Source organism: Cajanus cajan, chromosome 11 (genome assembly GCF_000230855.2).
Source record: "Cajanus cajan strain Asha chromosome 11, NIPB_CcT2T_4, whole genome shotgun sequence".
NCBI classification, from domain to species: domain Eukaryota; kingdom Viridiplantae; phylum Streptophyta; class Magnoliopsida; order Fabales; family Fabaceae; genus Cajanus; species Cajanus cajan.
The window spans coordinates 40745011-40796182 of NC_138527.1; the positions used below are offsets into that span (position 1 = coordinate 40745011).

Genomic DNA, 51172 nt, shown 5'->3' on the forward strand with positions numbered 1-51172 from the left:
TTTGTAATTTGTGTATTTAATTTGATATAATATTAAATTATTATTTAATGCCATAATTATATGTATTAAGTCTTAAATTCTACTAGTTAAAATTTTTTATTTTATAATTGTTATAATTAAAGAGATTGTGAAAAAGTTATAAATAAATTAAAATTCGTTGATATATGAAATAATAATCCGGATAACTTTGCGAATATAAAAAAAATGTCATATTTCATTAAATATAAATAAATTTTAGTTCTAAGGATTAAATTACAAAATATAAAATAAAAATAAAAAAATAAATGATTTGATTAAAAATTTTTTTTAATTTTTTTTAAAGACTTAATTAAATTTTATAAAAAATTCATAAATCAAATAATACATTAAACTTTTAATTGAAAATAACATGTATGGTTACTAAACAAATAATAATATTAACAACTTTAAGATATATATTTTATTTTTTATTCAATTGCTATCCCTTATTGTAAAATATTATATAATAACTCTAAGGATTAAAAGTAAAGTATCTTCAAATTAAAAAGATAAAAATGAGATAAAAAATAAATTGAGAAACTATAATTAAATCTAAAATTTTTAGAGAAATAAAAATAATACTTTATCTTTTTATAAATGTAATATATAAAAATAATTAATAATAAAGATAATAAGATATTCAATCGTATTATTTTATATGTAAATATAAAAATATATGTAAGTAATAGTTTTAATTTATTTTTAAAAATAATATAAAAATTATAGGGAATTATATAATTTTAGAAAAATAGCCCTCTTAATCACGAGTGGTGGACGATTACCCCTTAAACAAGGCGTAGAGCCGGAGGTCTATATATGTGCACTTTCACTTTTATTTGGTCGTTTCTTTTTGTATGAAAATAGTAATTTCTTGACTATTGTCCATTCCTTCTATGGCATGCATCGTCCACATATATGAATTGATTGCCCTTCACATTAGTTTTCCTGACTGCTTTATTACTTTTTGCACCTTTTTGGGCACTAGTTCCATCCTTTTTATATAAAAATCATTATTGTCTTGTTAAAGTTAAGTCTTAGAAGAAATTCCGGAGGAATCTAATTATGAATGCAATCACAGAAGGATGAGAGATTTGGAAATTTTATAATGACAAATTATATTTATGTAATATTTGTTTTTAAAAATTACATTACAAAAGGAAATATCAGATAGAATCAAAATAATAATAAAATAATTTATGTAATTAAAAAAAATAGAAAATTTTTTTTTACAGAAATTATTGTAATAGCAAATGTTACTACAACCATCAAGACATAGACGACTCATATTTTTTTTAACCACGAACGTTAACTCGAAATGGCTTTAACAAAATATTGTGTAACTAGATTAGTTTTCCTTTCATCAAAGTATAATAGTGGCGAAACAGGCTAGCTAGTTCGTGGGATCAACTATGAAAAGGTAGGATATATATATATATGTTCCGGCCAAAGGGTGGACTAGGGTTTTTTCCTATATCGTGCCTTAGAGCCAGAGCATTCAAAAGTGTAATCTGCATGCCTAAACTTAGGGTTTTAGGTTTTATACTTCGTCGCCTATGGGCCTCATGGGCCCCGAGGACGTAGGGATTTCTTCAACCGTTGTTGCCAAGTGTCCGCGCAATGCGTGAGGATTAATCTAGTCGGTCTTTAACCGACTAGGCCTGAGCCTTGAGCCCACTCGGGTAAAAGTCGAGTTCCTCCTTATAAGCGAGTGGATCCGAGTTAGGGCCGAGTCGGCTGGTACACCAAGGATCTAGTCGAGTACGCGCCGAGTTACCCTCTCATAAGCGAGTGGAGTCGATGTAGGAGTAAATCGGCTCGCATAGAGATGCTAACTCGGTTTTAGGCCGAGTGGTTCTCAGCCAAGACGAGGATCAAGTCGGATTCTAACCGGGACAGTACACTAGCCTTCCAGTCCTGAGCCGATAAGACGAGAGGACTTGTAGCCTGATAACTTAATCGGATGTTAACCGAGTAGAGGTCAATCGTGTTTTAACCTGGACGGTACAATATATAATCTCACAAGTTTTGTTTGAGAATTGATAAATTTAAGGGTAGGGATATAGTGGGACAGTGAAAGTTAAAAATGGCGTTGAAGGGTTTGGCGTGGCCAACTGTGGTCACATTCCACGTGTCTATAATAGCATGAAAGCCACGTGAATTGCTACATTAAAGAAAGTAAACGTACGTACCTACCTTGTTACTAATTCCCTTTTAATGGAAATATGGAATTAATATCAACTGCGGACGTACTTACGGTTAGCCACTTATTTATTAAGACAAATTACTCTATCTACTTACGCTAAAAAGACCAACAACATACATTACTCTATCAAGTATCAATACATAAATTAATTCATAATATATTATTTTAACTTAATCGGTGATTTCAAATTTATATCATGACTCTATAATCAGTGGGATATATATCTTTGAATAAAATGAGCAAGCATATATTAATAACAATTTTGTTTATATTAAAATTACTGTTGGTGCTGCTGCTATAATGTAAATGAGTTAGTGTTTAGTTAATTGAATTTTGGGATTTTACATGAGTCGGTGGCACTGTCAGGTCTCCTTTGAAGTCAAGTCAGCAGCTTCAATCACGACATAAATGGATAAAGTGAGGCAAATTGGTAGCTTAGTAGTCCATCATTTCAAACTTTCCCATCCCATGCACATCTTTTCTTCTTCATCCACCAATCTCCATGCTTCCATCAAACACTAGTAATTACAAACCCAATTTTCTGATTCTTTTTATTGAAAAGACAGAATAACAAAATGAATGCTCAACTCAACATTAAATAAAAATAATAAAAACATTCTGGGAATTAACGATTAAACAATTAATAAAATGTTTTTTTTAATTAAACCCCGTTACGTATTATAAAAACCCCACCCAACCGAAGCCCCCAAATAAAGAGTTTCCATGTCGTAGATGGCGCGCACACTCTTTTCATATAAACGACAATGCGTATCAGCGTTTCCAATGTCAGAATCTAGGGCATTTTAGATGCATACAAGTTAGCGCATGACTCTTCCCTTTTCTGCGTTTAAGGGGCGAAAATAGTGCAGAATCGGACGACAACCGACACGAGAAAATAAAGGCTCCACCGTTTAAAATGGTATCATCTGAACTCTCTAATCTCACCCACAACAACTCTCCCATGGCGAATTCGAAGCACAGAAACAAAAGCTCCTCCCTTTTCCTCTCCGACGGTTTCCTCTTCCTCGCAGGAGCATTCTCCGCTCTCATCCTCGTGTGGGGCCTCTCCTCCTTCACCACCCCCATCGCCAACGACCCCCCCAATTTCCAAACCCTAAACGACGCCGTTTCAACCCAATTCGACCCTCCCGACCCTACCTTCTACGACGACCCCAAAGTGGGTTACACCATGGACAACAAAGTCCGCAACTGGGACGAGAAGCGCCAGGACTGGTTAAAGCTTCACCCCTCGTTGGCCGCCGGAGCGCCGGAGAGGATTGTGATGGTGACAGGGTCTCAGCCGGCGCCGTGCCGGAACCCTATCGGCGACCACCTTCTCTTAAGATTCTTCAAGAACAAGGTGGACTACTGCAGACTCCACGGGTACGATATTTTCTACAACAACGCACTCCTGCAGCCCAAGATGTTGGCGTATTGGGCCAAGTACCCCGTGGTGCGGGCCGCCATGATGGCCCACCCCGAGGCCGAGTGGATCTGGTGGGTGGACTCCGACGCCTTGTTCACCGACATGGACTTCAAGCTCCCTCTTAGCCGTTACAAGCAACACAACCTGGTGGTTCACGGGTGGGCCCACCTCATACACGACAAGAGAAGCTGGACGGGCCTCAACGCCGGCGTCTTTTTAATTAGAAACTGCCAGTGGTCGTTGGACTTCATGGACTCCTGGGCCAGCATGGGCCCACAGACTCCCAACTACGACAAGTGGGGCGAGACGCTGCGGTCGACTTTCAAAGACAAGTTCTTCCCGGAGTCAGACGATCAGACGGGCCTGGCGTATCTGATCGCCATCGAGAAGGAGAAATGGGCGGACAGGATTTATCTGGAGAGCGAGTACTATTTCGAGGGGTACTGGGAGGAGATTCTGGGAACGTTCCCTAACATAAGCGCCAAGTACGAGGAAATCGAAAAGGGTGTGCGCAGGTTAAGGAGGCGTCACGCGGAGAAGGTGAGCGAAGGGTATGCTGAGATGCGGGAGGAGTATTTGAAGGACGCTGGGTTCGGCAAAGGGAGTTGGAGGAGGCCCTTCATCACGCACTTCACTGGCTGCCAACCCTGTAGCGGCAAATACAATGCCATGTATTCCGCTCAGGATTGCTGGAACGGAATGCAAAAGGCTTTCAATTTCGCTGATAATCAAGTCATGCGCAAATATGGTTACGTGCACCCGGATCTACTCGATCACGCCGTTTCACCTCTTCCTTTTCATTATCCCCCTCCTTAGTTCAGGTAAACTTGTTGATGTTGACCAATCTCCACATATGCTGTAACTCTCAACTCAACCACTTGTTTGTTTATAATATTATATTTTATTTCAGTTTAAGGTTTCTCTTTTTCTGGCACCTTCCTCTCTCTTTGCTCAAGGGTTTTGTCGTTAATGAGATTTTTTTAGTTAATGGAAGGCATAATTTCATTCTTCCCGAATCCCCAAAAGCATTATCTTGATGGGTGCTTTGTCTCCCATTCTTCGCTAAATCTGTCCACCTCACTGCTTTTTTTTTTAATCTTGCTGCATGCCTTGGAAAACTACAACATGCTTTGCGTAATTCCGGACTTCCAGCTTCAAAATGAATCCATCATTATTCCTATACCGCAAGATATATAGAAGATTTGAGTAGTATGTATAAGATATTCGGTTTAAACCCTATTATCACATCATTCTAATTTTGACTGATAATGTAATATACTTTATATTAAAATCATTAAATTTGAAAGATAAAATATTTAAACAATTATATTCTAATGTATTCAAATTATTTATTTTTATTTAGTAATTTTTGGTAACTATTGAAACAAACATTAAAATAATATTTTTGGAAGCATGAAGATATGTATAATTATTGTTAGTATTATTTTCTAATAAAAGTTGTTATTTCATCTCAACAATAAAAATGTTAGTACATTCTGTAATTGAAATTAACATTTCTCGGAAAGATACTAGTCTTTGCTATCATTATTTAGCCAGCTGACTTTTCCATTATTATCATAAACAGGATTGAGTTGAATTAATTGTATTTTGAAATAAAGTAATCTTGGCGCTAATTGGAATCCCTGAACCAAAGCTTTGCCTTAAAAAGTGTACAAAAGTTTTGGATAAGTTGTGCCCTAAGGAGGTCTCGCTATGATGTAAACGTTCACCTTTACAATGTTAGCTAAAGAGGGGTGAAAATGTCAAAAAAACCAACAGCAACCGCTGAACAGATGAAGGAAGTGTGGTTTGTGCACACTGACAAGATTTCGGCATTACATGCTTCGGGGCAATCGGATGAAAGGATACCTTATATTATAACAATATACGGGTAGGGTGCACAGTTACGTTGTCGATTGTCGCTCAACCACCATGAATCCATGATCTTTAAATTATATGAATCTACGAAAGTCAATCTACCCAAGCTTGTTTATTATTATTTCCTGTAATATTGGTTCTGACAAAACATGGCACTGGCTAAAAGAGCACTTTCCATATGGCAGGCTAACTTGTTACAAATAATTTGCATATCTCAGCGCGTGCAATTATATTTTTTATCAGCTGATTTTGAATAACCCTTCATTTTTATTTTAAAGTGTGCAAGAAAATTGCAAAAAATAAAATATTAACATTACATGCTGCCAAGATTCTAACCATTCCTTATATGTTGTTTGTTGCGGAAACATTTTCTCGTGGATCTAATAAATGCATTATTTTGGAGCTGCAGTGTTTGGACCCACTGAGCTTGGATAGATTTTACCGCGGCCCATTAATTAAGATGGATAGATGAAGCATGTGCATGCGTCCAGAACTTTCATCGACCTGTATTATCATCGTGATTGTGGGGTCACGCTCCCAATCCCATAGTAGCGTACTATACCATGTGAATACTTATTTACTACAATAACAGTATAAAAGATACCACCAGTGAGGCTTACCTCACGCAGTTGGGCCACTCCAGTTACATCTACCCTTTGTTTTTGGTTTTTTCTCCCCTTTCATCTCCTGCTATATATATAGAAGTAATAGTGGCATAGCAGTGTAAAGTGTAAACCTTTATGAGGTTGCTATGACAAATGTTTGTGTACCCAAGATCCAGATATAATGGCCGAATAAATTTTGTGGACACGTGACGTGCATCCCACATTTCCTTTATGAGCATTACTTGGTCCCAGTCAGTTTTTTTTCATTCATGTTGAAGGGTATTACTACTAGCTCCCCAAATTTACAACAGGTAGAATATACATAACGGCAATAATTAATTTGCGGCGTGAGGTGGTTCTATACTAATTGTTGCAGCAGATACAGATGGTGACATGGGTTGAATCGTTTAACCCATTAAACTTAATGGGTAAGGTTAAAATTTTCAACTAAATTTTTGCTATGGATTGAAACCTAATTAGATTTATTTTTTGACCCCCTAGAAGCAAGTGGTGAAAAACACAGCCAAGTGCAAACCCATCAAATGCGTATAGTACTTTTTCTTTTCCATATTCCACTCGTCATTGAGGGAAAAATAAATGAAATAAGCAGAAACCGACAATTACATGCATAAGATTAATGATAGTCTCAATTTCAACTTGCAGCCAGAGCCAAAATTAAGCAAAAAAATTCTAGAGCTGCTAACAAAAGAATTGTTTTAATCAGTGGATTACATTTACGAGCTTAACTGAACACTGAACAGTAGTACTCTAATAAATAGTGTACGGGTAGGGGCGTTCAGCCACCCTCTTATCGGCCGCCGAATGGCCGAACCAGGTGGCCGATTGCCAATCGGTCACCTAGATCGGCTTATCTTTATTAATTATCTTTAATAAAGGATTAAGGGTTAATTAGCTGATTAAGAAGTATTATCTAATACGGTAAGTATGTTACAGGGCCCATAAGGTCCAGGGCCCACGATTGTCAGTATAAATAGCTCAGGTCAAAAGGTAACGTCATTGTTCATTAATTACTCTAGATTTCCGTGCTTGTGCTGACTTGAGCATCGGAGTGCCTTTTGCAGGTACAAACCCGTCTACTCACGTTGGATCGGAATACTCGTTCAGAACACTCGTTCGGCCTTCAGAATACAAGAAGATAATTGGTGTATCCTTATACATGTACAAATAGCATACTATATTTTATTATTGTTGTCAGCAACCCAAACGCATACTTAATTATAAAGGGGCGGAACTTTGATTGGTGTTCTCCGAAGTAGAGTCACTTGGCTTTTCTTTGGCGAGCCTTTTTGCCATTCTCCGGTTCTTCACTTTCACTGATTTAGCACCTAAACCAAGTTGTGTTGAATAAACGTCAGAGACAACATAACGTGTCTATATACTAGTTTTAGATAAATAACAACAACACATTCATAAAGGGTAAGTCAAAGTGTTGTTTAGTATGAGAACCTTCCTCAGAGGCATTTGATCGAACAGGTGGAGCGTCCTGTCCAGCTTGGGTGGGCCTGAGAGGCAACAGCGGCCCAATAAGTTTTCCGCGATGAGTGGTTTCCTCCTTGAGCTTCTTCTTGCGAATTTTCTTTCGTTGAGCCCTGGTGAGCTTCTCCGTCTCGGAATCACCGCTCGTGGAGGCATCGTCGTAGCCATCCAAAGTGCCTACATTTTCAAAATGGCAATAAAAGAAATGTTTGAACATGTGTGATTGTTAAAGTATATGGTGCTTGCAGACCAAAATGGTACCCGAAATAACGTCAGAACGAGAGTCGTCAGTGAAAGGTTCCTGAGGTTGGAATTGATCTTGTTGGTGCTAGAGGATAAAAAGAATAACCTAAGCATGGAATTGAAGAAAAAATATGAAGTAAGAAGAGATATATATACATACTGGTAGTGGTGGAGGAGAGGGATAGAGCATATTAACGATGCCTTCATTGAATCTGCGTTTTCTGTCATCCGTGTTCATGAAACCAAACCGATACGTCGATTAGAGAACCAAACGAGAATGGATGCATCCACGTTAGTTCAAATATTTGTTTCCTGGGAAGGGGTGCCTAAAAAAGGTTTCGGAGTTGTTGGGAATTGGGATCACACTTTATTTTGTCACTGGATTCAAAATTTTAGGGTGTGTTTGCTTTAGAAAACATTTTCTATTTTCTATTTTTTATTTTAATTTTCAAAAAATACTTTTTATTTTAAAATTTAAAAAATATGTTTGATTTGACTATTTTTAATAATAAAAAAATTAGATATTTTTTTTATAAAATTTATTATCAAAATTACTTTTCATATCTCAATAAGAATAATATTTTATTTTGTAAATATTCACTTTTTCCATCCTATATTATATTTAATATTATTTGAATAATTTCCTCTTATAATAAATGAAATAAAAAATGTGTAAATATATAACTTAAAATATAGCAACCAAAACTTAATCATACTAAACATTCATCTTATTTAATAGATATTTTTCAATTAAAATTATTAAATAATATGAACAACATATATAATTAAAATTTTATAGAATAATTATATCTAATAAATATTATAATATTAATATTAATATATAATACATATGAAAATATAAACAAAACTTATTTTTACAAATATAAAAATATAAGATAAATTGATTGAATGACATGTATAAAGAAATTTTAGTGGTGAAATATTTTCTTCAAGTGGTGCCAGTTCAACGAAAAAGATAAATTATTTCAAATTTCTTCACACTTTTAGGAGGAAAATAAGTGAATTATAAGTAAATTAAATAGAGATTTAAACTTTTGAAAGAGAGAATTCTTAAAAAGAATTTTAACCAACTTAATGATTCAAACTTTTTTAGAAATTTTCTTTTCTATTAGAAACCTTGAAAAAGTTTGAGGAATGTCAAGAATAACTATGACAATTTAGCTCCTCCAAAGATTTTCATGTACATATGTATATCTATACTATTAATAAAAGGAATTGTCTCATTTCATATTTATATTTTTAGACAATTTTTCTCTTATAATTTTATTTTATAAATTTCAAAGTTTTTATTCGTATCTGTAAATTTCTTTCTATAATTACTTGTATTTTTAATAATCATTCATTTTTATATATTTTTTTATTTATTATTTATAAAAATAATTTACAGAAAGATTTAGTGTCTTTTGTATGTTAAATTCATTCATTTTTAAACAAATATAACATTTATTACTTTTGGGCCTTAGTTTTCTACTTTTCATCCTTTCTCTGGGCTCTCGTGGAATTTTGTTGTACCATGGGCCGAAAAAGACACAGCATATGTCTGCTTAGAAATTTTTGGACAAAAGAAGAGGCAAGCTCATTAGTCACCGTCGCATGGCTATATGAAAAACAACAATGGTTGGATAATATTTTTCATAAATAATCATAAGAGAATAAAATAAAAAAAAATAAACAAAATATCTTAAAGGTAAAACTAACTTATACATATAACGGTTCTACATTAGAGGGTTTGGAGGAATTTGCCCCCACAAGAATTTTTATTTTTCTTAATATAATATATATAAATTGTTCTATATAATGACGAATCTAAAAAATATGTTTAGTGGAGACAATAAATATATTTTATAATATTTATATAAAATAAAAACATAATAATTTTTGATAAAAAATATATTTTTTGATGAATTATTATTATTATTTTTTTATATAAACTACAATTGTCTTGTGAATAGAATAACAATTTTTCCTTTTTTTTTTCTGTTTATTTAGATTGTACGAAAGTGTGAATTTGTACTATTTATTTAATATTATAGAAAAAAATAGAAAAAGTTAAAAGAATACAAATAATTAGTAGTAGTTTGTTTTCTTTTTTATCTCTTCTAAAATTTTAAGTTCATTTTCTTAAAAAATATTTTATGGGGATATACGTTATTTTTGGAAGCAAACTTTTTCTTATTAAATATTTTTAAGTAAAAAAATTATAGATACAATTATACAAATTCTCTCAACGTGAATCCACCTTGTCAACACAGACGGACACACCATACCATTCAAGTTAAAAGGATTTAGAAATCAAAATCAAATTAAAAATAACATAATTTAATAAATTAAATTATGACATTTTCAATTAATGAGTATAAGAGACAGATTTTTTTGGTAGAAAATACTATACATATCATAATAATAAAAAAGTAAAAGTAATTTTGTCAGTGAGAACAATCATCACTACAATAAAATTTATTATTAACGATAATTATTTAATAGTAATAATTTAATTGTTGCCATATGTAAAAATATTAATGACTAATATATAATAACCACTAAAAATATATTTATATTACACTAAAGTTTACTATTAGTAACAATTATTTATTAGAAAAAACTTAAGTCCCACATCGATTAGAGATAAAATAATTAAATAGTATATAAGTAAGTAATAACTATCACCTTACACGTTTATTTTATAGGATTGACTCCTAATTCACTATTCTAAATCGATATTAAATCACTCATTATTATCAAATTTAATAATGTTATAAAATAATTAGAGAGCAACTTTCACATTATAAATCTCACATTTCTTAAGAGACAAGATAATTAAAAAAAATAAATTAAAATATATATAAATAAAAAACAACCCTCATCTTACAAATCACACATTGAGTATAGATAAAAAAAAGTACATTAGTTATGAATTTAGAAAAAGAAATTATAGGAATAAATTATTTAAGTAAAGGAGACAATTAAAAAAAATAACTTTTATTAGTCTTTAAAATGGCTACTAGAATTGTCACTAAAAAAAATATGTTTTTTCGACAATTTAGTAGATTTTTACCAGCATTTTATATAAATACCGGTAATAGTATTAGCGACATTAGATACACCAGCCTTTATTTAAATGCTGGTAAAAAAACAATGGTCATTTTACTCATTTATATGACCATTAAATAATAAATTAATTGCCACAAAAAATTAATTTTAATGTAGTGCATACTCTGTAAAATAAAATATAAATAAAATATCAATACATTATAACATATCATGATATATTAACAACAATTAAAATATAATATACTATAAAATATAGTATATATAATGTTAAGAAAGAGTAAAAATTCAGCCCACTCCTCTATGTATAGATCCATCACTGGTTCTATAATTTATAATATATTAAAAAATATATATTATAAATATTTTTTTCACTAATTTATATATGTGAGTATTTTCTCACTAATTAAAATTCATAGATTCTTCATTACTTATGTATAAATTAAAAATAAAAATTTGAAAAAATAAATATGATTTTTTTATATATAAATTAACTTATGCCTTATGGAAAAAGTTTATTTTTTTATACTCATTTTTTTTCTTCTTAAAAGTATTAATAAATAAATATATTCAAATAAACACTAAATAACTTAAAATTTTATTATTTTTAGGTTATATATATAAGGATTAAGGGTTATTGAATATGTACACCAGAAAAATAAAGTACACCAAAAAAATTATTGAATATTTTTAATTTTATTATATATAAGTTATGTTTTATTTATATTACTTATTTTACTTAATAGAAGTGCTAAAAGGTTAGAAGAAAGTTACAAAATGATGGCTCCGTTTGTTTAATTTTTTATTTATTTATAAAAAGTATTTAAAAGAAAACAGATAAAAAAAATTGCTTCTTAAAAGTAAACAGAAAATTGTTTTTAAAAAACAAATTAGAAAAACACGTGAAAATTTATTTATTTTATGAAAAGCCGTTTTTAACGAGCCCAAAAAATATTTAAAGCAAAATGTAATTTTAATAAATTAGAACTAGAATAAATAAAAAAAATGGTAGGATCTGGAGGTAAAAGTCCAAAGTCAAAGCATGATGTCTGCGCAAATGGCACACGTGAAAATAGTTGGGTTTCATTGCCTCGTGTTGTTGACTCGTCACTTGAGTTGAGGATGATGAGAAAGAAGCAAAGAATAACCCCAACATTAAGCACATAAACATTGACTTATCATATTCCTCCATCTCACTTTATTCATCTTAATACAGAAAGATGTTAAATACAAGTACTGTTCCCTACAAATGGAAACCCTTCCTTCTCATCCACTTCACAACATGTTTTATTTACTCGTGTTTTGATTATCTACCATTATTAACTGTGCATGACCCTGCCCCTTATGACTTTACAAACATGCATGTAGGGATTATTTTAAAAAAATGCGACCATAATTTTTGGTAATCAAAAACTCTAGATTATAATAAGATACCAACTCATTCAAGATTATAATCGACTATTATTTTTTAAAAAAATAATTTTAATGAAATTATAAATTATCTAATTTATGTCTGATATAAGTTTGTAGAGAAAGATATAAATATGAGGAAAATCAAATTCTATCCAAAATTATAAATAATTTGCACAAAAGAACTTAATCAATTAATAATACCAATCTTGCAGGACAAATATAATGATAATTACATCCTTTTTATAATTTATAAATATATTTATTATATTTTGGACCACTCATAATACTACTAGAATTTCTCTTATTACATGTGATTTTTTATTTTATAAATTTTTATGAAAAATTTGAAGAAAATGTTGTTCCTACAATTTTTTTTGCAAAATTTTATCTGCAGGTAATATCTTTGTGGATAATATATTTTTACTATAAATTTTATCAATAATTCTTCAACTTTCAAATGCTTACAATAAATTCATCTAAAGCATTTGTTTCTACGCCTTCAACATGTGATACATAATCTTTTAAATTTTAAGATTATAGATTATAAGTCTAATACTTAACCATACAAATCAACTTGTAAGGTAAGTGTTGTCCCAACTTATATACTCTTTAATTATTTTATTTTCAATCGACGTGGGACTTGAAGTTTTTTTTAAAATATTAAACATAAATTTAAATATTTTTTATTTTTCCTGCGGATTAAAATTGGCAGGAAAAGTTACCTGCAAAATTTTTTTTACCATTTAATAAACATTACTTGCGAATTTATTTTTGCAAGAAAATCTACAAGAAACAAAATAAAATTCTTACAATATTTTCTGCAAATTTTTACCATAGAAATTTTTTTTTATGATCATTAAAATTATAGCAAAATTTGTAAAAAAAATTTGTAAATTATTTTTCATAAAAAAATTTGTAAAAAATATTAATAAATTATGTTTCGCAAATAAATTCGTAAAATTTTTTTGTGAAATTATTATTGCAAGAAAATTTACAAAAAATTTATGCGAATATTTTTTTTAGGAAAATTCGTGAAAATGATATTTTTCTAGTAGTGTAAAAAATAAAATAAACTCCTAAAAAAAAGTCTTAGTTGCCTTATTTATAAATACATCTATTATATTGAATTCGATTTGACTTAAGTAAACTTAGTTAAAAAATATGTGTTAACTCAACTTGAATTTAATTAATTAATTTGGACTTTTTTTTAATGAAATTCAACAAATCTGTGATAACTTTATATGGAGAGTTAAGAAAAATAAAATGAGATATATAGTAGAATATAATGCAAAACCAACTCAATTTACTATTGGACAACAACAAAAAAATATCAATTTACTATTTCATTGTTTAGATATTTCATTAATAATAAAAAATAGTTTTTCTATCACATAATCCCGAATTTAAAAGAAGATAAAAACCGTGGACGGAATAAGTTAAAACTTAAAATTCATTTCATCGTGTTTCATACTATTTTACTATTTTTTAAATAATTGAAATCATGAAACTTTGATTCATTCTGTTGTATTTCATCCTTTTCTGTCATATAAATATAGCTAAAAATTGAATCTGATTTTGAACTCACTCTTGATTCACACATGACTAACTTTTTTCAAGCAGGAAACTAGGAAACAAGGGACTACGGAAATCATTTTTCAAATTGATTAGCTCTGAACTACTTGTTAATATGGGTGTGAAACAACTTAAATTCTTTACGGGATAAGATATGTGTGTCAAATTTCGTGACACATGCAGCAACACCTTGCGGGGTGAAGACTTAAGAGAGATTGTGATCCTTGTGTTTCTGTACAACACTGTTGTGATCCGTGAATTTGAGTTTATTTTTCTCCTTCCAAATTTTCCTCTTGTTCATTAGTCTATTTTATTCATGAAATTTGTGTATTTACTTGACAATATGAATAAGATAGCGGAAAACATGGAGTTTGATTCAAATAGGGGTGGGTCATCCCGGAGCTAAAGCTAATTCTAGTTGACTCGAAGGTGATTTAATTTCTTGCAAGCGTTCAAACTTTTATTTCGACCATCTTCTAATTATTTACCCTCGCTTTGATAAATAACAAATAATATATATAAAAGCAGTTTTTCATTTTTTTAAATTAATTTTTGAAATTATTGTAAATATTTTCAAAGTTAATAAGAAAAATAAGAAACAACATATAACACAGTTAAAACATGTAGCGTGTTGATGGCGGGAAATTAATAAGAGGGGAGGAAAAAGGAATGGTGGGTTGTAAATTGTAATGGAGTGTTATTTTAGCAAAATATGAAAGGAATGGGGAGGGGATTTTCCAAAAGAAAAGCGACGCCGTTTATTGGGTAAAGTTATGGAATTTGGTGAAATGAAGATATGATTAGCTACAGGACCATAAAGAATAGATGGCAACGCAAAAACCCTTTGTCTTTGAGTAAGAGTTTAGATTGACTAAACTCTTCGCTCATAATCCCTCAAAGATGGTAGATGGATGCAGTGGGTGTGGCTTTTAATATTTCTTTCTTCCTGTTTGAGTTTATATTTTATATTTATTTCTGTTTTTATATTTGTTCAGTATAAATTTTTTGTTTTATTTCATCTTTTAGTATCAAATGTATTTGTAATTATCTAAAAATTAATTAAATATTTTTTTAAAATATAAAAACTAATAATAATTTTAACATTAAATAATTATTATAAAATTATATTAATTAAATTTTATCTAATATAAATCTAAAAAAAGTCAAAATTACATAAATAAAGTAAATTTTTTAAAAAAATTAAAATTAAAGAAGGAATGAACAAGATGACAGATATGAGACGGGTAATTATATATTTATCTTTGTATTCATTCTCGATTTAATCAATCAGCTATTACTTATGCTTGTAATTGATCATATTGAATACTATTTGTCAAAGTTGAAACAGATTCAAATACTACTAATACCAATATAATGAATTTATTTATCATTTCTACTATTAAATAACAAATATATAAATTATTTTTACCCAAATTTGATAATACAAGTGTGTATGGAAATTATTATTTTTAACTATAAATTAAATTAAATTGTTCTAAAAGAAACTAAAAATTAAATCAAAATTTCATTTTAACATAAAATCATAATTAAAAACATCACATTATCACTAAAATAGACTTAACTCAATATAAAAGATGTAGATAGTTATAAAATTTTTATATATAGAGGAGAATGATCCATTTATTTTATGAATAATTATTGGTAAAATTATTCTACTAAGAAATTTCATAATCTATATTAAACTTTAATAATTTAATCTTCAAATTAATTTTTTTAATAAATACATCAAGCTAATAAATTTTTAAGCATTTAAATATTATTTAATATTTTATCACATCAATTCAAATTACCATAAATTCATGAGAATATATTATATATTAATTCAAATTAACGTATATTTATAAAAATATATTATAGATAAAAAATTACCTAGTGTTTAGTTGGAGAGGAATGAATAGAAGATGAAATTTTTTTGTTAACTTTTATTATTTAATTTGATTCAATTTTTAGAAGGGAAGAAGGGAATGGTTGAAAAAAAAAAGAAAAATCTTTCCTCATTTAATTTTAGCTTTCTCTTCAATATTAGAGGGATTTGGAAGAGTACTCATATTAGAATTTTAAAATAATTTTTAATATAATATTTAAAATATTCTTACTTCTATTTTTTAATTTAAATCTATAAATGTACACAAATAAGTTATATCTTGTATGTTTTCAAAAAGGCATGAATAATTATTTAAAATCGTCTATCAATAGTTAGCATTTTAACAGGCATACATATGTAGTTATAATTAATAGTTTATTATAAATTTACAACTAATATTATCATGAAAAATATTTATAAATAATTAAATTACATTATTCTTAAAATTTGGGTTAAATTATATTTTTTATTTTTTTTTTATTTTTTTAAAATTTATTTTGATCCTTTATATTTTAAAATATTTGTTTTAATTTTTTATCTCCTAAATTTTTGTCAACTTAGTCCTTTTAAATTCAATTTGAAACTTGTCTCATAAGATTTAAATATATAAAAAAATATTGAATGAAATTGAAGTTCAAATCAATAATGTTATAAACATGGTGAAAATAAAAAAATTTAAAATATCTAATTTCATATTATTTTTTAGTTGTTCATGAGATATATTTTTTGCATTACTTTTACTATATTTTATATCTCTTTCAGATTTAAACATCAATTACATCTAATAATTTTTATGTAGGTGAATATAATATTACAGTTTCACATTTTAAATTGGTTAAAAATTAATTTAAAATCATATTGTAAAAGTAAAAATGATAATTATTTTAAAAGAACTATATTAATTTAAATATAAAAAATAAATATCAAAATAAATAATTTAAAAGATAAAGAACTAAAATTAATTATACTTTAACCTAAAATATAGCTAGTTTTTTTTATAATAAAAGAATATGAATCCAATTTATTCTTCAAATACAATCTAAAAAAAGATGAATAAAAAAATACAATCAATATAATCAAATCTCAGCAACTAATTGCTTAATTAGTTCATACAGTCAATTAGTCAAATTCTGACTCCGTTTGTTTCAAGATAGTTACAGCTTGCCGTGAAAGAATTTGCCCAATGATATAAAAAGAAAGCCATCTGATATTAGTTAATTTCTAAAAAAATATAACATCGTTAATCGAATTGTCTTTTCACTCTATTAATAATTGCTTTCGATTTACAAAATAGTGAAAACCAATGAATAAGAATATAAATAAAAAAAATGAATATTTTTCTACTGACAAATAATTCAGTTTAAAATAATTAAAAACTTTAAAAATAATAATTACTTTAACACTAAAATATAACAAAAAAAATACACACATGATTCATACAAACATCATAATTTTTAAAAAAAATACACACATGATTTTATACATATTATAGCTGATAAAGCGAAATATTTTATACATGGTGATCCATCCAAGCACATTAGTTTGACCACAGTGATAAGTTGGCATATGTCACTACTTACATGATACATTAATAATACATTCCGCCGACAGTGAAGACAAAAACGAGGTCTGAATCCTGAGCTGCCCCATTTTTAAGTCGTTGCCTTTTATTGACATTGTAACTTCCATGCACCATCATTGATGCCCTCCATTTGCACACGAGTCACGACAATCTATAAATAGTTCAAAATAGCACACAAACCACGTACTACTACTCGCTAAACATCAAATTTTAATTATCATAACCACAAGAGCATTTCAGCAACCTAATAACGTGTCTGCATACTTAGTTTATTGCCATCTAAATAATGGAAGCTTATTCTAGCTCTTACCCCGCGTCTAAGTCTCATTCGGTGCGCAAGTCACAAGCAAAACCGTGGAAGAAGGGGCCGGTGGCGCCTCCGGCACCGTCACCGATCAGAGTGTACAAGGTGGACGCTATCAACTTCCGTGACCTTGTTCAGCAGCTTACGGGTGCACCAGAGTTCAAGCCTCATCAGGTTCAGGTTCAGGTTCAGCCTATGTTGTCACGCAGTGACATTGCAGCAGCATCCTCCACTAACTGGTACTCGCAACCTGAAGCATTGGGAGTGAAATCTGAGGAAAGTGGTGGTGGAGGAAAGGGTTTGTTGGAATTGAATTTATCATCACCGTCTTCTTCTTATAACTGGTGTTCCGTCCCTCAGACCCAAGGAACCATGAACACCTTCGAACCACGACGGGTTCTTTAGCTTTTATGTTATATTTTTTTAAAAAAATAATTATCTCTCTTAGTTATTTATGCTTAATTATTTAATTTCGTCTTGCGTAAATACCATTTGTCTACACTTTGTTCCTTTCTGAGCTCCGGCTGCGGCTAGAGTAAGAGTGCTAGTTACGTTACACCTTTTGTTGTTACGTGCAGGTATTGATGAAAATATTAGTAAAATGAAAGTTTTTAATATTCAATAAAAGTATAACTGTTTTACAAATAATAAATGCTAGCAATTTCATTCATTTTTTTTACATGAAATCTGCGCATTCATGTGATTGGTGTTGAACTCAATAAAAAAAATCGAAAATCATGATGGAAGAGAGAATATAATTCATATATGGTTGTAGTTATCCATTAGCTAATCATATACAGGTGTGTTTTGATATGCGACACGTACTATGTGAAGTTAAATGCTTCAATGATACGGATACACGTGGCACAAATAAAACAAACTGGAAAGTAAAAAATAAAAAATAGAAAAGTCAAAAGAATGTATTCCTAAGTTGAAAAACTATTTTTATGTTTTAGAGTTAAAACAAACTTTCATGCAGAAACATATGTACAATTGTTACGTGATTACAAGTTTTATTCTCAATTTTCTAAAATAAATTTCCCATATTTTTATTTTTAAAGTAAAAAGAAAATAAATTAATTTTAATGTGTGACAATTATTTATTATTTAGTTTAACTTATTGTACACCCACTTTATAAAAAAATTACATTTTAATTGTAACGTAGTAAATTAATTGTTTAGAGTTTAGTTAATTCTAGAAATAAGGATATATTTGAGAACGAAACCTCGTAAGCTCATTCTCAAAGAAAATTTAAAGAGAAGTTTTAGAGATAATGACTTTGGATCCGTGAGCTCCTTTTTCTCTCAAAATTCTCTGCTTGATTCCTCTTTTCTTCTAGATCACTAATCTCTTTTATCTTTTATTTGAATTCAGGCTAGAAAGTTTGATTTTGACGGATTGAAGTCTACAAGTCGACCGTTCATGAATTTTTCTTCTTCTCCCTCTTCTTGGTTGTTCTAAGCTAATTTTCAAGTAAGGGAAGCTACGATTGTGATAGATTGGTTGCATGTGAGTTTAGAAACTCAATTGATGCATGATTTGGAGGTTGATTTGCTGATTGAGGGATTTTCCCATTTTTTGGGTTCTCAGGCTAAAACGGGGTTTTGGCTGATTTGGTGCATCAGATGAGTGCATGTTATTTTTCGGACTTGAATTGAACTATTTTTTGTGCATGGATGTTATCTCTTCCTTTGCATGTGGTTTTTTTTTTTTAGTTTCAAGTGTGAAGGTCTAAAAATGGTGACGAACATGGTGCCTCTGTCATCAAACGATTGAGCCGTTTTAAAGGGTTGAACCCTTTAGGGACCGTGTGACAGAGGAAGATTTTTGGAATCAAAGGGCTGAACCATTTTAGAGGGATGAGCGCTTTTGAAACGGCTGAGCCATTTTAAAAAGCTGAGCCCTTTGGGGCCGCGTTACAGGGGAAAATCCTTGGAAGCAAAGCGTTGAGTGCTTAGGGAGGCATTTAACGGTTTGATTCTTTTTGAAGTAGACTTTGATGTCTTCATAAAAGTTGTAGCCTTTGATGTTTTCTTTCTAATGACATTTGAATCACCTAAAAAGGAGGTCTAGAATTGTAGTTATGACTATTTTAGTGAACATGAGTCAAGTTGTCAGCATTGATTATATCTATTGCGATTTTTGACATTTTTAGCTAAGTAGATGATTCATTTAGAATTTCATGTCTTCATAAGAGTGGTAGATTATCCTTTCATCTTTCTTTTGAGATAGGTTTTAGCATATTTGGATGAATATAACTTTCTGTGTGTTGTCTTCTTTGATAGTTGTCAAAGGGAGACACATGTTGTTTTGAGTTGTTAAGGTGTTATCATGTGGATTAAAAAGTTGTATGATACTATGTTGTACAATTGGTTCATATATGTATGATATATGATGTAAATGGGTTATTGATTCATATGTATGTTTGGTAATGATATATATGAATGTTTAAACATGATATGATATGTATATGTATGTTTATATGAGGATGATATTGATCATAGTGGTGGATTGACCATGTATGATGTATGATGCATTGTTTGCATGTGATGCCTTATGACATATGACTAGCCTAGGACTTAAGGAGAGAAATTTTTTTTTTGAACTATAAGAGCTCACATAAAGTCTCTTGAGAGTGGTGCTTGGATAAACTACTAGTTTGGGTGAGTCTCCTCTAAGTCCTTAACTAGTGTTGAAATGAGGTATGAGGTCGAGGGTTATTCCCTTAACCAAGTACTGGAGAAGGTGTGTGGTTCCTTGTAGATAGCCGGTGGGAAAATTTCACAAGTGACTTGGTAATTTATGTCAAGGTCGTGGTAAATCTATACCCAGCTGTGTTATTCTTGATGATGGAATTGAACTTCCAAGTGAGTAAGTGACATCATCCGAGTAAACTTGAGTGGGGATTAATATCCCAGTTTGATGTGACCAAGCAGGTGCATTGGGCGTGAAAATGGTTGGGGTGGTTTCAATAGGATGAGATGTCACTTATACTACTATGTTGTTAGAGATATCTCATAGGTGAATGCGTGACGATGCATTAGATGATTGATATGCATTGATATCTATCATAAGTTGCATTTACTGCATGAGTGGTGTATGATAGAGTGTATGGTGTAACTCTATGAGAATGATTGGTGATTTGATGATGGTGTAGCATATATGTTTATTCTTATGCTTACACGATTGATTATTAAACTCTAGCTTACTATTTTGTTTTCATGTGGATAGACTGCGATGATCATATTGTGTATGAGAACAGGTTAGGTTTAGGTCAGAGTTGGTTGTTGTGACCGCTATAGGATGTGGAGTTTTTTCATAGTGTTAGAGTTACCATCTTGGGTAATTGTTTGATTGTACTTGACCGGCACTAGGAGAATATTATTATTTTGGATGACTATATATATATAGTATTATAGTTTGTACATAAAAACATAGTTTATTATTACTTATATATATATATATATATATATATATATATGTATGTATTTAGTTATCCAGTTTAATATTTTATCTTAGTTCACTAGTGTAATTAGTGTGATTCCACTAAATGTAAGAACCATGACGAGTCGTTAAATTAATTAATTATTTATTAATTTTTATATTTATTTTGTTATTTTATATCGTAAAATGTTAATTTTAATTATTTATCTACTAAATTTATATCAATATAGTTTTTTTAAAATAAAATTTTTTAATTTTAAAATATAATTTTAAATTATTTGTTAACTCATTCAATACTTATAATTTGTTTCATTAAATTTATCTATATGAAAATTATTAAATACAATTAAAATTAAAAAAATATTATAAACATTTTACTTATACAAAATCTTTAACTTCTTAAATTTTTATTCAAAAAATTATTCATTTAAGACTAATTTGATATAAATTTTTATTTAAAAGTTTTAAAACTCAAACAATTAATTTAAAAATATTTTATAACTTGTGAGTAAAGTTAAGACTTCAAAAATAAAAATAAGTTAAATTAATTCGTATGGTTTAATAGAATTTTGATTTAAGTTTCTGAAGTTAAAACCATTTAAAAAAAACTTTTTTTTTCTAAAATTTTTAAAAAAATTACTTAGTTCACATTTCTTTTCTACTTACTTTACTATTATGAATCAAATGGTGTGCAAGGATACTTGAATTCGAAGTTTTTTTTTATTTGTATTTTGTAGCGAGATATCTTTTTAGAGGAATATAATTTTATTATTGTGAAACATAAATTCACACGCATTTATATATTGATATAATATTATTTATTTAAAATTTAAATTAATATTAATATATTTTTATTATCACTTAAACGAATAATATCAAAGTTTTTGTTTATGTTCACAAACTCGTTTTTTTTCTTTTTCTTTTCATTCGAATGTGAAATTTAGTCTGTATTTCAACACAATTTCTACCTTCAATTATTCTGTATCATCTCACCATGGCTCATAATGTGTACAAACTGAATTTCAAACTTTTAAAATTATATATTTTTAAAATGTTATTAACTTTAAAATTAATTTTAAAAATATGGTCTATGTATTACTTTAACATATAAATGGGTTTTTTTTTATTAAAAAAGTAAAAAAAAAATAAAATTTAATTACTGGATTTTGAATAAAAAATAAATTGATTTATTGTGAAGTAATGGTGAACACATAACAAGAGTCGAATTATGTGTGTGATATTTTAATTTTTTTCCCCCGAAAAATAGTTCTAATATAGCATAAAAAAGATTTATCGTAAAATGTGTTAGAAGGATAGCGAAAAAAGCTTTCAACGAATACAGTTAACTAGTTCGCACTTTTATAAGAGCTACGTTAGTTCTTTCAAAATAAATGTATTTTACTTAACAATTAATCCTTGTTAGAAACAAGTGTTTGTTGTCTCTTTAAACTACAACATTGTAAATTTATCTTAAAGGCTACTTAATCTAAGTATTTTTCGTGACCTTTTTAAGCTTTACTCGATATAATTTTGTTTCGTAATTGAAATTACTTATACAGAAACAGAAAGTATAAAAAGGTACTCACTTACTCACAAGAGTGAGTGTTTACAATTTAAGCACAATTACAACACTAGAAGATAAACAAGGATTACAGGTGCGGTTGGATCGTCCAACAAAAAAACATTTTACAGAGAATATACATAGTGTTGAAAATGTGTGAATGTTCTTTTTTCTATTTTTAAAAACTTCGTTATATAGACAACAATGAGAGATTCATTTAAAAAACTAGATGATTTTTTCCTTTATGAATTACAATCAACGCATGGTTGGATCTACACGTTAAAATTATGCAAGAGAATAAATTGTTTCTTTTATACCTAGAAGATACTTTTTTTTAATTTGGTAAAAACCTGTTTATTAGAGTATTTATAATGAGAGTTATTTATAAACAATTATTGTCCATTTTAAATAAATCTCATTGTACCACATCATTTATAAGCAACTTATACTACATTTTTATAATTTTTGCTTTAATGTAAATTGTTTATAAGTACTTCCATTTTTTGTTCTCATTAGTAATATTGGTCCAATAGACTATTTTCACGAAGCAGTTTCATAGAATAGGAAATGTTACTTCAGCAAATAATTAACGAAAATATTTTTTCTAACTTTTATGCTACATCAACCAACTCTAATAGAGATTTCTAGTAAGTTACGTTACTTACTCACAAGCAACAATCCAAGCAATTCCTCTATTAAAATTGTTCTTAGAAAACTTTTTTTGTGTACCACTTACTTCTCTCAATTATGATAGGATATCTTGATTAAAGTACTCCGAGATCAATAAAACATAAACATGTTATTATCAATAAATGTACAAATATTTTAAAGACATTTAAGGTTACATAAATGGATAACTACTTAAAACATTTGATTGATATTATTAATTGATATTATGATTGTGTTTGATTATATATTATAAAGCTTTGTAATACACGTGTTTTTTTTATGCATGAAAAGTAAAAATAACAAGACTTGTGCTTTGAAGTTAATGTAAATTACGTTGAACTGAATTTTTGTCCAAATATACACTATATGGTTACATTCTTTTAGATCAAAGTATATAAATTTATATTTATTACAAAGATGAAATTTATTATTGAAAATATTCGTTAAAAAAAGCTTTAAATGCTTATCTAAAAAGACACAAGTTTTTTTTTTTATTTATATTTTTATTATTATTTTTTTTAAAGCTTTGCATAGATTAGGAAAAAGTTATATATAAATCATAGACAATTGTTTCTCCAAAATGTATTTTTAAAGAAATTATTTTACAAAACTTTTGTCTCATAATTTTAATTTTAACATGTTAAGTTATCATTAAAAACACTACGTAGAATTTACAATAAATAAAATAAAACAGAATGTGTACACTTTAAAAGCCTTCGATTTTGGCATGTTAAGATTTCTTGAGAAAAAAATGAATGGAAACACTTTATTGTAATAATTAAAAAATTAATCACTTAAATATAATTTTAGTTCCTAAATTTAAAATAAATTTAGTTCCTAAATTTAAAATAAATTTAGTTTTAATCTGTTTAAATTTAAAATTTATTTTTTAATCTTATCATTATAAAAAAATTTATCATATAATGACACATACATTATAGTAACATTATATATGTCACTAAAAATTAGTTTTAAAAACACAATAAATATAATATATGTTGATATATTATTAAAAAATATGGGTATAGACTATAGTGATTCACAAAATATATTGTTAAATCTAATTCAAAATTAACATTAAAATTGCGTGTAACTATATATTAAATAAATATATATCTATAACACTTTTTGTATGTCACTATATGTAACATTTATTGTAGTGTATAATTTTAAAATATTTTGTATTAATTTTTATACTTAAATTTAGTTAAATTTTTATTATTAAATATTGTTATAAAAAATATAATTAATGATTTTTTTATTAATACTTAACTGTTTTAATTATTTACTTTTAAATATGTTATTAGTAATTTGAGAGATTAAAATAAAATTATTAAAAATATAAGAATTAAAAATAATAATTTTAAATTGATGAACAAAAATAAATTTACTGTATTTGGGAGAGAAAAAAATATTTAAGATAAAATCAATTTACTAAATTAGAGTAAATAATTTAGAAATAAAGCTAGATAGTAATGCAATACGGTGGTTTGTTTGTATAGGCTAAAACGGTGTCGCAGAGAATGGTCTTATCTGGTTAAGGAAAGAGTCTTCACTTGGGAGGAAGTGACGATCGAAATCTGGTGAACCAACCATGTCGTGGTTTGCAAGGACAATCGCAAACTCACTCAGACTCGACGACGACGACGACGATAAAGACAATGGCGCTGACCTAAAATCCCCTCCCAACAAACCCGATTCGGAACCCCTTCAACCCGATTCCGCCGCATCCACTCCCAGCCCCACCGCGCGCGGCGTCAAAGAGGATTTCTCCGAGCTCACCAAATCGTTTTCCCGCCAAATCTGGGGCGTTGCCTCCTTCCTCGCCCCGCCGCCCGATCCCCAACCGGAGAGTCCCGCCTCCGTTCCCAAAAATCCTGCCGACGAAGAAGAAGACGTCATCGCCGGAATCAGAAACGATTTCGCCGAGATTAGCGGCAAGTTCAAGAGCGGGATCTCCAAAATTTCTGGCAATAAGACGGTATCCGAATTCACCAAGATCGCCTCGAGTTTCCTTCAACTCGGATCCGACGAGGAATACGATCTCGACGGCGTTGTCGGAGTTACCGAGGACGTGGTGGGCTTCGCCAGAAGCATTGCGTTGCATCCAGAAACTTGGTTGGACTTTCCTCTCCCCGACGATGCCGATTCTGATGGTATATTCATTTTCTCACTCTTATCGATTATGCAAATTATATTTACCGTTCAATTGTAATTTTGAGGTGATTAATTTCGTGTTTCGTAGACAATTACGTAACAGTTTGCCCTAACGAGCTTCTTTATCTGTTAGTGTGTGTATATTATATTGTATGGTATTTTATTCTGCCTGATATTTCACTAGCACTGAAATTTTGTGGCTTAGATTTTGATTTGTCCGATGCGCAACATGAACACGCTCTTGCTGTTGAACATCTGGCACCGAGCTTGGCTGCTCTTAGAATGGAACTGTGTCCCGGATACATGAGCGATGGTAGCTTTTGGAAGATTTATTTTGTACTCGTGCACCCTAGACTCAGCAAAAGTGATGCTGTTATTTTGTCCACTCCGCAGGTGAGTTAAATCTTATTTTGTGTGTGTTTTTTTTTAATCGTAATAACTTTATTCATGCGCTACTAAGGATTGAAGTCAATTGAGGTTTTGCATTTTTATTGGAGTAAACTTGGCATCTGAATCTTATAATGTGATAGTTGAAAATTATAACAGAATCATGGGTGACTCTGGTTTTATGATCAAATCTTGTTATGAAATTCCATTCTTAAGTTATTTGTGATCCGTCTGTATCAATCAACATAAAGGTGTCCAGCATGCTTCACACTAACATTGTCAGGCTTGTCTCATTTGATGTTGACTAACTGGTACTTTTGGTATTATTTGTTATCGTGCCTGCCTGTATTACTAGTAATTCATGTTGTGTGTGCAGATAATGGAAGCAAGAGCAATGTTAACCCATGTTTTAGCCAAAAGAAGTAAGGAAAAGAAAGAAACTGACTTATCTGTGGGAGACAATATTCCCTTGAAAGAGGAGGAACAGCATCTCTTTGTGCCAAGCAATGCTCAACCTGACTCAGCACCTCTTCAGACATCTGTCGCTGTGTCTGATGTAGTTGAAGCAGTCCCATCTGTAGTTGAGTCTGAAGTTGAGACGGAGAAACATCCCACTCAAAGTGCTGTTACACAGGTTATTGACAAGTCTGTGGTTAAAGAAGCACCTGTAAATCTAACTGCGGAACAATCATCATCTGGCTCAACAAATAGATTTTTGGATGATGAGGATGATGCTGATGATTGGTTGAAAGAGGATACTTCTGAAATGGTTGGTCCCAGTGGAACTTCTGTTGAAACTGGTAATGATGAGGACGTGTCATTCAGTGATCTTGAGGATGATGATGGTGATGTACATGCAAGTTATAAAAAAACTAGATCGGGTTCTGACTCCTCAACAAAAGACTCTCGAGATTGGGTTCAGTTAGGCAGAAGTTCGCCTAACTCTGATAAGGATATAAACTCTGTTGAAAGCAAACATGCTGGCTCTGAGCATTCAAGTGCTCGTAATTCTGTGACCAAGGATTCCAATGATTGGCTCAACGTTGATGACATTGATGTAATTTGATACTGCCTTGGAACATGTCCCAGAGGTAAGTTTATTCATATAATTCTCTTATTATATCTTGTGAATATCTGCATATAGTCTGTGTACGCCACGATTAACTTCTGAAGACTGTGTTTGTGTAAATAAAACCAGTCTCCACTGGGCATTGTGCGATGTATGGTTAATTATTGCACCGTACATAACTAAATCTTCTATTTGACATCCGAATCCCAAGTTATTTGAGGGTATTAATACTTTTAACTGACATTACTTACTTTAAACAATCTTAACTGCCATGATGAATTTTTGTTTAACAGATGATGAGAAAGCTACATTCAATTAACATGTAGGTCAGGTGTTAGTTATCAACAGCAAAATTTCTAAACATGTTGTGCATAATCTTAAATTCTTAATAGGACTATTTGGTTTTGAGCTACCTAGATGTTTCTCTCGAGGACTAACCTCTTAACACTAATAAACTGACTTGGACCACTCACCTCTGCGTTTTGGCTTTGGCGTAAATGATATTTTGAAGTTCTCAGATTAAGAAACATGCTTATGAAATAGATATCAAGCAACGTCAGATCCCATTTTTGCAATTATAGTTGATACATGAAAAATAGCATGGGCGGTTGTTGATTCACTGCAATTATCCTGCTTTTTGCTTGTGTTTTACCGCCGATGTGAATTCCTAGATTGGGTATCTTGACACCTAGTCTCCTAAATGGTAGTTGCGAATTGCTTGTTTTGTTTGCATGGTCGTATAGATAAATAACTTGACCTTCCCAATACGAGAATGCGCTATTAACATACTCTGTAATCTGTATTATTTACTAGAAATTATAAAATATTGTAAATTATACTTTTTGTAATTTTTACTGATGGTTTTGTAACGTACGAGAAAAACTTCACCAACGATTTTGTAATTTTTAATAATTTTAGCCAACAATGAAAGGTGTCTATTAGAGAGAGTGTTACATAGTGGTGTTTGTACTTCTCTTCCAATATTAATAGAAGACATGGAAACAAAATTAAGATAGTAAAGTTTAGGTCAGATAGACTATTATTTGAGCAACTTATATTCAACGGTACAATAGGTACTGTAATTGGACAACTAAATTGGATATTAATTTTGGGTGAGGAGCTGTTTGATTTCAGAAAATGTATTTTGTTTTATTTTTACTGTTAATTACAAAAAATGTTTTTATTTTCAGAAGTTTGAACAATAAATAATTAAAATTATTTTAGGTTTTGTCCATTGGTAATTTTTTTTAGTGTTGCAATAATTTTAACTAGTTGATTTTGTATCTTTTTAATGGCCGAAAAGTATGAGCTTGAGATTAATTAGTAGAAATATTTTTTTTACCATGTAATTAGAGAAAATATATCTAACTTTGTTAATGACTAATTTCTATTTGAAAATCAAATATGGATATTATGATTAATGTAGTCTTCATTCTTATTAATGTGTTTTTTCATACAAGACTTGAACTTGAGATTTGCTTAAAATGATAAACTTAAGTACTACTCAAAATAACAATTTATTGATAATGGGAAAAATGTTATTAATAAATTTATAGCATTTTTTTTTATAAATTTCCTGTTCATTATTGGTTAGAATTTACAAAACTTATCATGCAACGACTTATTCTTAGTTGTTCTTATTTGATGTGGTGGCATTTACATGAGGTTAACAAAAATTTGTACATAACAAAGTTAACATTCCGCTTGGTAGAGAAGACTTTGATCGTTGTAAATGTCTAAATATAATGTCTCTTTCTTTTTCTCCTTTGAACATCTCGTGCCACCTTTTTCGCAGCCTCCTTCTGTCTTTATACGCCCATGCAAGACAAATTCAGAATTATATTTTATTGAATGAACTATAAATTTCGTTGTACAACTATTAATCTCTTTGCTAAATTGTTCCTAGCGTAATAAAATTATTTAAGTAATCTTTAAAATATTGAATAGTTATCACTTTGCCTTTTTTTTTATAGATATTTTATTATTATTTAGGAATTAATTTAAATATTTTTGAAATAATTAAGAGACTGCTTAACATAATTTTTTTAATAATTTACTTTTAAAACTATTTAAGTAATTTGTTTTGCTTTAGATACTATTTAAGAGCAAAAGTAATTCTTCAATATTAAATTGAAGATTTATTAAGTTTATACTTAACCGCAGCTAACTATATGTTTGATTTCATATCCAGTAGCCATACGGACTAGCGTGTTTTTTTATGTGAAAATAGAAGGTAATAAATAGGATAGCTTCTTCGTGGAAGTAGAAATTAAATGTATGGCTTTCATTGATGTGTTGCCAAACATGTTATAAGTGTCAGTAAGAAGAGTCGGAGGATAGCCGGATGAAGCCATTACGTTTTATCGAACTTTTAAAGAGAAACAATGAGCTTATCTGTTTCATTACTGTTCCGGTATAGGAGACCGCCGCCGAGGAACCCTTAGCAATCCGATCTAAAGGACCAGGCTGTAGTCTTAACCTAGAACACTCTATCAAAAGTCACTTACTCTATCAGACTTAATCATTGCTATATATAGTGGTGTGGCGTTACTAACATGAATCCCTTGAATCACGCCCTCCTCATGAACTCGCGATTCTCTGCGTTTATGACCGTTATTTCCCTTATCCCGCGGATCGTGGGGTGTTATTGATTACTTGAGTAACCCAAACGAGCCTCCCCACATCTGGGTCCCCCTATGTGTAATTCCTGAACGTGTCAATATGCGACAGGCTCATTTGGCCTAGAGACATCTTGGTTGATGTGTTCGGTATTTTACCGATGTGCCTTGGGTCGGCCGATAGGAGATCCCCTCGTCCCGGTTCGAAGCTATCTCGACTTAAGCACAGTGGAGCGGTGTATTGGGTCGGCTTCTCGTTGATGTGTGTTGGGTCGGCCCATATTAGACGACCACAGTACATAGCCCCCATGCTCAAGCACTAAAGTGTGAAGAGCATGATGGGTCGGTATTGTGTAAGTTTGGTTTGATCGGTTTTTGGGGGACCACCATGGTGCATCTTGGTGGATGTGTGCTGGGTCGGCCCATATTAGACGACCACGGTACATAGCTCTCCATGCTCAAGCACTAAGGTACGAAGAGCATGTGAGGTCGGTATTGTGTAAGTTTGGTTTGATCAGTTTTTGGGGGACTACCATGGTGCATCTTGGTGGATGTGTGCTGGGTCGGCCCATATTAGACGACCACGGAACATATTAAACCGTTGCTCACGTCGTTATAGGTCGTTAAAGTACCGACCTTAAAGCATTTTTCACGCCAAGGTGTAGAGCGTAAAAATTCCGACCTTAAAGCGTTTTTCGCGCCAAGGTATAATAGATTGCAAAAATTCCGACCTTAAAGCGTTCTTCATGCCAAGGTGTAGATCGTAAAAATTCCGTCCTTAAAGCGTTTTTCGCGCCAAGGTATAGATCGTAAAAACTCTGACCTTAAAGCGTTTTTTGCGCCAAGGTATAATAGATTGCAAAAATTCCGACCTTAAACCGTTTCTCACGTCAAGTTATAGGTCGTTAAAGTACCGACCTTAAAGCGTTTTTCACGCCAAGGTGTAGGCGGACAAAGATGCGGTTAATGTGGTATTGCTACGGTAGCACATAAGTGAAGTGAATTGAGAAGTGAGAGGATTTGTTTGTATTGAAATTAGAGGTGCCTCATTAAAAACCTTCTCGGCCAAAAAACCCTTCCACATTTTGAGGGAGAAAAAGGCCGAGCGAGGAAAAGAGTGCACCAAATACATGGGAGGTTAACTGTAATAAAATCGCAGGTTTGTCGCGTTCCAAGTTCGGGGAATTGCTCTGCCATCCAGAGTTTGAAGTTTGTACGCTCCATTGCCGACGACCTGTAAGATTCTATAAGGGCCAATCCATCTAGGAGATAGCTTATTGGAGATTTGATGTGGTTGAGCTTTTTTCAGTACTAGGTCGCCTTGCTTGAAGGACCGCGGGAGTACACGTGAATTATACTTCTTCACCGCTCGGCTTTTGGCCGCTGCTTCTTGGATGTGTGCCGTCCCTTGAATTTCTCCTAAGGTGTCTAGGTCGGCTCTTCGTCCTTCTTCGGAACCCTCCTCGGAAAAGGATGTTACTCGAAAACTCGGTTCACCGATTTCAATTGGAATCACAGCATCGGTTCCGTAGACTAAACGAAAGGGCGTTTCGTGGGTTGAGGAGTGTGGTGTTGTGTGATACGACCATAAGACTTGGCTAAGGTTGTCGACCCAATTTGTTTTGGCATCTTGCAGACACTTCTTCAGTCCTGATAATATAACTTTGTTGGCCGCTTCCGCTTGTCCATTGGACTGAGGATATTCTACGGACGTGAACAACATCTTAATGCCCAAATCGCGGCAGAATTGTTGCACTCGGGAGCTAGCAAACTGGGTTCCATTGTCGGCCACGATAATGTACGGGACCCCAAATCGACAGACGATCGATTTCCACATGAAATACTTTACTCTTTCTGCAGAGATGGTGGCAATGGGCTCGGCCTCCACCCATTTTGTGAAGTAGTCAACGACCACAATGAGGAATTTCAATTGCCGAACTGCGATGGGGAAAGGGCCTAGTATATCGATGCCCCACCTATTGAAAGGCCAAGGGGATAAGACAGACTGCAAAGTCTCAGCTGGAGCTGTATGCAAGTTCGAGTGCTTTTGTCAACGGTCACACCTTTTTACGAAGGCCGCGCAATCGGCCTTCAAGGATGGCCAAAAGTATCCGGCGCGCAAAACTTTATTTGCTAGTGATCGGCCCCCTATGTGGCTACCACATACTCCTTCGTGAATTTCAGCTATGACCCGACCCCATTGTGAAGGTGCCAAACATCGCAAGAGTGGCATGTTGAAACCCCTGCGATACAGCTTTCCTCCCAGTATTGTAAACTGCGCCGAATCTCGAATAACTTCTTGGCCTGGTCGGCGTCTGTTGGTAAGGTGCCATGCTCGAGGTACGCGATGATGGGTCCCATCCAAGACCGGTGCTCTTCTTGCAAAAACAATACATCAATTTCTTCTATATGGATGCTTGACTTTTTCAAAGTTTCTTGTATGACGGATTGGTTAGAACCTGACTTCTTCGTGCTGGCCAGTTTTGATAACAAGTTCGCTCGTGAGTTCTGGTCTCTCGGGACGTGGGAGAGGGAAAAGGTAGTAAATGAGGCTGAGATCTCCTTCACTTTCTCTAAGTATCTTGCCAGCTGGGGATCTTTGGCTTGGAAAGTTCCCGTAACCTGTCCGGTTACTAATTGTGAGTCACTACGGGCTATGAGAGTCTGTACGCCCATTTCCTGAGCTAAACTCATTCCTACTAGCAAAGCTTCGTACTCTGCTTGATTGTTGCTAGCTTTGAAATCAAATCTTAGAGACTGCTCGATGAGGACCCCATCGGGTCCTTCCAAGATGATACCCGCGCCGCTGCCCTTGAGGTTGGAAGAGCCATCCACCGACAATATCCATGGTCGTTCTTGCACCTCGGTGATGTTAGGAGAGATGAGTTCTAATATAAAATCCGCTAGAATTTGGCTTTTAATCGGCCCCCGGGGTTCATATCGTAGCCCAAATTCTGATAACTCTACCGACCATTTCATCATTTGGCCTGCTAAGTCTGGCTTGTGAAGGACTTGTCTTATTGGTTGGTCGGTCCTGACAATGACTTGATAACTATGAAAATAGTGACGAAGTTTCCTGGCAGTTGCTAATATAGCGAGTGCTACTTTTTCAATTTTGTTGTATCTCACCTCGGGACCTTTGAAAACTTTGCTAATGAAGTAGACAGGTTTTTGTTCACCATCCTCCTGAGCAAGGACGGTGCTCATTGCCTGATCAGAGACTGCCACGTATAGCAACAAAGGGAGGCCTATCACTGGTTTTGATAGGATGGGGGGACTCCCTAAACATTCTTTCAATTGGCCAAACGCGTCTTTGCACTCGTCTGACCACGTGAATCTTTTCTTCTTCTTTAGACAACTAAAAAGAGGAAGGGCCTTATCAGCAACTTTTGAAAGGAAGCGTGACAACGATATGACTCGCCCTGTCAGTTGTTGGACCTCCTTGACACTGCTTGGGCTTCTCATATTAATGATGGCCGAGCATCGTTCCGGGTTGGCTTCTATTCCACGGTGAGTTAACATGAAACCCAAGAATTTTCCAGCCTGACCGCCGAATGAACATTTCTCCGGATTGAGCTTCAGTTGGTATTTTCTGATCGTGTCAAAGAGTTCTTGCAAGTCTAACGCATGAGAGTCGTCGGATGATTTCACCACCATGTCGTCCACGTAGGCTTCAACGTTTCATCCCATCATGTGCACCAATACTTTGTCCATCAAACGTTGATAGGTGGCCCCTGCATTCTTCAACCCAAAGGGCATCACCTTGTAGCAGTAATTGGCTATGTCGGCTATGAATGACGTCTTTTCCTCGTCACAGGGGTGCATCCGGATTTGATTATATCCCGAATACGCATCCAGGAAGCTGAGTAGTTTATAACCTAATGCCCCGTCAACTAAACAATCAATGTTCGGAAGGGGATACGAGTCCTTGGGGCAAACTTTATTTAAGTCTGTAAAGTCGACACACATCCTCCATTTGCCGTTGGATTTTTTGACCATCACGACGTTTGCGAGCCACGTCGGGTAATGGATTTCCCTGATGTGACTGGCGGACAATAATTTTTCCACCTCTTGCCGAATTGCTTTCCTTTTGTCTTCACCGAACTTTCTTCGCTTTTGCACCACAGGCTTCACCCGAGGGTTGATTGCTAACCTGTGACACAAAAAATCAGGGTCCACTCCTGGCATATCACTTGGGTGCCAAGCAAATGCATCGACATTTCTTTTGAGAACCTGAACCAAAGCGTCTTCCACCTCATGTTCAAGTGAGGTTCCCAATCTGACCTGCTTTCCCGGCGCGATTGTGACATTTTTCAGGTCCTCTACAGGTTGGGGTCGGTCCTTGGGGAAGTCTTCCCTCGGATCGAGGTCAAGAAACTGTACCTGGTATGGGGGCCCAACAACCTTTGACGCTCTCCTCTTCTTCATGCTGTCTTGGTAACACTTTCTTGATACTTGTTGGTCGACTTCGATCGTACCTATGCCACCGCCGTCTAAGGGATATTTCACTTTAAGATGTGGAGTTGATACTATCGCTTTTAACCTGTTCAAGGAAGGTTGACCCAACAATATATTGTAAGAGGATGGAGAATTAACTACCAAGTATTTTACCGTGATGGTCTTCATGGATGTTCCGGTGCCGAAGGTTGTTTTAAGCTCCACGTAACCCCTGATTTCAATCTCGTCCCCTGTAAAACCCACAAGTACACCGTCGAAGGATTGGAGGCGGTCAGAGGGGACTTCTAGCCCCACGAACGTGTCCCAAAATAGGACGTCGGCCGAGCTACCTTGATCTACTAAGACTCTTTTGACGTTTCTACTCATCATGGTGACGCAAATCACTACCGGGTCATCCTCATGGGGAACGACTCCATTGTAATCATCGTCCGAAAATGTGATCGGTGTGGAAGGTCGGGCTTCTCCCACCCGATCAATAGTGAAGACAGAGCGTGCATACCTTTTTCTTGCGGCTGACGTTGACCCACCTCCAGCAAAGCCGCCTGCGATTGTGTTGAAGTCACCGAGCACGGGGCGTTCGTGATCGTCGTTTTGACGATCGGAAGCTGGCCTCCTTCGGATTGATTGGTGTCGCGTCTCTCCCGAACTCCCCCCTTCATCCTTCCGGCTTCGTCGCCTGACATAAGATTTCAAATGGCCGTCTTTAATCAAGTGCTCCATTTGTTGGATGAGGCCGTAGCATTCCTCTGTGTCGTGACCGTATGCACGGTGGAATTCACACTAGCTCCCCTTGTCCGAACCCAATACACGATTCCCCTTTTGCGGGAAACTTAGTAGGCGTGTGACCTGTACATCTCTTAGGATTTGGCGTCGGGATATGTTCAAGGGCGTCGAATTTCTGACGTCAACTAAATCAGAAGCATCGTTATGTCTGGTTCTACTTTGAAAGTTGGTACGGTTTGATTGCTGGACATTATCTCTTTTTGACCAATCGTTCCTTGCCTTCAAATGACGGCTATTTGGGGTAATTGGGGTACGCGTACTCTCCTTCTTCTTAGCCTCTCTTTTCCGAGTCTCACTTTCCTCTGCCTCGATGTGACAAGCAGCTCTTGCACGGACCTTGGCCATGTTTTCAGCCGTCCTTTGAACAAGGGATTCTGAAAACGGTCCGGACCTGAGTCCCTTGCTGAACGCAATCACAAACATCTGCTCATCAGGATTAGCCACTTTGATTGCGACTTGATTGAATCGGTCTAGATATTCCTTCAGGGACTCTCCTTGGTACTGGCGAACATCTAATAGATCTGCGATCGTCATGGACTTTCACTTGTTTGCCGCAAATTGGGCTACGAAAAGTCGCGACAGAACATCGTATCCGGTCACGGATCGGTCTACCAATTGGCTGAACCACTTCAATGCCGTTCCTGTGAGAGTACCTACAAATAGTTTACAGTATACGGCGTCAGATCCAACATTGATTAACATATGGGCTCGATAAGTCATCAGGTGTTCGTCAGGGTCTTGGGTGCCATCGAACGGTGCGATACGCGGAATGGCCAAATGTGGGGGCACAACTTCTTTTTCTATGGCTTCGGAGAAAGGTTGAAATGCTCTTGGTGGTTCTATTCCCCCTTGAAATATTCTTGCTGGTTCCGGCCCTCCGCCTTCCATGTTGTTTCTTCGTAACTCTGCAATTTGAGCCTGTAATGCCGCTCGAGCCTCCTCGGCTCTTCTCCGATGGTCCTCATTAAGACGACGCATAAGTTCTTGATCTTCCCGTCGTAGGCGTTCGGATTCCTCCACTCTCCTCCAGGCCTCTTCGTTCTCTCGTCTCAGCGCTTCTACCGTGGCCGTGATCTCCCTCAACGCTGGATCATTATCAAGCGTTTCGATGTCGTGTTGACGTAGGCTCTCTGCCTCTTCCGCCCTCCGTCGCGTCTCTTCGTTCTCACGCCTCAACGTCTCCACCGTGGCCAGAATCTCTTGTAGCGTAGGATTGTTATTGGTCTCCGTGTGATTCTGCCGATATAGCCGCTCAGCCTCTTCTACTCGTCGCCGCGCTTCTTCATTCTCTCGCCGTAAGGTTTCCATTGCAGCGAAGACTTCTTCTAGGGTGTGGCCGCCGGCGGGAGGAATGGGATTTTCAATTCCGCCGGTGCTCCCAGGTATAGCACCAACGACGTCGTCATTGCTGGTTCCTGTCGCATTGCTTCTTAGAACTCTCGTCATTGTGACCTTCCGCTCACGTCAAAAAGAAAGGTGTGGGATGCAGTTTTCCCTGCCCCACGGTGGGCGCCAAAATGTTCCAGTATAGGAGACCGCCGCCGAGAAACCCTTAGCAATCCGAGCTAAAGGACCGGGCTGTAGTCTTAACCTAGAACACTCTATCAAAAGTCACCTACTCTATCAGACTTAATCATTGCTATATATAGTGGTGTGGCGTTACTAACATGAATCCCTTGAATCACGCCCTCCTCATGAACTCGCGATTCTCTGCGTTTATGACCGTTATTTCCCTTATCTTGCGGATCGTGGGGTGTTATTGATTACTTGAGTAAGCCAAACGAGCCTCCCCACATCTGGGTCCCCCTATGTGTAATTCCTGAACGTGTCAATATGCGACGGGCTCATTTGGCCTAGAGACATCTTGGTTGATGTGTTCGGTATTTTACCGACGTGCCTTGGGTCAGCCGATAGGAGATCCCCTCGTCCCGGTTCGAAGCTATCTCGACTTAAGCACAGTGGAGCGGTGTATTGGGTCGGCTTCTCGTTGATGTGTGTTGGGTGGGCCCATATTAGACGACCACGATACAATTACCCATGCAACTTCAATAGTGTTTAAAATTAAAACTACTAGTGCAATCTGTAAAACTCATTTCTCCTCGTGTAAAATCCCGGAATTTTCATGTGATAAAAATATGTACAATGAGCATCAAAAACCCTGTTAGAACACTCTTACCCGGTTACCCAAGTAATAGTAAATGAAATGAGGAAAGGAAAGAAAAAAAAAAACTAATTTAGAAAATGTTATGTACAGAGGTATTGAGTTTGGTAGGTAGAATCTCATCCGGATCTAACGGGGCGAAAACCGGCGGAAAGGCGTTCTAATCGAGACCATAGCATTCTTCCGAGAGAGGATCTTGGCTTAGCTTCTATGCTCTCCTTGCTTTCATGTATAATCGACGATGCTGAGGATGATGATGATTGACGTACCCTGTGTGGTGAGTTGTGATGAGTAACTAGGGAGCCACCAGTCTCTCGTCTAACCAATTCCAGGATATTTGGGTTTACTTCTTCTTCACCTGAACAATCTCTAACAAAGAATGACCCCACCGCTTTCTTTCCCTCTCTTCCAATCTCCACCCTTGATATCGATAACCCATTTTCACGAAACACCCGCGTCACATTCGATAACAGCCCCATTCGATTTTCAGTCCCAATATCCACCCTTAATCCACGCGAGACTCTGCGCTCAATTGCAGCGATTAAGCATAACGTCAGCTTTTGCTTCTCGCTTTCACTAGGAAGACCTGAACTATCCATGCTGTGCCTTATGAAGTACTCCTATAGTATAAACAAGATTAATTAATTAAGTGTATAATAAGAATAATAGAGATTCATGCATGCATGCATGTACCTGATGAGCGATGGATCTGTTGGAACTAATGGCGGCGTGAAAGACGACATAGTGCATGTCGGTTAGCACGCAAACGGTGTCGAACACGAGCTTAGGACGGTCCATGCTGGTGACGTTAACGACCAAGTAACCTTTGTCCTCGCATCTTCCCACATAGACGTGGGTCCCATCGCACCCCTTCTTGTGTTCGCCGTGGCAATTCTCGTAATCTCTGTTGGCGTACATGAGCTGGTGGAGCCGCCGCTCCGTGTGGGTGCGCCCTGCGCCCAACGTCGTCAGCCTCACGCTTTTTCTCTCGCCCGTACCGCTGTGGGCCGCCACCACATTCTGCAGCTGCTCCTCCACTTGGGCCAACCGCTTTGGGTCGCTTATGGGCCCTGCTTCGGATGCTTCTTCCAGGAATATAATGCAGGCCACTCTGTCGTTGTGGGTCCAGGCCGTTACGGAGGTTACGCTGCAGCCCAACTCCACTAGGACTGCTGACAGCTCTGACAGTAGGCCCGCTCGGTCCCTGCCACTCATCTCTAACGCTGTCTTCTCCGTTGCTGTTGCTGTTGCTGTTGCTGCATGTTGTTCCTCTGCTCCTTTCCAATTACCCAATTCTCTATCCCCACAAATCTCCCCTTTACTTCTCGTGGCGCACAGTTCCTGCATTATTAATCATTCATTCACTTCAGATATTTACATATTTGTTTTAACAGAACTCCAATAAATGCTCTTAGTTCAAAAATAGAAAGATGTTATTCAAAATAAAACAATATTCATACAAAAGGATATTATTTTATTTGTATAAATGCTTTTTAGTTCAAAAATACGAAAATGCTAACAAATGCTTTTATTTTAGTTTTCAATCATTTTTTTTACTTATTAATTCCTTAATCAGTGTCTTTAGAGCACTGGTTAATTAACTACACTCTTATTTTAATATCTTACTGCTTAAACATCACTAATTATATTTCTTCCTATTTCTCTCAAGTTAGATAGGACCTTTAAGAATTTATTTTTCTCATTTTTTTAAATAATTAATTAGATAATAAAACATGAAGTACACACATATTTAATCTACATTTCTTATTTTGAGAAATGTCGGCAATGCATTTTTTTAACACTATCTTTCTATCATTTTGTATTATTGACTCATTTTTAAATCATAAATATTCATAAATTTCGTGTTTCATTTATTGATTTTTCTTATATCAATTTTGCTAATAACTATTTCTTTCAATCACTTTAAAGTTGTAGTAGGACTCACAAAATAATTTCTAACAATTTTAGTTAATTATAAAGATAGAGTTAAAAAAAAAACTAAGCATGTTCTGAGGACAATACATTTTGGACATCCCAAATTTGTATACACGTCATGAATACCTCTTTTTTTTTTTTTTATATTTATCTTCATATCACTAATTATATCTATAATTTTTTCTCCTTTATCTTTCACTCTTTAAGTTTTAGATAAAAATTTGTTTATCTACCAATTGGCAACAGAAATAACATTATTTATTTATTAAACAAACAAGTTGGAAGTATGACGTCATAATTTTAAGTGGAAATAACATTTCCAGAAAGAGACAGAATGACCTGCTGGATGTGGAGCAAGAGCTTTTCGTCTGCGAGCTTCTTGCCAGCTTCATCAGTCACGTGGAACACTGCATTTGGCAATAAAGAAAAAGACCCACACGGCATGGATCAGAACCGAACAATTAACATTTGCAGATGAATTATAGTGTCCTTGACCAGTTATGGGGCACGGGGTTATATGACTCATGCCTAGCTCATTCAAGATAATAAAGTAAGGTGTTTAAGGATTACATCATTTCGGTGGATTGGGAAGTTTGTAGAAAGCTGAAGAATAAAAGGGAGACACACACTGACCGTCCATAAACCATCCCCCATCAGAGGAAATGTATGATTTGGAAATGATGAGGTCAAGATCTGTCAACACTTGGACCATCTCCAATAGTATGCCCTTCCTGTTTGCACTATCAACCTGCTTTTTCACAACACACTTTTTTATATATTATATTTCATCTTCGATTTGTAAAACAAAATCTAGTCAAGGGTATTTTAAGTATAGCCAAGGAATCCTGTTACTAACGTCGTTTTCATATACAATACAGCAAAATCCAAATTTGGTTTTCTTTAAGAAGAGGAGCAGTTTTCTTTTTTTCTTGGGTTCTTATAAGAAGTAGACAAGGAAACGGAAAACACGAAATTAATTCCGAAACAGGTTAGAATTGTTTTATCCTTTATCATTCATATCCCCTTGGAATGGTTAAAAATTAAGCAAGCACTTACCGCAATTTGCATTGGCTTTTGGTACCAAGTGATAGACTGACAACTTAATCTCTTTGCAACTTGTATAATATAATATATTATATTGATCATGATTAGTTATTATACTTAAGCGCCAAGTGGGATTTCCACAATGGATATTAATCTAATTCATGTGTATCATGTTTCTACCCATTTTCCTACAATATACTCAATGATTTATCTCACGAAGTACTAAAAGTACTAGACCTGATTGAAATGTGGATGGCGATCCCTGGAAGCCATGAATGACGAATGGGGGCACGAATCATAATTAATAAAACCAAGTATATAGAAATCATTAGGTTATATTGGTGATTTAAAACATGCAAGTTGAATGTATATAGAATTGTATATCTAACCTTCACTACAGTGCAGTCTCGGCAAGAATCATTATCGATACAGACCCTGCCAGCACAGAATTAAATAGGTGTAATTCATTAAGTAATCTATGATCATGAATCGGCTAATTAAGCCAGAAAAAACAGTGATGTCTAAATAAACAAGAAATTGAGAGAGAGATTGTTGGGTAGTAATTGTACCTAGGAGGATATATTCTTTCTATGAGAGATTCAATCTCGCGATCGATGTGGGCATGGTAACATATTTCCATATTTCTTTATGAAAAATTTGAGTTCGGAGGGTGTTGCGAGATAACCCCTGAAGCAGCGCTGCTATCTGCAGATTATATCGATCCCAGGCTTTATAGTTTAAAAGCGTTGAAAGAGAATGGTGAAAGAAAGCGTGTATTTATTAAGATAAAAAGAAAACGTGAGGAATGAGGATATTGGTGCGCCGTACGTATATCTTGTTTCCAAAGCCATAGCAGAGGGAAAAATCTTTGGAGGTTTCCGAATTTTCTTGTTAATTATGGTAAGAGATTTATTTGATAAAAAAGAAAAGGAAGTGGTGTGGTGATTGGTGACAACTTATGAAATTGATAAATTTTGCATCATTAATATCTGGAATTTGATGAAAAATAAGAAAAGGAGAGCATGGTAAAAATGATGAAAAAGAAGGTTACGTTACCTGATGTGGGTGTAGCTAGGGATAGCATTAGCAGCTAATGTGGAATGCATGGAGTGGAGGTTTCCATTGGAGAAAGAAGAGGATGAAAGACCGGGAGAAATCTTAATTTACTATTTTTGGCTGCGTGTTCTCAATTTTCCCACGCATATATATCAGCTAAACCTTTCGTACCCAATATATATTGGAAACCAAAAAGCAATAATTCTCTGTTCTCTCCCCTTTGGTAGCATGCTGGGAGCTGTGGTTCGTGTTCGTGGCATTTGGGGATACCACCAAGTTGCTTCTGCCTTCGTAAATGCAACTCACTGCACACCTCAGCAAATATGGATAGATCCACTCACAACAATTATCTATGCCACGTGTCTTCCGTTTTCTAATTGCACATGCAGTCAAATTCAAACACTCATCTTCTGTCGTGGCATCACTCATCATATCCCCCTCCAACCGGAATCCACGTGTTTGCGATTAACCCTCATTGGGATTCCCTTCTGGAATCGCAAATCGCATCACCCACCCTCAGCTTTTCCTTTCATACTACACTCAAATCACACGCTTCAGACTTTTTTTTTTTTTTTGGTTACGTGATTTGCTTATGTTACCTGCTAAGTGACACTCGTGGGCTTATCCATGAGGCCCATAACAGTGTATATCCCAAGCAAAAAACAAAAAAAAAACAGAAATATTTAGTGGTGGTTATGATTCGTATGTGGCGTGGGTCGCGTGACGGCTGAATTGAAGATGACGGTTGGGGCAATTGCTTCCACCAAAAAGCAAAGTTTGAACTCTCAAATTTTCACCTCATAACCTTCTCCCAGGTTCGTCTCTCATATCTTTTCTCTATCAATTAAACCTGTACCCGTAATTTAGGTTAATGGAACTGCAATTAGTGGGTCAAGGTTTTGATTATGTCCGTAAAAGAAAGAAGTGGGTGTTAATTTCATGTGCGGTTGGGTTCGGCGGGTACAGCGCTTACAAGCTCTATCACGCGCCGTCGATAGCTCGTAAGAGAAAGAGGCTTTCGAAGCTTCTGGTTGCGTTGGTTTCCGTAGCGGAAGCCGTATCCGAATCCGCGGATACCATTGGAATCGTCTCCAGAGACGTGAAGGATTTTCTGCAATCCGATTCGGATGAAATCCCCAATAGCTTGAAGCAAATTTCCAAGATAGCTCGCTCTCAACAGCTGTCAGAGTCTTTGGTTAGCGTCACCCGTGCTGTCACCGTCGGAGTCTTGCGCGGTTACCAATCCATGAACCGAACCGGTGCTGACCAAACCGGTTCAACCGTCGTTGACCGGGTGCTTGACAAAATGCTAACACCCGCTGGGTCGGGTTTTGCTTCTGTAGTTCTTGGAAGCTTTGCTAGGAACCTCGTTCTTGCGTTTTATTCTGATCAGAATGACCACTTAGGTGGGGAATCGAACTCGAGCAATGGGAATACTGCTGTTGCACATGTTGGCTCCAATTCGGATTCTGTCGTTGCATGGGTGGATGTAGTTTGTGGTAATCGGTGTGGGGAATTAATTGGGAATTGTGTGCAATTGTTTGTGAGCACCGCGGTTGCGGTTTATCTTGATAAGACCATGCATATCAACACCTATGATGATTTCTTTGCTGGGTTAACTAACCCCAAGCATGAGACTAATGTGAGAGATATGCTGGTATCTGTTTGTAATGGTGCTGTGGAGACGCTTGTCAAGACTTCTCACCAAGTGTTAACAAGTTCAAATGATGCTGATGTTGGTTCGGGTTTAGCTTCGTGTTTGGTTGCTGAAGAAACTCTCAGAGATGAGGACTTGGGTGTTGGAATGTCGATTGAATCCAAGGTGGATGTTTCTGATGAAGAAAATATGAATGGCTGGGTGAGCAAGGTTTCGTCCACGTTGGCGATTCCAAGCAATAGGAGGCTTTTCCTTGATGTGACCGGCAGGGTGACTTTTGAGACTGTTAGGTCGTTCATGGAGTTTGTTTTGCAGACACTTTGTGCTTCTGTGAGAAGATGTGCTCATATTGTTCACGAAGCTGTTCTTGAGATTGTGAGATATGTTGCAGCCAAATCGTCTGTTATTGTCACAATATGTCTCTCGTTGTGCCTCCACATAATGGGTGGAGCCTGGGCATTGGTGCCTGCTTAAGCGGTAGTTGGGACTACTTTCATTCACCATATATAGATGCTATTGCTTAGTTATTTGAACTATAGAAGAATTTTCTGGCGCCGCAGCTGTTTTATAACATCTTTATATCATACATCGATTATTTTGTAAATGATGTTGAAAATATGAAATATTAAAGAATGTATAGTGACCATAGAAGTCATGTATTCTCTCTTACATAGTTAAAATGTAAACTCATTGAGACAAACCACCACCTCCCAGAACTCCCTCATAGCCCAGCATTATTGTTTTGGGTGTTATCATGCATGATTATACCTATTCTTCAATCGGAATCTGTTGTAAATACATCATTCTGTTTATGATGTTGATTTGATATTTTCTACTGGCCAGGGGTACATATGCAGGGCATTTTAAATTTTTAATTCCATGACGAATTTGAATGAAAGGGTGTATTACTGACTGAGATTTCTAATGTCTTGTTAACTCTGGCTAGAGTTCCCTTCGTGGATAATGTTTTTAAACTGTTATTGGAGGGGCCAAACCTATGTTGCTGGCACATTTATGCAATTATTATAACTGTTACTTATTAATGTGTTTGGAAATTTTGGCATATTATAAACCGGCTGAGCCTCACCTATTGTGTTTGTGCTTAAACTGCAGTGCAACTGAGGTTACACCTAACCTTTACTCTTAAATTCTCTACACGTCCTTTTTTTCCTAATTCATTTCATCATCAATGGAAGTGCAATGTTGATATCTGTGTAGCTGTGGCAGTGGAAATTGCACTCATGCACGTTTGATACACAGTATGCTAGCTTCGTATTAGTAAGCGTTTAAATAAGCTAAAACTCCACTTTTATTGATGCGTCATGGAACCCTGTCATTACGATAGGAATTGTAGTGATGTAGTGTGCGTTTGGTTGAGCATCACAGATCCACATTTGCCCCAAAACCACTTCCTATTTGACGTAAAAGCAAAACAAATATAAGGGTATGTTTGAGGGAAGGTAGGTGGAAAAGAACAGTAGGAATATAAGAGAAGTGTGTGGAAGTTAAAAAGTGTTGTTTGGTAAAAAATAAGTGAGGGGAAGTGTGGAAATTTAACCGTTGAACTCAAAAAATTTTCCCTCTAAAACTAGGAGAATTGTAGGGAGATAGCGACAACTAATAATAATAATAATAAATAAATAAATAAATAAAATACTACTAATAATAAATAATAATTAATATATTTTTATTTATTATGCTATATATACTAAAATGAAATAATAATATAAAAAAAACAAAAAAAACAAAAAAAAACATTTATTATGTTTAAATAAAATTATTTATGAAAATATATCTATTTATTTATTTTAAAATAATAATAACAACTTATTTTTAAACAAAATTATCTATAAAAAATCAACTTTCATTTTATTTCCTTCTTATCAAATAATTTTTTTTATTTTTATTCTATTTTCATATACTTCTTCATACTTCTCTTCACTTTTTTTCTATCTTTTTCTTCTCACTTCTTCTGTATAAAACACAAGTTAAATTATTGATTCCAAGTACATTGTAGTAGTTAGTTTAGTTATATAATAATTATCTATGTTAGTTATAATCTAGGTAGTTGTTTCATTCTATAGAAAAGGACTTGGGGCTTGGAGTGCCAAATTAACTCATTAATTAATTGTATTTGTATGAATTGGATGAACATGGTTTATTTGAAACTCCTTTCCGGAAGGATGGTGATTGCAATCAAATCGGCGGGTGATTTCATGGGTTGGATCCAACTTCACCATATAATGGATAAAAGATAGTTAATGTGAAATGGGACAATTCATTCTTAAGTGGTTACATGCTAGTGCAAATATTGGTGTGGCAACGTGATGAATAATTATCTGTCATCACTCAGTGTATATCAGTGAAGCTCAATTCTCGCGCTATGACAATACATATGGATGTATTTGTGTGTAAACAAGTTGTCCTTGGACCAAACATAAAATTAAACGCCACGAGAAAGGCTCCATGGTCCGATTATGATGGAAAGTTCACCCGTGATCACCAATTAACTAAAAAAGACAGCTCTAAGCCTTCTTGAGGGAAACTTGGATTAAATAGTAGAATACGCTGAATGCTTCAATGGATCACGAGGACAAAAATCTCCCGTGGTATATTAACATTACACCACAGGTCAAGAGACAGAAACTCGTGCCACCCTTTCTCACATGGGCCGAATGGCTGGTTAAGATTTTTTAAAAATATTAAATTTAATTTAGAAATAAAAAAAATGAAAAAAGTAGATTAAAAGAGATAGAAGATTAAGCAAAATTTTATAAAATTATTCTCATAAAAAAAACTCCTAAAAACATTTTTATTGAATAATAATTCTTAAAAATATTTTTGTTTAAAATAATTATTTTAATTTATATAAAAATAATTTTAATTAATACTAACACCGAACCAAAACTATCGATGTTTTACTCACATTAAGTATCATTATTTTTTCTTTCCACATTTGTATAAGTATTTTATAATAAGTTACCCATCAGTTCTCTATTATAAGTAAAAGAAACACTAATTTTAAGAAAATTAGTTATATATATTAAATTTTACTAATCAAATAATTTTTTTTTTAATATTGTCCTTGTTATAAATATTAAAAGAAGTAGTATAGCGGAAAAGTCATGCATTAAAGAAGAGATATTTTAAGAAACATATTATTAAATAAGACAAAAATAGTTAAAATTTACCTATATTTAACAAAAAAAATCTTTTTTTTTTTGTTTAAATATTCTTTAAGATCATTTTTATAAGATTTTTTTTTGTTTAAATATCCTTTAAGATCATTTTTATAAGAAATAAACACTAATTCATGTTCATCAAGACAAGTAGTTGAGTTACTTAATTTTAATTAATCGTGTCATAACTAAAATTAAATTTTATTTGAAAATATCCTTTGAAATAAATCGTTTAAGTAAAGGTTACATTTAATGATAAAACATCTAACTCAAGATTTTTTTATATTATAGGTGAATGTGACTTATATCGTTAATAGACTTATAAATGCAACAATTCAAATGGGAACGAGTAGGTGAATTGTTAATAAATTTTACAAAAAAAAATAATAGAACAAAAAATATTAACAATTACTCCCTCTTTTTCCTGTTTTAAGCAACACAAATCACATTTATTTTCTCTCTCAAAAATAAGCATATTTTACATACTTTTATTTTATTTAATGATATTCTTCACAAAATATTCTTCCTTTAATGCATGATCCTCTAGTTGTATTACATTTTTGAACATATATAACAAAAGTAATTTAGAAAAAATATTGAGATTAATAAAAATTTAATGTAATTAATCAATTTCTTAACATTTATGAAATTAATTTTGTTTTACTTACAATAGAGAATAGAGGGAGAAATGTCTTGAGTTGAGCCTATATTTCTTATAATTTAGAAGAAAAAAAATAATACATATTTATTTATTATTGAATGAGGACACTTTAAACAAAATATACTGGCCTATGAATAGTAGATATGTGTACAAATTTGAAATAAATAAAGTACTATATAGCAATAATGTGGTATGTTATGAAAAGTAAGAGGATAAATTATTATATGGTCTGACACCATGTGATTCCAACCAATCTTTGTAATTTTTTTTCTTCATAAAATGAATAATGTGATTATAAAGAGGAAATTCTTTATAATAATTTTTTTTAAAGTGATGATAAATTTGACTATTAAAATTGATTTTAGTGATGGAGATTTTAAAGTAAATGTGTGAGAAATCAAGTTAGATTCTTCTCATCGTCATTGAACATTAAAAAAAAAAAAAAAAGGTACGAGTAATCTTCAAATTGGTAAATTATTGTTATAATTATTAATTAAAAATTAATCATCAAAATTATGACAAAATATGTATAATAATTTTTAAACTAGTGATAAGCAATAGGACAATTATGAAAATTTCAAACGTTATTTCTCTAACAAATTATTAAAATCCATTTTATCTTCTAAAACATATGAAGTTAAATTCATTCAGGCAAATGATAATAGAATTTGAATGTAAATATAAAAATATTTCATATATACCGTGGACCATCATGTTGGGATAAAAATAGACAAATTTCATAAAAAATTATCGTTACTTTCTTGGTCACGGAAAGGATTCTCTCCTGTTGTATGCCTATATTTCTTTAGGCCAGCAGCAGCATAATTATTGAGGAATTATGGCAAGTTAAAGCTTGTAAATTCTAATACTACACTAGTAGGGCAGTTTATTTCTTCGAGGCACCTCTATCTCCCCAAGTCAAATAACATATACAGTTATATCTTCAACCTCAACTGTCTACTAATATGATCACTCTTCCCCACTCGAAGTTATTGATTACTCATACATTCAATACTCGAAGCAGAGCAGAGAAAAGAAGAGTAATAGTTTGTATTAAATTCGAAGTTATTGTTACTTTCACAACTTAATTGTTAAGAAAAAGAATTAGGGTCTTGTTATCGACCTCTCAAAAGATCCACAGTAATTTACTAATTTATTTATCATAATTCTGCGATTAAGGAAATCATTTAGCATAAATCTAGTGGACTCAATGGATCCGAGGTAATATTTGTGCTAATGTTGCCTAACTACTCTCTTCTATTTTGTGTTTCCTTCAAAGATGTACAAGGAATTTATTCATAAAAAAAACAGCTCTATGCAGGTTGTGTTTAGTGAGCTGAGTCCTAGTTTACTAATTCAAAAACCAAGAAATAGTTGTAACATAGATCAGTCGTGGCTGTGAAAATCTGAAACATAATATCGCATTTCATTCTCTTGTGAGACACAAATGGTTCATGAACATCTAATTACACAACTATTAACAAAGGAAGAGAAGAATAATTCTTAAGGTGAGGATAACTGGTTACACAACTATCAAATATATTTATTATAATTTCATGATATATAGCAGTGATATAAATATAAATATGCTATACATAAGCATAAAAGAGAGGAAAGAGCATTTGAGGCCTTAGCCAAATAAGCATGGTACTAGCGCCTAATATAGTAAAACACCAAACAACCATGAAAAGAAGAAGAGAGAAAATTCTTTCAAGGGTTTTGCTTCTGCGTATAAATATAATCGATGTGTGCGGCAAGTGTCCTCCTCATCAAGCATTCATCTTCTTTAATGCCTTCACAGCTTTCATCAATATCCTAGACGTATGACCGATATATGGATCATCATCAGAAACATATTCACTAAGAATAGGAAAAAGGTGCAAAAGCTAATTAACAAGAGCAATAAAAACAAGACCAACCTCAAGTTTTGTGGACTCCAAAGATTCCTCTTGAAAGGCTGGTTCAAGGCGTGCGGAGTGGGTGATCATGCAGAGGAGGAACAGAGCCATGAAGAACAGGGCTGTGATCTTGTTCATATTTGCTTAATGTTAAGGAAAGAAAGAGAAAGTGTGAGAGTTTGTGAGTTGAAGGAATGGTGGCTGGGGAATTTATAGAGATAAGGTACAAAATGAAGGTGTGAACCTTGGAAGGGGAAGAGGGAATTATTTAATGCAGCCGGTAATCCAATTCTCTAAAAAAAGAATAACAAAAAAGTTTTCCCCTTTTAAAAAGAAAAAATAAACGGTCATATCAATGGTGGGAAAATATTGAGAGGAACGAAAAGGCAGGGAGAACCACAAGTAATGAACCCAAAAACAAAACAAATGAGCAAGAAAAGAAAGGTTCCAACTTCGAAATTCTCCCCTCTGAATAATTAATAGCTGGAATTTTTGTTATTTATAGGATTACTTGCCTGTCTCTGTTTTTGGATATCGAGAGAAACAGAAAACGTGTCATACATGAAAGAAAAGTGTAGAAAGGAATAAGGCAACGATGTGCCGTGTTTGACAGTGGCCGTGCCATGTTTGCATCTTTTCTGCATTACTTGTTTCTAATTTCTATGCACTCCCTTTCATTTTGCATGTTTCTCGTACTCCTATTAGTCAACACTTGCTTTTCTTTTCCTGTCATAAACTACATCTCTTTCTACTATCATTTACTTTCACTCCATTTTAAGGTGAATTAGGACACGGGGGGAAAGAGATAGAAAGAAAAATAAAATAAAAAAGTAAAAAAGTGATAAATAAATATGTAATATAATTAAAAAAAGGAAGAATAAAAATAGGATAAAAGTTAGTAGTAAGAGTGTGTTGGGGGTTATATATACTACTACTGCTCTACTTCGAAGTGGCGGGCGTGCTTTGCAATAATTGAAAGAAAAGAAAAGAAAAAAAAAAAGCATCCAGTTAAATACTACCTTCAGTCGGTAAAATTAAGTTACCAAGAACAATGAATGACAATGCTAGGAGACATGTGAAATACATGAAATTATCAAAAAGATTTATTGTGAACAGTAATAACTAATACAGGTGCATGCGTGTTGAGTTGGACCGAATTTTAATGAATTCAGTATTTGATTGGATCGAATTTTTATGTGTTAGATTAGGTGAGGTCTATATATATATATATATATTTTGTATAATCCAATCCAATTCAATCATAAATAAATTTAATTAGATTAGATCAATTGGACTAATATAATTAAATTTATTTATTTTTTATAGAAAATTAAATATTTTATAATAGATTTAAATTATTTGATATTTTATTGTAAATATAATATTGTTAAACAATAAAATAAATGATGATGTAAACTAAATTTTAAAATAAATTTGTTGATTAACAATATTGTTATCAACTCAAACAATCAAATATTAATACAAAATAAAATTTAAAATGAATATTTTGTATTATTACAATGTTATCAACTCAAAAAACACAATAATCGTTACTAAATAATAGTAACAAAGAGTATTGTCTTGAATAATAATTACACTAATTTATTATTATTATTATTATTTTGTTATTATTTATTTATTTATTATTATTATTCAATCAAGTTATGTCACATGTCAAAGAATACAAAAATGTAATCAAATCCATAAAGTTCAATGTTTTGATTAAGTTAAATTGGATTTGATCCAAACATAAAAAAAATTCAATCCAAATTTATTGGACCAGTTTGAGTTAATTTAAATTTTCGAGTTACTTATACTCACTTAGACTCTTAATAATTGATTTTTTTCATAAATAATAAGCACTAATAAAATAAATATTTAATTTCAAATATAATTTATTCTACAGTTAATAAATATTTCTCTTTTCATACAATTTATTCTATAACTAATATAAAGATGGAAACAATTTAGAATATGATTATGACCTATAACTAAGATAGAGATGGAAACAATTTAGAATATGATTATGACAAAATGCTACCTTTTTGTTGGTACCGAAAAATGAATTCGGAGGCACTCGAAATACAGAGGTGCTTTAAATCCTAGGTGATCGGAAAATGACAAAGAAGTTTCTGAGGAAGGACACGAAGACACTTTTCGTGAAACTCTCGAAATCATTGTACCAGGAAGGACACGAAGACACTTTTCGAGAAACTCTCGAAATCATTGTACCAGGAAGGACACGAAGACACTTTTCGAGAAACTCTCGAAATTATTGAACTAGGAAGGACGCTGCTCAAGAGAAAGGCTCACAGCCTCGCAACCTCTCAAAGTACAAGAAAAATCAGGAAACACTCGAGTAGTATATTTTTCGTTGGTTACTCGAAATTCCAAGAATCCGGACATACACGAACACACTTCGCAACCTCTCAGAATGAAGAACTTAAAGGAGACACGATTTAAGAGCGGTTGAAGTCAATCATGGGATAAGTGTCAAAGGCTGCAGAACGGTTTGGGGAAGTTAATGATCAGTTCCAAGAGTTATCCAAAGACGTGCCCGGGAATAAGCCACGAGGTCGAGGTGGAAGTTTAGAACGGTTATGCACTTCCGGGGCACGTCAGAAACAGTTACCTTTCCCAAATCTTTGTCTATAAATTAAACGAGCCATGCTCGTAGCAGAGGGTCGAAAATCTAATTCCCACAATACCTCACATCCACTCCGCAGCCTGTGCATAAGG

General features: G+C 33.6%; 7 protein-coding genes and 1 long non-coding RNA gene across 12 annotated transcripts; 4 read left to right on the forward strand and 4 right to left on the reverse strand.

Moving 5' to 3' along the window:
• Positions 1–2889: 2889 nt before the first annotated feature.
• Positions 2890–6368, forward strand: LOC109811192 (galactomannan galactosyltransferase 1). 3 transcript variants are annotated; one of them, XR_014430566.1, is made up of 3 exons: positions 2890–4468; positions 5233–5538; positions 5935–6368. XR_014430566.1 is itself a non-coding variant. In XM_020374858.3 (2 exons), the coding sequence occupies exon 1, from the start codon at positions 3138–3140 to the stop codon at positions 4461–4463; it is 1326 nt and encodes a 441-aa protein (XP_020230447.1). In that variant the 5' UTR covers positions 2890–3137; the 3' UTR covers positions 4464–4468; positions 5935–6368. The 3 variants fall into 3 exon arrangements, 2 of the variants coding, with proteins under 2 accessions (XP_020230447.1, XP_020230448.1); XM_020374858.3 differs by lacking the exon at positions 5233–5538; XM_020374859.3 differs by lacking the exon at positions 5935–6368 and having other exon boundaries at positions 5233–5795.
• A 754-nt stretch (positions 6369–7122) lies between these two features.
• LOC109811187 (uncharacterized) lies at positions 7123–8240 on the reverse strand. 2 transcript variants are annotated; one of them, XM_029273922.2, is made up of 4 exons: positions 8031–8240; positions 7889–7928; positions 7598–7804; positions 7123–7476 (listed from the first exon to the last, which is right to left on the reverse strand). In XM_029273922.2, exons 1-4 carry the CDS (start codon positions 8106–8108, stop codon positions 7367–7369), a joined length of 435 nt encoding a protein of 144 aa, XP_029129755.1. In that variant the 5' UTR covers positions 8109–8240; the 3' UTR covers positions 7123–7366. The 2 variants fall into 2 exon arrangements, with proteins under 2 accessions (XP_029129755.1, XP_020230439.1); XM_020374850.3 differs by having other exon boundaries at positions 7889–7955; positions 8031–8237.
• Positions 8241–17518: 9278 nt separating this feature from the next.
• On the forward strand, positions 17519–18335 carry LOC109811179 (VQ motif-containing protein 29). Its single transcript, XM_020374841.3, has one exon. It carries the CDS (start codon positions 17678–17680, stop codon positions 18098–18100), a length of 423 nt encoding a protein of 140 aa, XP_020230430.1. The 5' UTR covers positions 17519–17677; the 3' UTR covers positions 18101–18335.
• A 6532-nt stretch (positions 18336–24867) lies between these two features.
• LOC109811188 (BSD domain-containing protein) lies at positions 24868–27220 on the forward strand. The gene is made up of 3 exons (XM_020374851.3): positions 24868–25526; positions 25733–25920; positions 26291–27220. Exons 1-3 carry the CDS (start codon positions 24965–24967, stop codon positions 26978–26980), a joined length of 1440 nt encoding a protein of 479 aa, XP_020230440.1. The 5' UTR covers positions 24868–24964; the 3' UTR covers positions 26981–27220.
• Positions 27221–30604: 3384 nt separating this feature from the next.
• On the reverse strand, positions 30605–34779 carry LOC109811165 (uncharacterized). Its single transcript, XM_083066518.1, has 2 exons — positions 33835–34779; positions 30605–33754 (listed from the first exon to the last, which is right to left on the reverse strand). The coding sequence occupies exons 1-2, from the start codon at positions 34777–34779 to the stop codon at positions 33698–33700; spliced, it is 1002 nt and encodes a 333-aa protein (XP_082922644.1). The 3' UTR covers positions 30605–33697.
• A 2144-nt stretch (positions 34780–36923) lies between these two features.
• LOC109811137 (ACT domain-containing protein ACR1) lies at positions 36924–41196 on the reverse strand. 2 transcript variants are annotated; one of them, XM_020374786.3, is made up of 7 exons: positions 41039–41196; positions 40552–40687; positions 40372–40417; positions 39572–39686; positions 39278–39345; positions 37697–38344; positions 36924–37623 (listed from the first exon to the last, which is right to left on the reverse strand). In XM_020374786.3, exons 2-7 carry the CDS (start codon positions 40620–40622, stop codon positions 37123–37125), a joined length of 1449 nt encoding a protein of 482 aa, XP_020230375.2. In that variant the 5' UTR covers positions 40623–40687; positions 41039–41196; the 3' UTR covers positions 36924–37122. The 2 variants fall into 2 exon arrangements, with proteins under 2 accessions (XP_020230375.2, XP_029129756.2); XM_029273923.2 differs by lacking the exon at positions 41039–41196 and adding an exon at positions 40220–40244 and having other exon boundaries at positions 40552–40594.
• A 320-nt stretch (positions 41197–41516) lies between these two features.
• On the forward strand, positions 41517–43530 carry LOC109811138 (protein PHLOEM PROTEIN 2-LIKE A10). Its single transcript, XM_020374788.3, has one exon. It carries the CDS (start codon positions 41910–41912, stop codon positions 43167–43169), a length of 1260 nt encoding a protein of 419 aa, XP_020230377.2. The 5' UTR covers positions 41517–41909; the 3' UTR covers positions 43170–43530.
• A 4404-nt stretch (positions 43531–47934) lies between these two features.
• LOC109811177 (uncharacterized) lies at positions 47935–50252 on the reverse strand. Its single transcript, XR_002240821.3, has 2 exons — positions 48455–50252; positions 47935–48350 (listed from the first exon to the last, which is right to left on the reverse strand). It is a non-coding gene; the product is annotated as an uncharacterized LOC109811177 (long non-coding RNA).
• Positions 50253–51172: the final 920 nt, after the last annotated feature.

Excerpts from the sequence above, each read along its gene's own strand:
- LOC109811165 (XM_083066518.1), bottom strand. The coding sequence starts at position 34,779 with ATGGAGCACTTGATTAAAGACGGCCATTTGAAATCTTATGTCAGGCGA. Across the intron at positions 33,755-33,834 it reads TGGAAGACGCTTTGGTTCAG|GTTAGCAATCAACCCTCGGG; the intron begins GTTCTCAAAAGA and ends TTTGTGTCACAG.
- LOC109811137 (XM_020374786.3), bottom strand. The coding sequence starts at position 40,622 with ATGGAAATATGTTACCATGCCCACATCGATCGCGAGATTGAATCTCTC. Across the intron at positions 40,418-40,551 it reads GAAAGAATATATCCTCCTAG|GGTCTGTATCGATAATGATT; the intron begins GTACAATTACTA and ends CTGTGCTGGCAG. Across the intron at positions 39,687-40,371 it reads GAGACTGCACTGTAGTGAAG|GTTGATAGTGCAAACAGGAA; the intron begins GTTAGATATACA and ends GTGAAAAAGCAG.
- LOC109811138 (XM_020374788.3), top strand. The coding sequence starts at position 41,910 with ATGGAACTGCAATTAGTGGGTCAAGGTTTTGATTATGTCCGTAAAAGA.
- LOC109811192 (XM_020374858.3), top strand. The coding sequence starts at position 3,138 with ATGGTATCATCTGAACTCTCTAATCTCACCCACAACAACTCTCCCATG.
- LOC109811187 (XM_020374850.3), bottom strand. The coding sequence starts at position 8,108 with ATGAACACGGATGACAGAAAACGCAGATTCAATGAAGGCATCGTTAAT. Across the intron at positions 7,805-7,888 it reads TCGTTCTGACGTTATTTCGG|GCACTTTGGATGGCTACGAC; the intron begins GTACCATTTTGG and ends TTGAAAATGTAG. Across the intron at positions 7,477-7,597 it reads ATCAAATGCCTCTGAGGAAG|GTGCTAAATCAGTGAAAGTG; the intron begins GTTCTCATACTA and ends AACTTGGTTTAG.
- LOC109811179 (XM_020374841.3), top strand. The coding sequence starts at position 17,678 with ATGGAAGCTTATTCTAGCTCTTACCCCGCGTCTAAGTCTCATTCGGTG.
- LOC109811188 (XM_020374851.3), top strand. The coding sequence starts at position 24,965 with ATGTCGTGGTTTGCAAGGACAATCGCAAACTCACTCAGACTCGACGAC. Across the intron at positions 25,527-25,732 it reads CGACGATGCCGATTCTGATG|ATTTTGATTTGTCCGATGCG; the intron begins GTATATTCATTT and ends TTTGTGGCTTAG. Across the intron at positions 25,921-26,290 it reads TTATTTTGTCCACTCCGCAG|ATAATGGAAGCAAGAGCAAT; the intron begins GTGAGTTAAATC and ends TTGTGTGTGCAG.